The following is a 72,089-nucleotide window of genomic DNA, read 5'->3' on the forward strand; positions in this document are numbered from 1 at the left end:
CACTGTTACAACTCTCCCAACTTCGCTCCTGGTGGCAGACAGTTTTTGCACATTTTAAACCGGACTAATTCTATTTGTTTTGCCAAAGTGTCTTGATAGAAAATGATTGCACTATTTCGTTAAGAAATGATTTATGAGGGTTTTTTTTGCAAAGCCAATGCATCTTTTTGCTCGCCTGCTTTCTGGGTCCCGACGAGATTTTCCCCCGAAAGCAATCCCATTGTGTTGTTGGTTGCTGACGGCAGCTCGATGCTGGCTCTGGACATCTCTGGGACAGAGCTCGCCAGAGAGCAAGGGGGCACAGAGTCACAGGCACACTGAACTTATGGTTTTATTTTATATATTTCAAGTGTTTCCAGTGATCTCGGCGATCTGCTGAACGCATTGGGCTGTGTTGTGAGTGAATGCATGAGCCAAACATCTGCTGCCTGAGACCAGCTTCCATGCCCTTGGTCTAGGGGGCAGTGTTTTTCAGCCTGTGTTACAAATGCAGGGACTTGCACTCAAAGAGGCTGCGGTGGGGAAATTTCACAGCGTTTATATTGGGAATATCCAATGAGTAAGATCGGGGTTTTTTTTGTTGGATAAGTATGATACATTCCTTTTGGTTGTTTAGGGGAATGAGGGACAATTTCTCTCACAATTTAGTTCTTCAGCTCCTTAATTCAGCCAAGACCAGAAGGGAATTCATCCTGCTGACTCCCAATGCTCCTCACGATTGAAAGAGGGAAATTTCCACTCTCTTCCCCGCCCACCAATGGAATACATCGCTAAACCATGAATGGAATACACTGAAAGCTCATCTCTTTCAGCCCTACAACATAGAAACATAGAAATTTACAGCGCAGAAGGAGACTATTTCGGCCCATCGTGTCCACGCCGGCCGACAAAGTGCCGTACGGCCTTTGATCAGCAGCCCTAAAGGTTACATATAAACCTATGAACAATGAACAATGACGGAAAGGCAACGAGCACCCAACCCAACCAGTCCGCCTCACACAACTGCGACACCCCTTATACCCCCCGAGATATCTGCGCTCCTCTAATTCTGCCCTCTTGAGCATCCCTGATTGTAATCGCTCAACCATTGGTGGCCGTGCCTTCTGTTACCTGGGCCCCAAGCTCTGGAACACTCTCCCTAAACCTCTCCGCCTCTCTACCTCTCTTTCCTCCTTTAGGACGCTCCTTAAAACCTCCCTCTTTGACCAAGATCTGCCCTAATTTCTTATGTGGCTCGGTGTCAAATTTATTTGTTTTGTCTTATAACACTGCCGTGAAGCGCCTTGCGACGTTTTACTACGTTAAAGGCGCTATATAAATACAAGTTGTTGAAGTTATCAGTTCAGTTCACCTGGCAGCATTTGCACTTCTGAGTGAGAAGGTTGTGGCTTCAAGCTCTGCTTCAAGACTTGAACACATGCTCTCGGCTGAGCCCAGTCCAGTGCTGAGAGAATGCTGCTTCATCACATGCTGCTGTCCTTTGAATAAGATTTTAAACCAAGGCCACAACGCCAGTTCTATTGCTTCACACGGATGTTAAAATTCCCATGGCATTATTTGAATTCTGGCCTCTTGGGCATCTCCGATTTTAATCGCTCCACCGTTGGTGATCATGCCTTCGGCTGCCAAGGCCCTGAACTCTCTCCCTAAACCTCTCCGCCTCTCTTTCCTCCTCGAAGACATTCTTTAAAACCTACCTCTTTGACCAAACTTTTGGACTTCTGTCCTAATATCTCCTTACATTTCAACAATAAGGGTCAAGGGTTATGGGGAGTGGACGGGGAAGTGGAGCTGAGTCTATGATCAGATCAGCCATGATCTTATTGAATGGCGGAGCAGGCTCGAGGGTCCGAATGGCCTACTCCTGCTCCAATTGCTTATGTACATGGCTCGGTGCCAAACTTTACTTGATGAAGTTCCTGTGAAGCGCCTTGGGATGTTTTACAATGTTAAAGGTGCTGTATAAATGCACGTTGTTGTTGTTGAAGGAGGCCCAGGATCCGAACCAACGTTTCCAATAAAACAGATTTAACAGGTTGCTGTTTGTGGGATCTTGCTGTGTTTACCCATGCAACAACAGCCACTGTATTCCAAAGTATTTAATTGGAAGTTAGATGTAAACATAGAAACATAGAAAATAGGATCCAAAGTATTTAATTGGAAGTTTGATGTAAACATAGAAACATAGAAAATAGGAGCAGTAGTAGGCCATTTGGCCCTTCGAGCCTGCACTGTCATTCAATATGATCATGGCTGATCCTCTATCTCAAGACCATATTCCCGCTTTTTCTCCATACCCCTTGATGTCTTTTGTTTCTAGAAATCTATCTATCTCCCTCTTAAATATATTCAGTGACTCGGCCTCCACAGCCTTCTGTGGTAGAGAATTCCACAGGTTCACCACCCTCGGAGTGAAAACATTTCTCCTCATCTCGGTCCTAAATGTCCTACCCCGTATCCTGAGACTGTGACCCCTTGTTCTAGACTTCCCAGCCCGGGGGAAACATCCTCCCCGCATCCAGTCTATCCAACCCAGTCAGAATTTTATACGTTTCAATGAGATCCCCTCTCATTCTTCTAAACTCGAGTGAATACAGGCCTAGTCGCCCCAATCTCTCCTCATACGACAGTCCTACCATCCCAGGAATCAGCCTGGTGAACCTTCGCTGCACTCCCCCTATGGCAAGTATATCCCTTCTTAGGTAAGGAGACCAAAACTGCACACAATACTCCAGATGCGAAGGCAACATAAGAGACAAGAAATATTTAGCTTGATCATTAGAGCAAAGGAAGTTAGAAGGTGATAGGGGTGTTCAAAATGTTGAAGGGTTTTGATAGGGCAGGTAGGTGAACCTTTGCGCTGGTTGGTGAGTCAGTAACTAGAGGGCGTAGCGTGGAGATCATCACCCAAAGAATGAAGGAAGAGGTTAAGGGAATTTTTTTAAGCAGGGGTTATTAGGACATGGAATGCCCTACCAGGAACAGTGGTGCAAGCAGAATCTATAATATCTTTCAAAAAAAGAAAGAAAGACTTGCATTTATATAGCACCTTTCACGACCACCAGACGTCCCAGTGCGTTTCACAACCAGCAAAGTACTTGTTTTGAAGTGTGGTCACTGTTATAATATAGGAAACACATTACATGTGCATATTTTAAAATTAAAATAATTAAGGTGGTATGAGGAAACGGTAAGGGGACAGTTCTCACAGACAGTCAGCACAGACACGACACACATGCACAGATCGATACATTTTTGGATATTAAGGGAATCGAGGGATATGGGGACAGTGCAGGAAAGTGGAGTTGAGGTCGAAAATCCGCCATGGTTTTATTGAATGGCGGAGCAGGCTCCAGGAGCCGAATGGCCGACTCCTGCTCCTTATTCTGATGATCTCAGACACAATGCAGCAATCGTCACCTTCTGTGCTGTAAAGCTCTATGATCGTACAAATGCAAGCCTTCCCTGATTACGTCACTGTCTGCGATAGGCAAAGCTGGGAGAGGAACAGTAATAGTTTGGAGGCTGCTAAGTCCATGTCCTAATGACTCTGGTATGAATCTTCCTTCAGACTTGACAATGTGCCTCCACGCCCTGAGGATTTTCGATTGGTATTATTGCAATGTACACTGATATCTAAAAAAAACGAGTGTGTTATAGAAGATCGGATACCAAGAACTCAAATTAGTAATGCCCTTGAGCGAGAATATGTGTGGATAATATTTGTGCACAGTTCCCCATGCAGGGAACTCCTTAGTCTGTGGTCTATGGAGTAAAGTCACCACAGAGTGCAACACAGGGCCAAATCCCCAGTGCTGCCAGCACACACAGCAAGCTATAGCTGGCTTCCGTAACACTATGTTAAGCAAAAAGAAGGAAAGACTTGCATTTATATAGCGCCTTTCACCACCACCGAACGTCCCAAAGCGCTTTACAGCCAATGAAGTACTTTTGGAGTGTAGTCACTGTTGTAATCTGGGAAACGCGGCAGCCAACTTGTGCACAGCAAGCTCCCACAAACAGCAAGTGATAATGACCAGATTATATGTTTTTTCAGTGATGTTGATTGAGGGATAAATATTGGCCGGGATACAGGGGATAACTCCGCTGCGCTGCTTTGAAATAGCGCCACGGGATCTTTTACATCCACCTGAGAGAGCACACGGGGCCACGGTTTAACGTCTCATCCGAACGATGGCACCTCCGACAGTGCGGCACTCCCTCAGCACTGCACTGGAGTATCAGCCTAGATTTTCTTTGTGCTCAAGTCCCTGGAGTGGGACTTGAACCCACAACTTTTTGACAGAGAGGCGAGTGTGCTGCCCACTAAGCTACGGCTGACATTGAAATAAGGGAGTGTCAGCCTGGATTTTTCTTGTGCTCAAGAGGAACAAGATCAGCTCGGGCTCCGAGCACATAATCGCCAACTGGTAACTCCTGCTGGAGAGTGGATGTAAGCTGAACACAGGATAGGGATAGAAGGTGCTGACGCCCTCCTTCGCCACAAAGCCTGCTGATGCTCACTGCCTGGGGGGGGTGTCACGCATTGGGCAGGCTGCTAGTGCTGCGGGATCCAACCCTATCATGGGTCAGTGTCTTCATAAGAGGAGGGGAGAAAGCTAGGGGAAGAAACAATTGCACATTCAAGAATTTCATGAATGGGGAGCACTGTCCAAAGTTCACAGTTTGCCTGGAGTGTAATTTCATTGTCACTTGAGACCGAATGTCTGTTCGCTGGATGAGTCTCACCACTAGTTTGAAAGCACGAGGCACAGCTACAAGGGAGGATTGAGAGATGCATGTAATTCACAAGTATCTTATTTTATAACAGTTAGGGTTATATCATAATCAAGGAAGGCAGTATACTAGAAGAGGTAGTATTAGAGTATGGGATTATAGAAAGAAACACTTGCATTTAAACAATACCTTTCACGACCTCAGGAGGTCTCAAAGCACTTTACAGCCAATGAAGTACTCCTTCGAAGTGCAGTCACTGTTGTAATGTGGGAAACGCAGCAGCCAATTTGCGCACAGCAAGCTCCCACAAACTGCAATGTGATAATGACCGGATAATCTGCTTTTTTAGTGATGGTGATTGAGGGATAAAACATTGGTCGGGACACCGGGGATAACACCACTGGTTCTGCTTCAAATAGAGCCGTACATCCACTCGAGAGGGGGCAGATGTCTCATCCGAAAGACGGCATCTCGGACAGTGCAGCACTCCCTCAGTGCTGCCCTGGAGTGTCAGCTGGATTACAGGCTCAAGTCTCTGGAGTGGGACGATGAACCCACAACCTGCTGACTCACGAGAGTCCTATCTTGAGACGAGAGTGCTACCAATGAAGCCATGGCTGACAGCCTATAGGTAGGCATGTTAACCAACTGAAGATGTTCAAGGGATCAGACTTTATTTTTCCTGAACATGCCATGGCTTATACTGATTCTGGTGAGTCCATTGCAGCATGTTCATAAGCATTATGTGTGCGCACTAGGTCTGTGTAGCAGAGCAAGTCTCCAGTCATCCTGGTTACCCTTGCCACGGGATAAAGGCCTAGCTCTGTCAAGCCCGTGTGGTGGCTGATGTGCAACGGTCACCACATGTTAAAAAAAATCCACGCACAGGCATCTTCCACCCCCTCAATTGGAGTTCAGGACTGGAACATCGGGTCCTTCATTGAAACATCTGTGAACTCATCACTTTTAGTGTGGAAGCAAGCCATCCTCGTTCGAGGGACCGCCTATGATGATGATGATGATCTATAGTATGGTAGATACAGAGTATAGAAACATAGAAAATAGGTGCTGGAGTAGGCCATTCGGCCCTTCGAGCCTGCACCACCGTTCAATATGATCATGGCTGATCATTTTTGCAACTTTAGTACCCCATTCCTGCTTTCTCGCCATACCCCATGATCCCTTTAGCCGTAAGGGCCACATCTAACTCCCTTTTGAATATATCTAACGAACTGGCCTCAACAGCTTTCTGTGGTAGAGAATTCCACAGGTTCACCATTCTCTGAGTGAAGAAGTTTCTCCTCATCTCAGTCCTAAATGGCTTACCCCTTATCCTTAGATTGTGACCCCTGGTTCTGGACTTCCCCAACATCGGGAACATTCTTCCTGCATCCATCCTGTCCAATCCCGTCAGAACTTTATATGTTTCTATGAGATCCCCTCTCATTCTTCTAAATTCCAGTGAATATATGTCATAGAAAAGTTATAGAATCTCCTCACAAGACTCCAGGCAAAGTTATTTTTTTACTTTAAATCAGCAAACTAGCAATCATGCTCTGTACCTATGTAAATTAATGTAAACAGCTTACGTGAAACTCCGACGGATGAGGCCGAATCACGTCAGGTTGAGCTGCTGCTGCTCTCTTTACGATTACTAACCATTCCGCCAGGACTTGGTGTCTGTCCTCAGTGCTTCCATTGGGAATTTTTAATATGAAACCGTGTGATATTAGCTTTAATTTCAATCTTTTATCTACTTCTTGATTGTGACACCACAGTGGGGAGCACTCTCGCCTCTGAGTCAGAAGGTTGTGGGTTCAAGTCCCACTCCAGAGACTTGAGCACATAAATCTAGGCTGACACACCCAGTGCAGTGCTGAGAGAGTGCTGCACTGTCAGAGGTGCCGTCTTTCGGATGAGACATTAAACCGAGGCCCCGTCTGCTCTCTCAGGTGGGTGTAAAAGATCCCATGGCACTATTTTGAAGAAGAGCAGGGGAGTTATCCCCGGTGTCCTGGGGCCAATATTTATCCCTCAATCAACATCACTAAAACAGATTATCTGGTCATTATCACATTGCTGTTTGTGGGAGCTTGCCGAGCGCAAATTGGCTGCTGCGTTTCCCACATTACAACAGTGACTGCACTCCAAAAGTACTTCATTGGCTGTAAAGAGCTTTGAGACTATATAAATCCAAATCTTTCTTTCCAAAGTTTGTCACTGGTAGCTGGGGCTTTGGTGAACACCTTTGAGCAGCATCTCTGATAATGCAGCACTCCCTAAATTTGGTACTAACTGACATTAATCCTGCACCCAAACTATTCTATACGCTTGCAAAAAATATTCACCCGTGACAGCATTTAAAAACAATAATCATTTTCGCATTGATGCATCCATGCCTTTGTTACCTCCAGACTTGACTATTCCAACTCACTCCTGGTCAGCCTCCCACATTATACCCTACGTAAACTTGAGGTGATCCCAAACTCGGCAGCCTGTGTCCTTACTCGCACCAAGCCCCGCTCACCCAGCACCCCTGTGCTCGCTGACCATGTCCTAACTCGCACCAAGCCCCGCTCACCCATCACCCCCTGTGCTCGCTGACCATGTCGTAACTCGCACCAAGCCCCGCTCACCCATCACCCCCTGTGCTCGCTGACCATGTCCTAACTCGTACCAAGCCCCGCTCACCCATCACCCGCTGTGCTCGCTGACCATGTCCTAACTCGCACCAAGCCCCGCTCACCCATCACCCCCTGTGCTCACTGACCATGTCCTTACTCGCACCAAGCCCTGCTCACCCATCACCCGCTGTGCTCGCTGGCCATGTCCTAACTCGCACCAAGCCCTGCTCACCCATCACCCCCTGTGCTCGCTGACCATGTCGTAACTCGCACCAAGCCCCGCTCACCCATCACCCCCTGTGCTCGCTGACCATGTCCTAACTCGTACCAAGCCCCGCTCACCCATCACCCCCTGTGCTCACTGACCATGTCCTTACTCGCACCAAGCCCTGCTCACCCATCACCCGCTGTGCTCGCTGGCCATGTCCTAACTCGCACCAAGCCCCGCTCACCCATCACCCCCTGTGCTCGCTGATCTACATTGGTTCCCGGTTAAGCAACAACTCGATTTCAAAATTCTCACCCTGTTTTCAAATCCCTCCATGGCCTCGCCCCTCCCTATCTCTGTAATCTCCTCCAGCCTCACAACCCCCCGAGATGTCTGCGCTCCTCTAATTCTGCCCTGCTGAGCATCCCTGATTATAATCGCTCAACCATCGGTGGCCGTGCCTTCTGTTGCCTGGTCCCCAAGCTCTGGAACTCCCTGCCTAAACCTCTCCGCCTCTCTACCTCACTTTCCTCCTTCAATACGCTCCTTAAAACCTACCTCTTTCCTGCGGTAATTTCTCCTTGTGCGGCTCGGTGTCAAATTTTTATCGCATAATACTCCTGTGAAGCAGCTTGGGACGTTTCACTACGTTAAAGGCGCTATATAAATACAAGTTGTTGTTGTTGTTGATAGGGTGAGATTCAGTAACTAGAGTGGGTGGAAGCTCGTATGGCCTGTAAAGACCGGTACAGATTAGTTGGGCCGAATGGCCTGTCTGTGCAATACAGTCTATGTAATAACCGTCGCCTCAAATTCTGAAGGATTGGGAATAATAATGATCCATTTGTGGTTTTGTTCTATTTTAGAGAGTTATTTTGCAATACTTGAGAATATCAGTGTGAATGCATTAGATGTAATAAGTAGATAGACTACTCTCAGTTTGACTTGATCGAGTCGGTTGGAGATTGTGTTTCTATGGCAATAATTGCACACGATCTGCTGGAAGGCAATAGGTAATTACCAAATATCGGGATAGCACAACAGTCTTCAATCTCACACTCTTTGGAAAAGGGTCACCTTACGGTTTAAAATGGACTGTGATTGCGAGAGACACATAATGCAGGGATTTCGAACTACACCTCGAAAAAAATACATGGCGTGAGAACTAAATATAAACATTTGTGAGACGATGATGTCTTTCAGCCCTGTGTAGAATTCTAGTTTCTATGGAAACAGTAGATGCAGATACCAGAAACCAAAATGGGTTTAATGTGCCGAAACCCAAGCTACCTTTTTTCAGCAATGCATGTTGGCTCGGATTGTGGATGAGCAATAAGCAAATGCTTTTTTAAAAAAATTTGTATTTAATTTTGTTGGGAGGGATTTTTGTTCAGAATCAGGTCGTGATCTCTGGTACAACCCACACTCCCCTTTACCAATGGAGACCATGAGAGTCACAACTGTGTGATTGCAGTGTAACAACATGGAACACAGGGCTGGATTCAGGGCCTGATGGGCCTGGGGCAAACTGATCCACATGAGCCCATAGTTCTGTTTGTTCACGTTCATTACTTAACGTATCTGATTCTGATTCTGAGTGTGGAAACATAGGATAGTATATTCAACACTGAAAGCATATATTCTGTATCAAGTAGGTATATATTCTGGTTCTGGTAACATTGCAATACTAGATTCCTTTACACATATGCAAATTTCTCTCAATAACATGTGAAATAAAACAGGCTAGCACATATTTTGTTCTGTATATCGGTACATTAGTGTATATAGTTACTTCTGTATATAGGTACTTCTGTATATCAGTACATTAGTGTATATAGGTACTTCTGTATATCAGTACATTAGTGTATTTAGGTACATTAATGTATATAGGTACATTAGTGTATATAGGTACATTAATGTATATAGATACATTAGTGTATATAGGTACATTAATGTATATAGGTACATTAGTGTATATAGGTACATTAATGTATATAGGTACATTAGTGTGTATAGGTACATTAATGTATATAGGTACATTAGTGTATATAGGTACATTAATGTATATAGGTACATTAGTGTGTATAGGTACATTAATGTATATAGGTACATTAGTGTATATAGGTACATTAATGTATATAGGTACATTAGTGTATATAGGTACAGCTACACCTTGTTGCTGGTCAGGCAGCAGTGAGTGGTGGCCATGAGCAGCGTGGCGGTGTACCACGGCAAGGTACAGCGCGAGCTGGTGCAGGAGGGTGATGGCAGCGAAGAAGGATGTCACCAAGATCCAGGTCGGTGATTGGAGCGTGGGCAGGTACAGCAGGAGCGGCGAGGTCGGGGCGAAGGAGCGGCGAGAGGCTGTAGAGGGACGTGATCGGGGCCCAGGGGAGGCACGAGTTCTGGGCCAGAACAGGCGAGGGCCCAGGGGCAGCAGAACTGCGATATGTGTGCGCACTGGGTCCGTGCAGCAGAACTGGTCTCCAGTCGTCTTCGTTAACCCTTGCCACTGGACCAAGACCTAGCTCTGTCAAGCCCGTGTGGTGGCTGGTGTACAACGGCCACCACACGTTAAAAAAAATCCACGCACAGGCATCTTCCACCCTTCAGGGTGTAGCTCAGGACCTGGAATATTAGGTCCTTCATTGAAACACCTGTGAACTCATCCTTTTTTGGCATGGAAGCAAATCATCCTCATTTAGAGTCACTGCCTATGATGATGATATAGGTACATTAGTGTATATAGGTACTTCAGTATATAGGTACATTAGTGTATACAGGTACTTCTGTATATCGGTATAAACAAGTGAGTCTATTTTCCTCGGCCTTGTTTCTCCTCTCTTATTGTCAATTCTATTCAGCCTATTTGGGAGGCCTTATATTTTTTTCCCTACATTTATTTGGTGGGCCTGGGACTGCAGCCCCATCTGCCCCGTGGATAGTCCGCCCCATGGTTAATCCACCCCGTGGTTAATCCCCTCCGCGGGTAATCCGCCCTGTGGTTAGTCCGCCCCGTGGGTAATCTGCCCCGTGGTTAATCCCCTCTGCGGGTAATCCGCCCCGCGGGTAATCCACCCCGTGGGTAATCCGCCCCGTGGTTAATCCACCTCGTGGGTAATCCGCCCCGTGGGTAATCCGCCCCACGGGTAATCTGCCCCGTGGTTAATCCCCTCTGCGGGTAATCCGCCCTGTGGTTAATCCGCCCCGTGGGTAATCCGCCCCACGGGTAATCCGCCCCGTGGTTAATCCACCCCATTCGGCCCATCGTGTCTGAGCCGGCCGACAAAGTGCTAGCCGACCTAATCCCACTTTCCAGCTCTTGGTCCGTATCTCTGTAGGTTACGGCACTTCAGGTGCATATCCAAGTACTTTTTAAATGAGGTGAGGGTTTCTGCCTCTACCATCATTTCAGGCAGTGAGCTCCAGACCCCCACCACCCTCTGGCTGAAGAAATGTCCTCTCAAATCCCCTATAAACCTCCTACCAATTACTTTAAATCCTGGTTGTTGACCCCTCTGCTGAGGGAAATAGGTCCTCCCTATCCACTTTATCCAGGCCCTCGAAATTTTATACACCTCAATAAGGTCGCCCCTCAGCCTCCTCTGTGCCAAAGAAAACCCCAGCCTATCCTATCTTTGGAAATATATATAACAAGGTATTTATAGAGAAAATATGTTAATAAAAATAACAAATAAATTGGTCCTCACTACAGATCTGTTCCATCCTATTCTCTCAGTCTGTTCAGGTTTTCTCTCCTCCTCTCTCTCTGAAGGTGCTGAATCTTGCTGAGATACGGCTTTGTGCAGAGTGTCCGCCCTCCAGTACCCCAGCTGCATTGTCATTCTTCATATGTAAATCCAATCGAGTTAGCATTGGCAGGCGATTTGATTACGAGATTATTCAGCGGCCAAACCCAAATCTACTCTCACCTGCCATCAATGCACGTGGTCCCCCCCAGATAACAATCCTGAAATGTCTCTCCGGCTCATGAAGGTGGTCACGAACGAGCTCCAGGAGATAACAATGACCACGAGGCACGTCACCCATCTACCTTTTGTACGTGGCGCTATTCTGCAACGCGCCCAATACACGTTCAACACGCGTTGAATGTTTGCAGCGAATTCCGCGTCCCAAACCGGCAACTTCCTCCAAAAGTCAATCCGCGAAAAGCAGGACCTGCTGACATTGAACCTCATTCTATGCCTTTGCACCTTATGCACATCTCCCCTCGTTCAGTTCGAATTCTCGTCTAAGCTGTCCAACTCCAATCATCTATCCACGCGGACGTAGGCCAGTTCCATCGCCATTTTAGATACTTCAATCAAATTACCCAAAACTACACTTTTCTCTCGGAGCCTTTTGATAATGAATGTTTTTTTACCTAGATATGAATCTAGTGGCCCTCCTCTAACCATTTCCAGGGCCTTTGCATCTCCAACCACATGAGGTGTCCAGGACTGAACACAGTGTTCTCGATGCGACCTAACCAAGGTTTGTACAAGGACAGAGTGGTGCTTCTTGTTCTATATTTGTAACAATGTACCACAACTGTATAGCAAGGGCTCTCTCTTCTCCCGTTTAGTTAGTGCTGAGTATTTTCCTCCAGCATTGCATTTACCCTGCAACTAACCATTTTCTTTCCCATTATGGACTGCATTTCCCTATTTGTGCTTTTACTAAAATAAAGACTTGCATTTATATAGCGCCTTTCACGACCACCAGACGTCCCAAAGCGATTTACAGCAATCAAAGCACTTTTTGAAGTGTAGTCACTGTTGTAATGTGGGAAAAGTGGCAGACAATTTGCGCACAGCAAGCTCCCACAAACAGCAATGTGATAATGACCAGATAATCTGTTTTTAGTGATGTTGATTGCTGAGACATTAAACTCAGGCCCCGTCTGCTCTCTCAGGTGGATGGAAAAGATTCCATGGCACTATTTCGAAGAAGAGCAGAGGAGTTATCCCCGGTGTCCTGGTCAATATTCATCCCTCGATCAACATCACAAAAAAACAAAGGTCCTCCACCAACCTGACCCCACCACACAGCACTGCCCCCCCGGGTCATCAAGAGCACGGCGCAGCCTTGGACAACGTAGACCACTTTCCATACCTCGGGAGCCTATTATCAGCAAGGGCAGACATCGATGACGAGGTTCAACACCGCCTCCAGTGCGCCCGCGCAGCCTTCGGCCGCCTGAGGAAGAGAGTGTTCGAGGATCAGGCCCTCAAATCTGGCACCAAGCTTATGGTCTACAGGGCTGTAGTGATACCCGCCCTCCTCTAGTCATTATCACTTTGCTGTTTGTGGGAGCTTGCTGTGTGCAAATTGGCTGCCGCGTTTCCCACATTACAACAGTGACTACACTCCAAAAGTACCTCATTGGTTGTATAGCGCTTTGAGACGTCCGGTGGTCATGAAAGGCGCTATATAAACCCAAGTCTTTCTTCTTTACAGTGTTAGAACGCGGTTACAAATTTGTGGTTTGCTTTCTATATTTTATATTTTATGTTCCGCGCCCCTGATCACTCACATAAGAGGACCCTGGGTTAATATCTAATAATCTAATAGTGTAAAGTGGGGTGTAACAATGAAACCCCATCTGTAATACAAACTGGATATTGTGATCCTCCACTTGTGTTCTGGTACGTTCCTCCAATTAACTGGAAGGAGGTCCAGTACAAATTTCACCTTCCCAAGGACAATTAGGGATGGGCAATAAATGCTGGCAATGTCCACATACCAGGAACAAATAAATACAATTGTTCAGCTGCTTTATTTTACATTCAGTACGTGACCGTACCGAGCAACAGGTGACAAAGCTCGCCTTACATCAATTTGATTTTGAACCCTCATTGGAAAGAAAGAAAGAAAGACTTGCATTTATATAGCACCTTTCACAACCACCAGATGTCTCAAAGCGCTTTACAGCCAATGAAGTAGTGCCATAGGATCTTTTACATCCAATTGAGAGAGCAGACAGGGGGCCTCGGTTAACTTCTCATCCTAAAGACGGCCCCTCTGACAATGCAGCACTCCCTCAGCACTGCACTGGAGAGTCAGCCTGGATTAATGTGCTGAAGTCCCTGGAGTGGGACTTGAACCCACAACCTTCTGACTCAGAGGTGAGAGTGCTGCCCACTGAGCCACAGCTGACACATGAGAAAAATATTTAAATAAGAAAAATATTGCAAAAAATGTTGTCTTTTTAGATGCCAGTTTTACTAAATATGATAGGTTTATTCTGATATGGCCAGTCTGCAGAATCTGTGCTACACAGCCTAGTGGCTGAAGACCAACAGAAAAATAACTTCCAATTTTCAGTATTTGCCATTTTCTTGTTTAGTGATCCCAATAATCATTGTCACACTTATGGGATGCTAAGTAGAACATTTAATTATTACGATAATGGCGAATAATTTTGACAGCAGTTCAAAAGGGGCTGCATCAGATCAGCCACGCACCCAATCTTCCTTCCCATTGAAATCAGTCTAATACACAAATCTCAAATTAATTCATAATATATTCTATTCTGAATAACTCGATATGGCTTCACTCAGGTGTATACAGTTCTCGGTGTCAAACTCTTGCTCCATTCATGACAGAAGGCCCACTCTGGGCAAATCTGATTGGTGGTATATTGGTATGGTTGTAAGATGCTTCCAGCCATATTTTATCAAAGTAGAGAGGTTCCGCACCATTGTGACTGTCAGACACATTCTTTATTTCCTTCTCAAAGCCGTCTGTATAGCTGTCTTATCGAAACGTATAAGATTATGAGGGGGCTTGACAGGGTGGATGCAGAGATGATGTTTCCACTGGTGGTGGAGACTAGAACTAGAGGGCGTGATCTTAGAATAAGGGGCCGCCTATTTAGAACTGAGATGAGGAGAAATTTCTTCTTTTAGAGGGTTGTAAATCTGTGGAATTCACTGCCTCAGAGAGCTGTGGAAGCTGGGACATTGTATACATTTAAGACAGAAATAGACAGTTTCTTAAACAATAAGGGGATAAGGGGTTATGGGGAGCGGGCGGGGAAGTGGAGCTGAGTCCTTGATCAGATCAGCCATGATCGTATTAAATGGCGGAGTAGGCTCGAGGGGCTGTATGGCCTACTCCTGCTCCTATTTCTTATGTTCTTATGTAATTATAAGTAGAAAAAGGATATATAAAAACAACAACTTGTATTTATATAGCACCTTTAATGTAATAAAACGTCCTAAGGCTCTTCACAAGAGCGAAAAGTAAAAGAAAGACTTGCATTTATATAGCGCCTTTCACGCCCACCAGACGTCTCAAAGCGCTTTACAGCCAATGAAGTACTTTTGTAGTCACTGTTGTAATGTGGGAAACGTGGCAGCCAATTTGCCCACAAACAGCAAAGACCAGATAATCTGTTTTAGTTATATTGATTGAGGGATACATATTGGTCAGGACACTGGGGATAACTCTCCTGCTCTTCTTCGAAATAATGTCAATGGAATCTTTTACGTCCACCCGAGAGAGCAGACAGGGCCTCGGTTTAATGTCTCATCTGAAAGATGGCACCTCCGACAGTGCAGCATTCCCTCAGCACGGCACTGGAGTATCAGCCTAGATTTATGTGCTCAAGGCATGTACAGCAGATACCTCAAGTCGCTGGAGAAATACCACCAACGATGTCTCCGCAAGATCCTACAAATCCCCTGGGAGGACAGACACATCAAAATCAGTGTCCTCGACCAGGCCAACATCCCCAGCATTGAAGCACTGACCACACTTGATCAGCTCCGCTGGGCAGGCCACGTTGTTCGTATGCCAGACACGAGACTCCCAAAGCAAGCGCTCTACTCGGAACTCCTTCACGGCAAACGAGCCAGAGGTGGACAGAGGAAACGTTACAAGGACACCCGCAAAGCCTCCCTGATAAAGTGCAACATCCCCACTGACACCTGGGAGTCCCTGGCCAAAGACTGCCCTAAGTGGAGGAAGTGCATCCAGGAGGGCGTTGAGCACCTCGAGTCTCGTCGCCGAGAGCATGCAGAAACCAAGCGCAGACAGCGTAAAGAGCGTGCGGTAAACCTGTCCCACCCTCCCCTTCCCTCAACGACTATCTGTTCCACCTATGGCAGGAACTGTGGTTCTCGTATTGGACTGTTCTGCCACCTAAGGACTCATTCTAAGAGTGGAAGCAAGTCTTCCTCGATTGCGAGGGACTGCCAATGATGATGATGATGATGTGCTCAAGTCCCTGGAGTGGGACTTGAACCCGCAACCTCCCGACTCAGAGGTGTGCCACAGCTGACACAGCTGCAGAGTGTTCTTAAAAAAAAACAAAATTTGACAGCGAGCCATATAAGGAGATGTTCGGGCAGATGACCAAAAGCTTGGTTGACGAGGTAGGTTTTAAGGAGCATCTTAAAGGAGGAGAAAGAAGTAGAGAGGCAGCAAGGTTTAGGCAGGGAGTTCGGACCTAGGCAGTTGAAGGCACCACCACCAGTGGCAGAACGATTAAAATCAAGGATGTTCCAAGGTGGACCACAGTGGCTTAGGGGCATTATATGGCTGGAGGAGATTACACAGATATGGAGTTTGTCTCTGAGGGCTGTATCTACATTGGGGGTAATTTCAGCAGCCGGCGAGGATGCTGTTAATTTTACACGTTCAGCTTCTCGCACCCCAGCATCGCATAATATAAATTCTGCCCATGGTCTGCCCATTATTCATTTTAATGATCAGAAATCGTGGGCAGTATTGGCAACGTGTCCTGCTGGAGAGCGAGGCTTCCTGCCAAGAGCAGGAACTCATAAAATGACGCCCATTATAAAATATTTTATGAGCTCTGTTGTTAGTTATTTTTCTCCTCCCTATTTTTGCGGTGAGAATAGGATGTGTGCCGACAGGCAGGCTGGCTCCCCCCTAATTCCAGTCCTGACCAAGCGCCGGCTCCCCATGCTTTAACCGCTAACCTCCCCCCCCGCCACTCATTTATCCCCGACGACCGAATCACATTTTCGTGGGCCTCAGATTCTAGGAGCTAGCGTTTGCAAGGTGAACCGTACAGACCCAACCCACAGACATCACTCTGCCACAACCCAAACCAAACCTTGGAGCAGAGAAGGCAAAGAGGAGATTCGATAGAGGTGTTGAGAACCCTGATGGGCTGGAAATTCGGTCGGAGGGTTTTTAAGGCGCTAATGTCGATCTGTCGTTAAATTTAGCGCCGGAAAAATGGTTTGCGACGGCAGCCAAAAAATTCAGCGGTTGGCCCCCTGAGAGTGGAGTGGAGCGCTAGGGAAGGTGTTCCACACCTCTCTCAGGGCGCTAGGCCGGGGGAGCAACTGAATATCCCGCGCTAAAGAGACGGCTTCGGAGCGCCCTGAGAGAGGCAAAAAACGAATCGGAACAAAAAAAACACAAAAAATATTCCCTCTACATTACTCACCCCAAATAAAATTAAATCGCAAAAAATAAAAATATCACTCACGCGTACCTCACGCAGTCATTCCTTCCCGTAGCGCCCCGAGGCAGCTCTGTACGCCAGCTTTCTCTGGCGGGGTCACTAGGGGGCGCTACGGGTGCAGCGCGAACCGAATGTTGCCTCCGTGCCGATACCGGGGGCGTTGCACACCGGCGCGGCGCTCCCGGGCGAGACTCAGCGCCGCAGGTACCGGCACACGGAATTTGCCGAGCGGCATGAATGCCGGCGCTCGCGGCTGCAAACCCTTTAGCGCCCCTGTTCTGACCCTCTCGAGGGACGCTAATCATCAACCATCCGATGGATGGGCCACATTGTCCGCATGCCCGATACTCGACTCCTGAAACAAACGCTCTACTCCGAGCTCCGCCACGGCAGGCGAGCCCCAGGAGGGGCAGAGAAAACACTTCAAGGGCACCCTCAAAGCCTCCTTGAAAAAATGTAACATCCCCATCGACTCTCGGCAATCCCTGGCCCAAGACCGCTCAAAGTGGAGGAGGAGCATCCGGGAAGGGGCCGAACACCTCGAGTCTCTTGGCCGGGAGCCCGCGGAAGCCAAGCGCAAACAGCGGAAGGAGCGCGCGACAAATCAAGCCCCCCCCACCCACCCGTCCCTCCAACCACCGTCTGCCCTACCTGTGACAGAGTCTGTCGGTCCCACATTGGTCTCATCAGTCACCTTAAGAACATAAGAAATAGGAGCAGGAGTAGGCCATACAGCCCCTCGAGCCTGCTCCGCCATTTAATATGATCATGGCTGATCCGATCATGGACTCAGCTCCACTTCCCCGCCCACTCCCCATAACCTCTTATTCCCTTATCAGTTAAGAAACTGTCTATTTCTGTCTTAAATTTATTCAATGACCCGGCTTCCACAGCTCTCTGAGGCAGCGAATTCCACAGATTTACAACCCTCTGAGAGAAGAAATTTCTCCTCGTCTCTGTTTTAAATGGGCGGCCCCTTATTCTAAGATCATGCCCCCTAGTTCTAGTCTCCCCCATCAGTGGAAACATCCTCTCTGCATCCACCTTGCCAAGCCCCCTCATAATCTTATACGTTTCGATAAGATCACCTCTCATTCTTCTGAATTCCAATGAGTAGAGGCCCAACCTACTCAACCTTTCCTCATAAGTCAACCCCCTCATCTCCGGAATCAACCTAGTGAACCTTCTCTGAACTGCCTCCAAAGCAAATATATCCTTTCGTAAATATGGAAACCAAAACTGTATGCAATTTCTGGGTGTGGCCTCTGCGTACAGTTTTGGTTTCCATATTTAAGAAAGGATATACTTGTTTTGGACGTAGTTCAGGGAATCTTAGAACTCATGTTAGTGTGGACAAAAACAGAGAATCTCAGCGGGTCAGGCAGCATCTGTGGAGAGAAAAACAGAGTTAATGTTTCAGGTCAATGACTCTTCGTCCCTTAGTGTGGACACAAGTCATCCTCGACTGCGGGCGATTGCCGAAGAAGAAGAAGAAGACATTTGATAATCGACCAGATGGTTGAGATACCAGCGGTTTAGTGTTACCCAAAATATTTCCCAGTCCCTCCACCCCAAAAACACCATGCGTGGAAGGCCTTATCCAGAACTCCCGTATCCGGCACCATTCCTCGTCCAGAACCATCCCAGCCACTTCGACATGAACAAATTGAAGTCCTTCCTCGCTGCCGACTCCCGCAATCGCTGGCCTGACCCTGCGATCCACCGCCTCCCTCCATGATCTCTCTGCCTCGCTCCCAGCCCCAAGCCAGCCAGCCCCAATATCCCCTTGCTCAGTACCTGTACCATCCAATTTAACGTAACCACCCCTCATCCAGAAAAATCCCTTATCCAGAACAGGCCAGGACCCGAGGGATCAGGATAAGGGAGATTCAACCTGCATATAAATATATATATATATTCCATCAATGGACATGAAATTGAGAATATTATTTAATCTTTCTGAAGGTCATGGGTTCAGGATTTGCAAAGAAACAGGCCTTTCGGACATATGTGTGTGCACTAGGTCCGTACAGCAGGGCTGGTCTCCAGTCATCTTGGGTAGCCCTTGCCACTGGACCAAGACCTTGCTCCGTCAAGCCTGTGTGGTGGCTGGTGTGCAACGGCCACCCCACATTAAAAGAACTCGTGCACAGGCATCTTCCACCCTTCAAGATGTCAGGTCCCTCATGGAAACACCTGAGAATTATTTTTTTTTGGTGTGGAAGCGAGTCATCATTAACAAATGCTGTGGAACTGATCCTGCAGATCAGGAGCACAAGGGAAATAATTTGGGGAAAAACAAGCTAAATTTCTTACATTGTCCAGGGACATTAGGACTGAATGGCTAGGTGTTAAACTGACCAGTTAAATGAAACAATGAAAAGATTCGCATTTATAAAGGAGAAAAGGCACACTCATCTGCTGGTTAATTGTTCATTCTTTGAGGTTAGAGACTGACTGCAGAACCACACATCTCAGTCTGACTCGCAAAGAGCTTCTCACTGCTGTGATGCCATTGTCTTGCAGTTTGTCTACCATCAGAGCACCATCGGAGCAGGCCGGGGAGCAGAAGGAGCAGCACGTGCTGGAGCAGGAGAGCAGAGGCAGTGAAGAGGGACATTACCAAGATCCAGGTCGGTGATTGGAGCGTGGGCAGGTACAGCAGGAGCAGCGAGGTCGGGGCGAAGGAGCGGCGAGAGATTGTAGATGGAGGTGACCAGGGCCCAGGAGAGGCGTGCGTTCGGGGCCAGAAGAGGTGAGGGCCCAGGGGCAGCACGGGCCAGCCCACACTGCGATATGTGTGCGCACTAAGTCTGTTCAGCAGAGCTGGTCTCCAGTCATGTTGGTTAATCCTTGCCACTGAACTAAGACCTAGCTCTGTCAAGCCTGTGTGGTGGCTGGTGTGCAATGGTCACCCACATTAAAAAAATTCACGCACTGACATCTTCCACCCTTCAACATGTAGTTCGGGATCTGGAATATTAGTTCGGAATCTGGAACACTGAAACGCCTGTGAACTCATACCCTTTTGGCGTGGAAGCAAGTCATCCTCGCTTCGAGGGACTGCCGATGATGATGATGACGATGTACAGTCCAATAAGGGAATTGCAGTCTCTGTCACAGACAGACAGTGGTTGAAGGAAAGGGTGGGTGGGGTGTCTGGTTTGTCGCACACTCGGTCTATGGGCCAGGGATTCCCAGGTGTCGGAGGAGATGTTGCATTTTATCAGGGAGGCTCTGAGGGTGTCCTTGAAACGTTTCCTCTGCCCACCTGGGGCTCGCTTGCCGTGTAGGAGTTCCGAGTAGAGCGCTTGCTTTGGGAGTCTCGTGTCGGGGCATGCGAACAATGTGACCCGGCCAACGGAGCTGGTCGAGTGTGGTCAGTGCTTCGATGCTGGGGATGTTGGCCTGATCGAGAACACTGACGTTGGTGCATCTGTCCTCCCAGGGGATTTGCAGGATCTTGCGCAGACAGTGTTGGTGGTATTTCTCCAATGATTTGAGGTGTCTACTGTATCTGGTCCACGTCTCTGATATCGAAAGAGTGCCATGGGATCTTTTCCGTCCACCTGAGGGAGTATACGGGGTCTCGGTTAATCGTTTCATGCAAAAGGCGGCACCTCTGACAATGGAGCACTCCACTGTAGTGTCAGCCTAGATTTTTGTGCTCAAGTCTCTGGAGTGAGATTTGAACCCACAACCTTCTGACTCAAAGTGTACTACCCACTGACAGATAGTTTGTGATGTAGGGTCTACACCTGAAATGTTAAGATATCTTTTCTGCCGTCAGATACTGATAGACCTGTTGTGTTTTCTGGCCTCCTGTATCTGGCACCACCCCTTGTCCAGAACCATTCCCAGCCGCTCCGACATGACCAAATTCAAGTCCTTCCTCGCTGCCGACTCCCGCAATCACTGGCCTGACCCCGCGATCCACCATCCCCCATGATCTCTCTGCCGCACTCCCAGCCCAAAGCCAGCCAGCCCCGATATCCCCTTGCTCAGTATCTGTACCATCCAATTTAACGTGACCACCCCTCGTTTAGAAAAATCCCTGATCCGGAATAGGCCAGGTTCCGAGGGTTCCGGATAAGGGAGATTCAACCCGTATATAAATATATGTATATATATATATTCCATCAGTGGCATGAAATTGAGAATATTATTTAATCTTTCTGAAGTCAGAAGGTCGTGGGTTCAGGATTTGCACAGAAACAGGCCATTCAGGCATATGTGTGCGCACTAGGTCCGTGCAGCAGAGCAGGTCTCCAATCGTCTTGGTTAATTCTTGCCACTGGACCAAGACCTAGCTCTGTCAAGCCCGTGTGGTGGCTGAGGTACAACGGCCACCCCACGTTAAAAAAATCCACGCACAGGCATCTTCCACACATCTCAGTCTGACTCACAAAGAGCTTCTCACTGCTGGGATGCCATTGTTTTGCAGTTTGTCTACCATCAGAGCACCATCGGAGCAGGCTGGGGAGCAGAAGGAGCAGCGTGGCAGAATACCACTCCAGGGAGCAGCACGCCCTGGAGCATGAGAGCAGAGGCAGTGAAAAGGGCCGTCATCAAGGTCCAGGTCAGAGATTGGAGCGTGGGCAGGTACAGCAGGAGCGGCGAGGTCGGGGCGAAGGAGCGGCGAGAGATTGTAGAGGGACGTGATCGGGGCCAGACTTGTTTCCACTCTAAAAGTGAGTTCTCAGGAGGGGCGAAGGAGCAGCGAGAGATTGTAGATGGAGGTGTCCAGGGCCCAGGAGAGGCGTGAGTTCGGGGCCAGAAGAGGCAAGTGACCAGGGGCAGCACGGGCCCAGCCCACACTGCGATATGTGTGCACACTAGGTCTGTGCAGCAGAGCTGGTCTCCAGTCGTCTTGGTTAATCCTTGCCAACTGGACCAAGACCTAGCTCTGTCAAGCCCGTGTGGTGGCTGGTATGCAACGGCCACCACACGTTAAAAAAATCCACGCACAGGCATCTTCCACCCTTCAGGGTGTAGTTCAGGAACTGGAATATTAGTTCGGGATCTGGAACACTGAAACACCTGTGAACTCATCCCTTTTTGGTGTGGAAGCAAGTCATCCTCGATACGAGGGACCGCCTATGATGATGATGATGTACAGTCCATTAAGGGAATTACAGTCGCTGTCACAGGTGGGACAGACAGTCGCTGAGGGAAGGGGTGGGTGGGACTGGTTTGCCGCACGCTCCTTCCGCTGTCTGCGCTTGTTTTCTACATGCTCTCGGCAACGAGACTCGAGGTGCTCAGCACCCTCCCGGATGCACTTCCTCCACTTAGGGCGATCTTTGGCCAGGGACTCCCAGGTGTCAGTGGAGATGTTGCATTTTATCAGGGAGGCTTTGAGGGTGTCCTTGAAACGTTTCCTCTGCCCACCTGGGGCTCGCTTGCCGTGAAGGAGTTCCGAGTAGAGCGCTTGCTATGGGAGTCTTGTGTCGGGGCATGCGAACAATGTGGCCCGCCCAACAGAGCTGGTTGAGTGTGGTCAGTGCTTCGATGCTGGAGATGTTGGCCTGGGTGAGAACATTGATGTTGGTGTGCCTGTCCTCCCAGGGGATTTGCAGGATGTTGCGGAGACATCGTTGGTGGTATTTTTCCAGCGATTTGAGGTGTCTACTGTATATGGTCCATGTCTCTGATATTGAAAGAGTGCCGTGGGATCTTTTACGTCCACCTGAGGGAGCATACGGGGCCTCGGTTAATCGTTTCATGCAAAAGACGGCACCTCCGACAGTGCAGCACTCCCTCAGCACTCCACTGTAGTGTCAGCCTAGATTTATGTGCTCAAGTCCCTGGAGTGGGATTTGAACCCCCAACCTTCTGACCCAGATGCAAGTGTACTACCCACTGAGGCCCTGCTGACAGATAGGTTGTGATGTAGGATCTACACCTAAAATGTTCAGATATCCTTTCTGCCGTCAGAAACTGATAATAGACCTGTTGTGCTTTTTGGAGTTTTTCTGTTTAATTTCAGACGTTTCAACTTCTGAACTTTTTCCTTTTCAGTAAAGGTCATGTTGGCAGAAATTGGATGTAGAGTATCTGGAGCTGTGAGAACTAATTCATTTTTTTTCTAAGTATAAAGATAATTACAGAGAGTAGTGGGAAATGCAAAAATGTTTCACTGGAGAATGACATTCAGAGGCTGTAATTTCTGCTGCTGCAGAAACCGCTATGATTAGAAAGCAGTCGTAATGGCTTTAAAACAACAGCATACGCAATTAGCTTCGTCTCCTCTTTTCATATCGTGTCCTCACCATCCCCTGTTTATAACCAGGACATGGTTCTCCTAATCTCTGCCCTGCCTACGTAACCTGAATTCCCTCCGTGTTAGCTGTGGCTCAGTGAGTCAGAAGGTTGTGGGTTCGGGTCACACCCCAGCGACTTGAGCACATAAATCTAGGCTGACACTCCGAGGGAGGTGCCGTCTTTCGGATGAGACGTTAAACCGAGGTCCCGTCTGCTCTCTGAGGCGGACGTAAAAGAACCCGTGGCACCATTTCAAAGAAGAGCAGGGGAGTTATCCTCGGTGTCCTGGGGCCAATATTTATCCCTCAATCAACATAACATAAACAGATTATCTGGGTCATTATCACATTGCTGTTTGTGGGAGCTTGCTGTGCGCAAATTGGCTGCTGCGTTTCCCACATTACAACAGTGACCACACTTTAAAAGAATGTCATTGTCTGTAAAGCGCATTGGGACGTCTGGTGGTCAAAAAGGCGCTATATAAATGCAGATTATATGCATTTGCAAATGCATTACCTCTAGTTTATGTAGGTTCGAATGTGGGAGGCCAGCCAGGAGTACGTTGGAATAGTCAAGTCACGAGGTAACAAGGACCCAGAGGTGGAGCAGCGTGGACAAGACCAAGGGAAGGCACAGCACGGGCCAAGAGCGAGGCTGTGAGGTGGTGAGGCTCACATTGCGTATTATGAATTTATCGCTTCTCAGCCTTTTGGCTAAGATCATGCGTAACTGACCTGACAGGGGAGTAGCCACCATGACCTCCGGGTGGTTCTCCCTGGATCAGGAAGGTATATGCTTGCTTTTTTGGAAACAGGAGGTGGGTGGGGTGGCTTGACCCATCCACCTCCACGGAGGTGTGTGGGGGACCTGACCCATCCACCTCCATGGCACGAACCTGGTATTGCAGTACTTCCAGGAACGGTGCAGTGGCTCTAGGCCTTTTGGCTAAGAGCATTGGCGCAGAGTGATCCTTGGCGTGTGCAAGGTGACCTCTGGCGTTTGTGATTTGACAAAGAATTGGAACGATTGGCTACGAATTTCAAAAAAAAAAAAAAAAAAATATTATGAATTCCACGTACGCTTCTCGGCCTTTTGGCTAAGATCATGCGTAACTGACCTGACAGGGGAGTAACCATGACCCCAAAGTGGTTCTCCCTGGATCAGGAAGGTGGTTCTCCTATGCTTTTTGGAAATAGGAGGTGGGTGGGGTGGATTGACCCATCCACCTCCACAGAGGTGTGTGGGGGGCCTGACCCATCCACCTCCATGGCACGAACCTGGTATTGCAGTACTTCCAGGAACGGTGCAGTGGCTCTAGGCCTTTTGGCTAAGAGCATTGGCGCAGAGTGATCCTTGATGTGTGCAAGGTGACCTCTGGCGTTTGTGATCTGACAAAGAATTGGAAAGATTGGCTACGATTTAAAAAAAAAAATTATGAATTCCACGTAGAGAGAGATCCTGTGGGAAGGAGGACAGTAGGAGTATGTTTGAGTTTGTGTGGATGTATTGGCACATGCGGCAGAGCTTGGTCTCCAGTTGTCTTGGATCCCCTTGCCAATGGACCAAGCCCGTGTGGCGGCTGGTGTGCAATGGCCAACCCACATTAAAAGAATTCACGCACAGGCATCTTCCACCATTTAAAATGAGTTCATCCGTCAACTCATTTTTACCGTGGAAGCAAGTCACCCTCGACCCCGAGGGACTGCCTATGATGAGGGTGATGATGACATAAATGCAAGTCTTTCTTTCCATTCTCATGTGCTCTTTGGCCACATTCCTGATCCGAGCCCAATCCATCAATCATCCTTATATCTCCCCGTGGCCATTCTCGGGACCTTCTCTCGGGCTTCCTGTCAGCCAGACATGCCAGCTTTCACCTCCCCTTTTGTGGATTTTTCCCTCTCCCCTGCCACTCCAATCCCTTCCCCAATCGATCACTCCTCCTCTGCTGTCCTGCTGCTATCCCAGGCCTGAACCCCCCTTAGATCATCATCGTAGGCGGTCCCTCATATCGAGGATGACTTGCTTCCACACGGAAAAGGGATGAGTTCACAGGTGTTTCAATGAAGGACCTAATATTCCAGATCCCGAACTACATCGTGAAGGGTGGAAGATGCCTGTGCGTGGATTTTTTTAACATGGGGTGACCGTTGCACACCAGCCACCACACGGGCTTGACAGAGCGAGGTCTTGGTCCAGTGGCAAGGATTAACCAAGACGACTGGAGACCTGCTCTGCTGCACGGACCCAGTGCGCACACATATCGCACAGTGTGGGCTGGGCCCGTGCTGCCCCTGGGCCCTCGCCTCCTCTGGGCCCCCTTGCATAAGCTCACAGCGACCCTCTATGCCTCTCTGCACATTTTCAAAAGGGCCCATGGAAACAGCTGCCGTCACTTCCTTACACGCGACAACCCCCCACTGCCCCATGCTCCCCTCCCACACACCTTGCGCCCAGCGCTTGACGTTCAATTCTGACATTAATCCGTCGGGGGCTAATCCCAATGAGCTCCTTCCCATCCCGCTCACTCCAGCCAGACCACCACGTCAGAGTGTCAGCGGATCAGCGATCATCGCCGCTCTCCATAGACCCCTCCTCATTGTCTGTTCACTCGCGGACAAGGCCTTCTCCATTCAGACTGGTTGTTCTCTTTGGAACAGAGGAGGCTGAGGGAAGACCTCATTGAGGTGTTTAAAATTATGAGGGGCCGAGGTAGAGTGGATAGGAAGGACCTATTTCCCTTAGTTGAGAGGTCAACAACCAGGGGGCATAGATTTATAGTAATTGGTAGAAGGATTAGAGGGGATTTGAGGATAAATCTTTTCACCCAGAGGATGGTGGGGGTCTGGAACTCACTGCCTGAAAGTGTGGTAGAGGCAGAAACCCTCACCACATTTAAAAAGTAATTGGATGTGCACCTGAAGTGCCGTAACCTACAGGGTTACGGACCTAGAGCTGGAAAGTGGGATTAGGCTGGGTAGCTCTTTGTCGGCCAGTGTGGACACCATGGGCCGAATGGTCTCCTTGTGTGCTGTAAATTTCAATGATTCCGTGATCTTATTGTTGGCAGTTGTGTATCTGGTGTACACCAGGTTTGGTCATCCATCACCAGATCTGGTTGGACCACATCCTTACTCTCCACTGCCAAAACCATCCCCTACTCCAGGATCATTCTGGAGAGCAAAGTTAACCCACGGCTTCCTTTTGGCACTATCAACCACTCTCGAATTTCACCCTAAACCCCTCTGCCTCACCACCTCCCGCTCCCCCTTAAAGACCCTCCTTAAAACCAAGCTTTGGTCACCTCTCCCAATAGCTCCTTATTTCGGATGAGACGTTAAACCGAGGCCCCATCTGCCCTCTCGGATGGATGTGAAAGATCCCATGGCACTATTTCGAAGAAGAGCAGAGGAGTTATCCCCGGTATCCTGGCCAATATTTATCCCTCAATCATCATAACAAAAACAGATTATTTGGTCATTATCACATTGCTATTTGTGGGAGCTTGCTGTGCACAAACTGGCTGCCGCGTTTCCTACATTACAGCAGTGACTACACTGCAAAAAATATTTCATTGGCTGTAAAGCACTTTGAGATGTCTGGTGTTCGTGAAAGGCGCTATATAAATGCAACTCTTTCATTTGGCTCGGCATCCATTTTGATCAGGTTATGCCTCTGAGAAGCACCTGGGTACATTTTTCTATGTTAAAAATGCCAAAGAAATTAAAGTTGTTCTGTCCTTAGCCTTCCTGGAAGCATTGTAGTTGGGGCATGTTTCCCACAGGTATATCTACCATCCTGTACCTTAACCCAGAAGGCCCTGCTTCCTGTGTGAGGCTGCTTGCTCCCGAAGGGAACACTATGGAGTGATAGCCCAGGGGCACCAAGACCGGTTCCAGCACCTGAATTTCTGCAACTGGCTGTGATCAGGTGACAGTCCGGTGTGGGAATCAAATCTGCTGCCGCAGAGCCTGTGTGGCTTAGTGTTATATCGGGTGGTGCCTTTACCCACTAGGCCATCGGGCAAGGGCCCAGTGATTAGCTCAGTAACCAGTTACTCTCCCAATGGCTGGTTTCTGGGCCAACTGTTGCATGGCATACATGCTATAGCTGCTCAGACCGCCAACCGCTAAAACCATAACTCCCTCCGATGGCAAACTGCCTCAGGTTTATGCCGTTGTTGAACATGGTGCAACCAGTGTAGTTGCAGGATGGAAATTAGATGTTTGGTGTGCACTGCCTCACAGGTTAAAATGCATTATAAAAGACTTAAGAAAGACTTGCATTTATATAGCGCCTTTCACAGCCACCAGATATCTCAAAGTGCTTTACAACCACTGGAGTACTTTTTGGAGTGTAGTCACTGTTGCAATGTAGGAAACGTGCCGCCAATTTGCGCACAGCAAGCTCCCACAAACAGCAATGTGATAATGACCAGAAAATCTGTTTTTGTTATGTTGGTCGACCAGCTCCGTTGGGCGGGCCACATTGTCCGCATGCCCGACATGAGACTCCCAAAGCAAGCGCTCTGCTCGGAACTCCTACACGGCAGGCGGGCCCAAGGTGGGCAGAGGAAACGTTACAAGGACACTCTCAAAGCCTCCCTGATAAAGTGCAACATCCCCACCTGTACCTGGGAGTCCCTGGCCAAAGACCACCTTATGTGGAGGAAGTGCATCCGGGAAGGCGCTGAGCACCTCGAGTCTCGTCACCGAGAGCATGCAGAAATCAAGCGCAGGCAGCGGAAAGAGCGTGCTGCAAACCTGTCCCACCCACCCCTTCCCTCAACCACTGTCTGTCCCACCTTTGACAGAGACTGTAATTCCCGTATTGGACTGTTCAGTCACCTGAGAACTCACTTTTAAAGTGGAAGCAAGTCTTCCTCAATTTTGAGGCACTGCGTATGATGATGATGATGATGAGGGATAATTATCGGCCAGGACACCGTGTATAACTTCCCTGCTCTCCTTCGAAATAGTGCCATGGGATCTTTTGCGTCCACCTAAGAGAGCAGACGGGGCCTCGGTTTAATGTCTCATCCGAAAGGCGGCACCTCTGACTGTGCAGTACTCCCTCAGCACTGCACTGGAGTGTCAGCCTGGATTTATGTGCTTAAATCCCTGGACTGGGATTTGAAGGAAAGAAAGACTTGCATTTATATCGTGCCTTTCACGATCATCGGATGGATCAAAGCGCTTTACAGCCAATGAAGTACCTTTGGAGCGTAGCCACTGTTGTAATGTAGGAAACGCGACAGCCAACTTGCACACAGTAAGCTCCCATAACTCACAACCTTCTGACTCAGATGTAAGTCTTCTCCCCACTGAGCCACGGCTGGCACTGGTAACCTCAGTCATTGAAAGTTGGCGTGCAGGTGCAGCAGGCGGTGAAGAAGGCAAATGATATGTTGGCCTTCATAGCTAGGGGATTTGAGTATAGGAGCAGGGAGGTCTTACTGCAGTTGTACAGGGCCTTAGCGAGGCCTCACCTGGAATATTGTGTTCAGTTTTGGTCTCCTAATCTGAGGAAGGACATTCTGGCTATTGAGGGAGTGCAGCGAAGGTTCGCCAGACTGGTTCCCGGGATGGCAGGACTGACATATGAGGAGAGACTGGATCGACTGGGCCTGTATTCATTGGAGTTTAGAAGGATGAGAGAGGATCTCATAGAAACTTATAAAATTCTGACGGGACTGGACAGGTTAGATGCAGGAAGAATGTTGCCGATGTTGGGGAAGTCCAGAACCAGGGGACATAGTCCAAGGATAAGCGGTAAGCCATTTAGGACTGAGATGAGGAGAAACTTCTTCACCCAGAGAGTTGATAACCTGTGGAATTCCCTACCGCAAAGAGTTGTTGATGCCAGTTCATTGGATATATTCAAGAGGGAGTTAGATATGGCCCTTACGGCTAAAGGGATCCAGGGGTATGGAGAGAAATCAGGAAAGGGGTACTGAGGTGAATGATCAGCCATGATCTTATTGAATGGTGGTGCAGACTCGAAGGGCCGAATGGCCTACTCCTGCACCTATTTTCTATGTTTCTATGTTTCTTCCCATGGCAGATGTTTTCATGTTGGTAAACCTTTGCTACATGTGCTTGTCTGTCAGGTTCACCCTTTGTGCCGTCTCCACCCGGGCCTTGTGCACCACTGTCCTTTGCCGAGGGTGAGGTGGTGTGCCTCCTTTTGCCTACTTCCCCAGATCCACAGCAGCATCCACCAACTGGGGATGGGTCGTTGTTACTGAGACACCACAGGATTAGAAAACCACTTTGGCCTGGGCGCAATGTTTTATCCTCCTACCGTTACATTTCCCTTTTCAGCGGCTTCTGCAGCACCAAGAAACCATGCTCCCCCCACAGCACCTCCCGCCCTCGACCTGCTCTTGTGGGTTAAATGCTGGGACCTCGCATGGATTAATTATCCTTGAATCAAGAGTTGCGGTGGAACTTCTTGCAAAGCGCAGCCAGACTCTTGCCCTCCTGATTTGGCATGTTGAGCTTTTTAACTCGAAGGCAATTAATTGCTCACAATTTCAGAGATCCTGCACAGGGCATCCATTGACGTACCACATTATTTGACTCATGGAGGTAATTTTACCCCATCATCACCACAGGCAGTCCCTCAGAGTCGAGGAAGACTCGCTTCCACTCTAAAAGTGAGTTCTCAGGTGACTGAACAGTCCAATACGGAAATTACAGTCTCTGTCACAGGTGGGACAGACAGACATTGGTTGGAGGAAAGGGTGGGTGGGGAATCTGGTTTGCCGCTCGCTCCTTCCGCTGCCTGCGCTTGTTTTCTGCATGCTCTCGGCGACGAGACTCGAGGTGCTCAGCGCTCTCCCGGATGCCCTTCCTCCACTTAGGGCGGTCTTTGGCCAGAGACTCCCAGGTGCCGGTGGGGATGTTGCACTTTATCCCGGCAGGGAACAGATAGGATCAGATCCGCCGCTGAATTATAGTCAGTGCAAAAGCCAATTGGGGCAGTGTGTGAAACAGGCGGCCGGCCGATCCCACCCCATCAGTTGCTCGCTGGGCGTGTTTGGTTAAAATTCCCCCCCACCCGTGGACTGCCATTTTATTCAGCCTGGGACTTTGAGAGCTGGTCAGAATTGCAGCAATCTTGAGTTTGGACAGGGTTCACGACACTTCCAATTCCAAATCTGATGGGAAGGAAATCCAAAATTGGAATGTTGCCATCATGACATGATGCCATACAGCTACTGGTGTTAGCCTATAGTGCAAATATTGATGAAAGTTGATGCTCTTTTTTATCCATTCCTGGGATGTGGGTGTTGCTGCCAAGGCTGGCATTTATTGCCCATCCCTAATTGCCCCTTGAGAAGGTGGTGGTGAGCCGCCTTCTTGAACCGCTGCAGTCAGTGTGGTGAAGGTGCTCCCACAGTGCTGTTAGGGAGGGAGTTCCAGGATTTTGACCCAGCGACGATGAAGGAACGGCCGATATATTTCCAAGTCAGGATGCTGTGTGACTTTGAGGGGAACTTGGAGGCTATGGAGCTCCCATGCGCCTGCTGCCCTTGTCCTTCTAGGTGGTAGTGGTCGTGGGTTTGGTAGATGCTGCCGAAGAAGTCTTGGCGAGTTGCTGCAGTGCATCTTGTAGATGGTACACACTGCAGCCACGGTGCGCCGGTGGTGGAGAGAGTGAATGTTTAAGGTGGTGGATGGGGTGCCGATCAAGTGGGCTGCTTTGTCCTGGATGGTGTTGAGCTTCTTGAGTGTTGTTGGAGCTGCACTCATCCAGGCAAGTGGAGAGTATTCCATCACACTCCTGACTTGTGCCTTGTAGATGTTGGAAAGGCTTTGGGGAGTCAGGAGGTGAGACACGCGCCGCAGAATACCCAGCCTCTGACCTGCTCTTGTAGCTGCAGAATTTAGGTTTCTGGTCGGTGGTGAACGCCAGGATGGTGATGAAAATATGTTAGATAAAATATCAGGAGATTTGAATGGCTATGGGAGTTGGATACTTGGGAAGTAAGGCTATGAAGGGGAATGGAGAAATAGCAGAGAATTGGGAATAAAGCATTTTGGGAGGGCTAACAAGGCAAGGGAATACACAATAAATTGTAGGACAGTGAGAAGTGTAGAGGAATAGAGGGACCTTGGAGTGCATGTCCACAGATCCCTGAAGGTAGCAGGCCAGGTAGATAAGGTGGTTAAGAAGACATACGGGATACTTGCCTTTATTAGCCGAGGCATAGATTAGAAGAACAGAGAGGTTATGCTTGAACTGTATAAAACACTAATTAGGCCACAGCACGCAGTTCTGGTCCCAACATTGCAGGAAGGATGTGAGTGAACTAGAGAGGGTACACAGGAGATTTACGAGGATGTTGTCAGGAATGGAGAAGTTTAGCCGAAAGATTGGATAGGCTGGGGTTGTTTTCTTTGGAACAGAGGAGGCTGAAGGGAAACCTGACTGAGGTGTATAAAATTATGAGGGGCCTGGATAGAGTGGCTAGGAAGGATCTTTGCAGAGAGATCAACAACCAGGGGGCGTAGATTTAAAGTAATTGGTGGAAGCTTTAGAGGGAATTTGAGGGGAAATGTTCTCACCCAGAGGATGGTGGGGGTCTGGAACCCACTGCCTGAAAGGGTGTTAGAAGCAGAAACCCTCATCACATTTAAAAAGTACTTGGATGTGCACCTGAAGTGCTGTAACCTACAGGGCTACGGACCTAGAGCTGGAAAGTGGGATTTGGCTGGGTAGCTCTTTGTTGGCCGGAACGGACACAATGGGCCAAATGGCCTCCTTCCGTGCCGTAAATGTCTTCGGTTCTATGAAAGAGGTAGAGTCTGACGAGACGAACATTACAGTGATGCAGGTTTCATGAGTCAAATGACCAACACTCATTCCTCTGTTTCTCTGATGCCTTCCCTTTCTTCCTGCTTTCTATCTGTATCTTTATTGCTTTGGACTATAGGCTGGAAGGAGTTAAGTGACCATTTCGTTTACTACAAATTCCCTTTATCAGAAATATTCACATAGCAGGAATTTACTTGAACCATTTGGTGTCGACATTCTGTTGCCAAATATCTGGGATACTTTTAACTGTAACAGAAGCAAAGTATGTGTAAAATCCAAACTATTTTATGCTGTTCCCTGTGGATTGTCCAAAAATACAAGCAGTTGAAACCCTGACCCAGCGGGGAATTGAAAGCATGTGGCTAAATGTTATTATCTTTACTGTAATTGCTGATGTTTGAACGATCAGGAAAGTGTCCATGATGTACACAATTGCGTACAAGTTTATCTCAGCATTGTCCCAGCAGTGGTGGAGAGAATCAGAGCTGTAATGTATTTGCTTCAAGGGTTCTTTGCTGAAGAATTCAAAGCAACGCATCGCTATTAAGAACTTGTTGGTTTATTAGCAATCACACTACACATTACCGCTTCATCCACCAGGCTCACAACCTCATCGTGGATCCCCTGAACCCAACTGGCTGGGGTTTTATTGAGTCTTGTGAACTAAGCCACTCACAGCTCTACAACTATTTTAAGTTGAACCTATAAATCAAGTGCCCTTTATTAAAAGGGCACTAAAACCGACAGATAAACAAATTAAACTTTGGACATTAAAATTTGGTTGCCGGGGGTAACGATGTACTCCAGTCCCTCCGGCGCCCACCTCTCGCGGAAGGCCGCGAGCGTACCGGTGGACACCGCGTGCTCCATCTCCAGGGACACCCTGGCCCGGATGTAGGCGCGGAAGAGAGGCAGGCAGTCGGGCTGAACGACCCCCTCGACCGCCCGCTGCCTGAACCGGCTGATGGCCCCCTTGGCCGTGCCCAGGAGCAGTCCTACGAGGAGGCCCTCGGACCTACCCGCTCCCCTCCGCACAGGGTGCCCAAAGATCAGGAGTGTGGGACTGAAGTGCAACCAGAAATTGAGGAGCAGCTCCTTCAAATAATGGAACAGGGGCTGCAACCTCGCACACTCCGTAAAAACATGGAACACGGACTCCTCCAGACCGCAGAAATTGCAGGCGGCCTGGGAGCCCGTGAACCGGCTTAAAAATTTATTGCACGGGACTGCTCCGTGCACCACCCTCCAGGCCAAGTCCCCGATAAATAGTGGGAGGACTCCCGTGTAGAGTGCCCTCCATCGGGGACCCCCGCCTCCTCCGGACGGCAAGATGGTGCGCCATGGTGTGTCCGGACAGCAGACGAGGATGGCAAGGTGGAGAGTGTGCAGGAGCAGCCCGTACAGGAAACCCCTCCGCGCAGAACTGAAAGGCACGGAGGGGATTTCCCCGAGGAGGCTCAAGTTGTGAGGCGCCGGTTCGCAACAGCTCTACAACTCTTTTTTTTCGGGGGGGACGACAAAATAAACATTAGATCGAGTGCCCCCCCGATCTGGGGGACACTCCAGACACTCTTAACTGCCCTCGTTTTAAAATTTTTTTTTGTTTTTTTTGTTTTTTGTGGGGGGTTTTTTGTGATTTTTTGGGGGTATTAAAACCATATATTTTACAAGTGCTCCCTATAACAGGAGAGGGGGAACAACAGCTCCACAACTCTTTTTGGGGAGTACAAAATAAATATTAGATCGAGTGCCCCCTGATCTGGGGGACACTCCAGACACTTTTAACTGCCCTCTTTTTTTTGTTGTTCTTTTTTGTGTTTTTTTTTTGTGATTTTTTTTTGGGGCATGAAAATCATATAATTTACAAGTGCCCCCTATAAAAGGGGAGGGGGACACTAAAACCCGGCAATTAAAACAAATTAAACTTTAAAACATAAAATCAAATTAAAATTTGGTTGCCGGGGGTGATGATGCACTCCAGTCCCTCCGGTGCCCACCTCTCGCGGAAGGCCGCGAGCGTACACCGACACCGCGTGCTCCATCTCCAGGGACACCCTGGCCCGGATGTATGCGCGGAAGAGAGGCAGGCAGTCAGGTTGAATGACCCCCTCGACCGCCCGCTGCCTGGACCGGCTGATGGCCCCCTTGGCCGTGCCCAGGAGCAGTCCTATGAGGAGGCCCTCGGACCTACCCGCTCCCCTCCGCACAGGGTGCCCAAAGATCAGGAGAGTGGGACTGAAGTGCAGCCAGAATTTGAGGAGCAGCCCCTTTAAATATTGGAACAGGGGCTGCAACCTCGCACATTCCGTAAAAACATGGAACACGGACTCCTCCAGACCGCAGAAATTGCAGGCGGCCTGGGAGCCCGTGAACCGACTTAAAAATTTATTGCACGGGACTGCTCCGTGCACCACCCTCCAGGCCAAGTCCCCGATGAATAGTGGGAGGACTCCACATAGAGAGCACTCCATTGGGGACCCCGGGATGGGAAGATGGTACGCCATGGCGTGTCCGGACGGCAGGCGAGGATGGCAACGTGGCGAGTGTGCAGGAGCAGCCCGTACAGGAAACCTCTCCGCGCAGAGCTGAAAGGCACGGAGGGGATTTCCCCGAGGCGGCTCAAGTTGTGAGGCGCTGGCTCTACAACTCTTTTAGGGAGTACAAAATAAACATTAGATCGAGTGCCCCCCGATCTGGGGGACACTCCAGACACTTATAACTGTCCTCTTCTTTTGTTTTTTTGGGGGTATTTTTGTGTTTTTTTTTTCCTTTTGTGATTTTTCTTTTGGGCATTAAAATCATATAGTTTACAAGTGCCCCCTATAAAAGGGAAGGGGGACACTAAAGCCCGGCAATTAAAACAAATTAAACTTTAAAACAAATAAAATCAAATTAAAATTTGGTTGCCGGGCGTGACGATGCACTCCAGTCCCTCCGGTGCCCACCTCTCGCGGAAGGCCGCGAGCATACCGGTGGACACCGTGTGCTCCATCTCCAAGGACACCCTGGCTCGGATGTAAGCGCGGAAGAGAGGCAGGCAGTCAGGCTGAACGACCCCCTCGACCGCCCGCTGCCTGGACCGGCTGATGGCCCCCTTGGCCGTGCCCAGCAGCAGTCCTACGAGGAGGCCCTCGGACCTACCCGCTCCCCTCCGCACAGGGTGCCCAAAGATCAGGAGTGTGGGACTGAAGTGCAGCCAGAAATTGAGGAGCAGCCCCTTTAAATAATGAAACTCGCGCCGGCTCCACAAACCTGTGAGCATACTCACAGGTGCACACATTATAAGAGGGATTTGAAACAATGCTTGTTTCATTCTGCTGGTGCCATTTTGTTTTCTCCTGCAGATCCAGAAGACGGCTGCAAGATTGGTGTTGCCCTTAATCTCACAGGTTCTAGGCCAAGCTGTTAGAGAAATTTGGGATGGTATTTTAAACCTGTATTATGTCACTGAGAAATCTCGGCTGGAAATGTCCATTCACTCCCTCCACCACCGGCGCACCGTGGCTGCAGTGTGCACCATCTACAAGATGCACTGCAGCAACTCGCCAAGGCTTCTTCGGCAGCACCTCCCAAACCCGCGACCTCTACCACTTCATCATCATCATAGGCGGTCCCTCGAGCGAGGATAACTTGCTTCCACGAGTTCACAGGTGTTTCGATGAAGGACCCGATATTCCAGTCCTGAACTCCAGTTGAGGGGGTGGAAGATGCCTGTGCGTGGATTTTTTTAACGTGGGGTGACCGTTGCACACCAGCCACCACACGGGCTCGACAGAGCTAGGTCTTGGTCCAATGGCAAGGGTTAACCGAGACGACTGGAGACCTGCTCTGCTGCACCGACCTAGCACGCACACACATCGCAGTGTGGGCTGACCCCTGCTGCCCCTGGGCCCTCGTCTCTTCTGGGCCCCGTACCCTCATCTGTCACACCTCTGCTCGATCTCTCACCGCTCCTCAGCTATAAACATACACCGCATCTCACCACAAACACACGCCGCTCATCCGCCCTGACCTTCTCACTCCTCCGTACCTGGGTCCTGCCAATGTTCCTGCCCACGCTCCAAAACGGAGACCAGGATTTCGATGATGTCACCCAGTCGCCCATCTCAACATCATTGCACACTTGGAGCAGCTCGCGCTGGAGGTTAAAGTGATATGCCGCTCCAGCTCTTTATACTTGCTGACCTGCGGAGCTATTCTCTCGCAGGTCGGAGGGGCCACAACCCCCCCAGAAGGACCAGGGCAGCAGGTGCATGGTGACACCGCCACCTCCACGTTCCCCTCCGAGTCACACACCGTCCTGACTTGGAAATATATCGGTCATTCCTTCATTGTCGCTGGGTCACAATCCTGGAACTCCCTCCCTAACAGCACTGTGGGAGCACCTTCACCACACGGACTGCAGCGGTTCAAGAAGGCGACTCACCACCACCTTCTCAAGGGGCAATTAGGGATGGGCAATAAATGCCGGCGTTTGCCAGCGACGCCCACATCCCATGAACGAATAAAACAAAAATGTGACCTAGTCAATCAGCCAAGTGTGCCTAAAACCTGATCTCAGTTATTAGCTATGGATCAGTGGGTCGCAATCTCCTCTCCGAGTCAGAAGGTTGTGGGTTCAAGTCCCACTCCACAGACTTGAGCATAAAATCTAGGCTAATATATTAATGACTTGGATGAAGGGACCGAGTGTAATGTAGCCAAGTTTGCTGATGATACAAAGATGGGTGGGAAAGCAAATTGTGAGGAGGACACAACAAATCTGCAAAGGCTAAGACAGGCTAAGTGAGTGGGCAAAAATTTGGCAGATGGACTATAATGTGGGCAAATGTGAGGTTATCCACTTTGGCAGAAAAAAATAGAAAAACAAAGTATAATTTAAATGGAGAAAAATTGTAAAGTGCTGCAGTACAAAGGGACCTGGGAGTCCATGTGCATGAAACACAAAAAGTTAGTATGCAGGTACAGCAAGTAATCAGGAAGGCAAATGAAATGTTGGCCTTTATTGCAAGGGGGATAGAGTATAAAAGCAGAGAAGTCCTGCTACAACTGGACAGGGTATTGGTGAGGCCACACTTGGAGTACTGCATACAGTTTTGCTCTCCGTATTTAAGGAAGGATATACTTGCGTTGGATGCTGTTCAGGAAAGGTTCACTAGGTTGATTCCGGTGATAAGAGGGTTGACTTATGAAGATAGGTTGAGTAGGTTGGGCCTATACACGTTGGAGTTCAGAAGAATGAGAGGTGATCTTATCGAAACATATAAGATAATGAGGGGGCTCGACAAGGTGGATGTCGAGAGGATATTTCCACTCATAGAGGAAACTAAAACGAGGGGACATAGTCTCAGAATAAGGGGTCGCCTATTTAAAACTGAGATGAGGAGGAATTTCTTCTCTCAGAGAGTTGTAAATCTGTGGAAATCTCTGCCCCAGAGAGCTGTGGAGGTTGAGTCATTGAATATATTTAAGGTGGAGATAGACAGATTTTTCTGCAATAAGGAAATAAAGGATTCTGGGGAGCGGGCGGGGAAGTGGAGCTGAGTCCATGATCAGATCAACCATTCGTATTAAATGACAGAGCAGGCTCGAGGGACCAAATGACTGACTCCTGCTCCTATTTCATATATTCTTTTGCTCCTATGTATCTGGTACTGAGGAAGTGCTGCACTGTCCTAAATGCTGTCTTTCAGATGTGACGTTAAACTGAGGCCCCATCTGCCCCACCTAGGTGGAGATAAAAGATCCCATGGCTCTATTTCAAAGAAGAACAAGAGAGTTCCCCCCAGTGTCCTAGCCAATATTCATCCCTCAATCAACATCACTAAAAAAAACATATTATCTGGTCATTATCACATTGCTGATTGTGGGAGCTTGCTGTGCGCAATTTGACCGCCACCTTTCCTACATCACAACAGTGACTACACTCCAAAAGTACTTCATTGGCTGTAAAGTGCTTTGGGACTTCCTTGAGGCTGTGAAAAAGGCACGCTATAAATACAAGTCTCACTTTTCTGTCTTTCAACGTACTTGGGCATGGGAGGGGGAAACTCAGCCTGGGTCCCTGCTCCTGATTGACTTGCAGTAACCCTTGCTACAAATGTACCTATGTGGGGCCAGGGCAGGACTGAGCATGGCAGGGTTGACCCCTGTCCCTTCTCCTCACGGTCGAATAGCCTGCTGATGCCGACTGCCCAGGTTCTCGCGTGAAATGTTCCAACTTGGTTGAGATATCAGTGGGCTGCCAGAGCCATTAAATCACAGCCTTTAGGAAATGAGAGATGAGCGAAGGCTGAGGAAAGAGTTCCGATTTATTTCACAATGCCCAGGGCCAGTGATTTACAACGAGTGAATAATTCAAATTCCATTTTTAGCTGTATTTTGGGGATTGAGTTCCGCGATTCATCCATTTTTTCATGTAAACCGTAAATCAGGGGGCTACCTTGTCATTAAACAGTATTAACACCATAATTATGGCTTTATCCCAGTTTAGAGGCAGCACTGCGGGAGCAGGAATTTAGCCGGGGATGGTAATATGAAGGAATTCACAAATCTAATTAAAACTATAGTAGGTGTATTTAACGAGTAACTTTAACACCAGTAATGTAAGTGGAATTAGCTCTTTTGCTCGAGTGCCCATATCTGTTTACTAAATGTGTAATTCTGGCAGAAAAAAGTCATAATACATTTCTCATTTTGCTGGCCGATCTTCTCTTAACAGAGTCAAGTTATTGCTCTGAGGAATTTTGGAATCTGAACACTCTGAGTGTCTTAGCTAAATTTCAATCATCTTTTCTTATCAATTTTCTCTACCAATTCACCCCTCCTCCTTTTTTCCTCATGCATTGACTACAGGAAAGATGTGATTGCACTAGAGAGGGTACAGAGGAGATCTACGAGGATGTTGCCTGGACTGGAGGATTTTAGCTATGAGGAAAGATTGGATAGGCTGGGGTTGTTTTCTTTGGAACAGAGGAGGTTGAGGTTTCATTGAGATTTAATTGAGGTGTATAAAATTTTGAGGGGCCTAGATAGAGTAGATAGGAAGGACCCATTTCCCTTTGCAGAGAGGTCAATAACCAGGGGGCATAGATTTAAAGTAATTGATAGAAGGATTAGAGGGCAGTTGAAGAGAATATTTTTCACCCAGAGGGTGGTGGGGGTCTGGAACTCACTGCCTGAAAGGGTGGCAGAGGCAGAAACCCTCATTGCATTGGATATGTACTTGAACTATCATATAACGTACAAGGCTATGGACCAAGAGTTGGAAAGTGGGATGAGGCTGAATGGCCTCATTCTGTGCCATAAATTTAGAATATAAGAACATAAGAAATAGGAGCAGGAGTAGGCCATTTGGTCCCTTGAGCCTGCTCCGCCATTCAATAAGATCATGGCTGATCTGATCTTGGCCTCTACTCCACTTCTCTGCCCGCTCCCCATAACCCTTAACTCCCCGATTGTTCAAAAATCTGTTTATCTCTGCCTTAAATATATTCAATGACCCAGCCTCCACAGCTCTCTGGGGCAGAGAATTCCACAGATTTATAACCCTCTGAGAGAAGAAATTCCTCCTCATCTCCGTTTTAAATGGGCGGCCCCATTTCTATGATGACCAGACTATAGTTGCACAGCCATTAGGTGTTCTTCAGTACCTTGGTTGTCCAGGTGTGAACCGAAACATTGAGTGTCAGCATGTTCATTGACCATGGGTCGTTGGAGGAAAGGGTGGGTGGGGAGTATGACAGAGACTGTAATTCCCGTATTGGACTGTTCAGTCACCTGAGAACTCACTTTTGGAGTGGAAACAAGTCTTCCTCGATTCCGAGGGACTGCCTATGATGATGATGATGACCAAGGGGAGGCAGGTGTCATGGCAGGGCCTGGTCCTATCCACACATGGGCAGTTCCAGCAGGAATCGCTGGGCAGCAATGAGGACCAGGAGCACTCTCTGATGGTTTATCCACAATTCAGGATTACTGAGGTCTCACCACTAACCTAGCTGAGATCAGCCTAACTCAACACACACTGGGGAATGAACCAGTCTCCTGGATCAGTTACTCACTGGATAAACTCACTGAGCCATCGACGTCATTTTAAACATTGAGTGCAACAGCAAGGGGTGAGTCTGTTTTATGTGTTTAATGTCTGTTAGATGCATTTAACATGATGAGAGGATGTGTTTAAAAGTTAATGAGCGAGCTTGAAAGCCATGATCCTGTTTTAAAAATAGAACTATGGCTGACAGGAAGTTTCTGGAACTTTAAGTCTGCTGATTTAATTGCAGACACAGCCAAGCTGGCTTTTGGCTGGTGTTCTCCATCTTGGCTCAGTGGGTAGCACTCTCACCACTGAGTCAGAAGGTTGTGGGTTCAAGTCCCACTCCAGAGTCTTGAGCACAAAAGTCCAGGCTGACACTACAGTCCAATGCTGAGGGAGTGCTGCTCTGTCAGAGGTGCTGTCTTTCGGATGAGACGTTAAATCGAGGTCCTGTCTGCTCTCTAAGGTGGATGTGAAAGATCCCATGGGACTATTTTGAAGATGAGCAGGGGAGATATCTCTTTCCTGACCAATATTTATCTCTCGATCGACATAACAAAATGAGATTATCCACTCATTCTCACATTGCTGTTTGTGGGAGCTTGCCGTGCGCAAACTGGCTGCAGCGTTTCCTACATTACTTCAAAAAGTATTTCATTGGCTGTAAAGCACTTTGGGACGTCTGGTGGTAGTGAAAGGCGCTATATAAATGCAAGTCTTTCTTTGGTTTGGGTCCGGTGCTGGGTCTCATCGAGTGGACGATGAGTATGTCTTTATGTGAGAGGGTTAATGTAACTGTGCGATATTAGAGGACAGCTGTTGCCCATTGAACCATGAGTCAGTGGCCTGGAATGTCCTTGGGGTCTGCACAGCTGTCATAGTCATGTTGGGACAGGAATTCTGACCCCTGACCCCAGGTGCCCCTGACATCATCAGAATTTGAGGGGTCAGTACATTTATGTAAAATGGGCGCACGTACAAAATAGTCGCACAATTTCAATGGCCGGCAAAGTTTTGGGGGCGGAGGGGGAGGGTGAGCTGACAGAATCATGCTTTGCCCTGGTTACCAACCCGCTAGTCTTTGGCCGTCCCGAATATGGAGTTCTCACACTGGATAGGGTGAGGAAACTGGACCCCGGTGTCTGGTTATTATTTAAATGGAGAAAGATTGCAAAGTGCTGCAGTACAGCGGGACCTAGGGGTATTTGTGCATGAAACACAAAAGGATAGTAGGCAGGTACAGCAAGTGATCAGGAAGACCAAAGGAATCTTGGCCTTTATTGCAAAGGGGGTGGAGTATAAAAGCAGGGAAGTCTTGCTTCAGTTATACAGGGTCTTGGTGAGGCCACACCTGGAATACTGCGAACAGTTTTGGTTTCCATATTTATGAAAGGGTATACTTGCTTTGAAGGCAGTCCAGAGAAGGTTCACTAGGTTGATTCCGGAGATGAGGGGGTTGACTTATGAGGAAAGGTTGAGGAGGTTGGGCCTCTACTCATTGGAATTCAGAAGAATGAGAGGTGATCTTATCGAAACATATAAGATTCTGAGGGGGCTTGACAAGGTGGATGCAGAGAGGATGATTCCACTGATAGGGGAGACTAGAACTAGGGGATATAGTCTTAGAATAAGGGGCCGCCCATTTAAAACAGAGATGAGGAGGAATTTCTTCTCTCAGAGGGTTGTAAATCTGAGGAATTCGCTGCCTCAGAGAGCTGTGGAAGCTGGAATATTGAATAAATTTAAGACAGAAATAGACAGTTTCTTAACTGATAAGGGAATAAGGGCTTATTATGGGGAGCGAGCAGGGAAGTGGACCTGAGTCCACGATCGGATCCACCATGATCGTATTAAATGGGGGAGCAGGCTCGAGGGCCGTATGGCCTACCCCTGCTCCTATTTCTTATGTTCTTATGGAGGAGAGGAGGCAAAAATACAGAGGGGGAAAAGAAATATGGTTGAATTTACAACAGCTTCCATTTATAGAGAAGCAAAATACAACGGACGCTGGGAATTTGAGATAAAAAACAGAAAATGCTGGAATTGCTCAGCAGGGTAAGCAGCGGAGAGAGAGAAACAGAGTTAATGTTCCAGGTCGATGACCTTTCAACCCCCGCTCCGCGATGCTTCACAGTCAGTGAAGGAAATATTAGGATGGGCTAGCAAAGAACCAAAGCTTGGTCAAAGAGGTAGGTTTTAAGGAGGGTCTGATAGTCGGAGAGAAGGGGCGAGAGGCAGAGAGAGTTAGGGAGGGAATTCCAGAGCTTCAGGCCTAGGCAGCTGAAGGCACGGCCACCAATGGCGGGGCAAAGAGAGTGAGAGCAGCACAAAAGGCCAGAGTTGAACGTGCACAGAGTTCTTGGAGGGTTACAGGGCAATTTTGCACTAAAGAAAGAAAGATTTGTATTGATATAGCGCCTTTCACAACCACCGGGCGTCCCAAAGCACTTACTGCCAATGTACTTTTTCAAGTGCAGTCACTGCTATAATGTAAGAAACACGGCAGCCAATTTGCGCACAGCAAGCTCCCACAAACAGCAATGTGCTAATGACCAGATAATCTGTTTTTAGATGTTGATGGAGGGATAAGTATTGGCCTGGACACCAGGGATAACTCCCCTACTCTTCTTCTAAATAGTGCCGTGGGATTTTTTGCGGTTTAACATCGCACCCGGAAGATGACACCTCCGACAGTGCAGCACTCCCTCAGCACTGCACTGGAGTGTCAGCCTAGATTATTTGCTCAGCCATGATCGTATCGAATGGCGGAGCAGGCTTGAGGGGCCGCATGGCCTACTCCTGCTCTTATTTCTTATGTTCTTATGTTCTTAATATAAGATAGTCATCAAGAAATCAGATAGGGAATTCAGAAGAAGCTTCTTTACCCAGAGAGCGGTGAGAATGTGGAACTCGTTCCCACAGGGAGTGGTTGAAGCGAATAGTATCGATGCATTTAAGGGGAGGTTAGATAAGCATATGGGGGAGAAGGGAATAGAGGGTTATGCTGATAGATTTAGATGAGGAAAGACGGGAGGAGGCTCAGTGAAACATAAACGGCAGCATGGACTGGTTGGGCCGAATGGCCTATTTCTGTATATCCTGTGTAATCCTATGTATAGATAAACAAGCCCAGGCTCCAGGTTCCACTAAAATGTGCATCTATGATTTGAGCTAATGGATCCAATTTCAATAATTGGTCTCTCAAGTTGTCCAGGGCCTTGTCATGGATCTTGATAATCATAGAAACATAGAAACATAGAAAATAGGTGCAGGAGTAGGCCATTCGGCCCTTCTAGCCTGCACCGCCATTCAATGAGTTCATGGCTGAACATGCAACTTCAGTACCCCATTCCTGCTTTCTCGCCATACCCCTTGATTCCCCTAGTAGTAAGGACTTCATCTAACTCCTTTTTGAATATATTCAGTGAATTGGCCTCAACAACTTTCTGTGGTAGAGAATTCCACAGGTTCACCGCTCTCTGGGTGAAGAAATTCCTCCTCATCTCGGTCCTAAATGGCTTACCCCCTTATCCTTAGACTGTGTCCCCTGTGTCCCCTGGAGCAGTACTGTGTGGTGGGGGCAGGTTGGTGGAAGACCTTTGTCTTACGGATGTTTAATGTAAGGCCCATACTCTTGTACACTTCGGTGAAGGTGTTGATGATGGTTTGGAGTTTGATCTCCGAGTGTGCGCAGACGCAAGTGTCGTCTGCGTACTGTAATTCAATAACAGAGGATGGGACGATCTTGGATCTGGTTTGGAAGCGACAGAGGTTAAACAATTTCCCGCTTGTTGTGTAGCTTAGCTGCATTCCAGCGGGGAGCTTATTGAGGATGTAATGGGGCATTGCAGCAATGAAGATCATTTCAATAATAATTCAATAGTGTTAGTCTCATAGGTTTGTTTCCCATATATCATCATCATAGGCAGTCCCTTGAAATCGAGGCAGACTTGCTTCCACTCGAAAAGTGAGTTCTCAGGTGACTGTGCAGTTCAATATGGGAATGGCAGTCTCTGTCACAGATGGGACAGACAGTGGTTGGAGGAAAGGATGGGTGGGGAGTCTGGTTTGCCGCACGCTCCTTCCGCTGACTGTGCTTGGTTTCTGCACGCTCTCAGCGACGAGACTCGAGGTGCTCAGCACCCTCCCGGATGCTCTTCCTCCACTTAGGGCAGGGACTCCCAGGTGTCGGAGGCTTTGAGGGTGTCCTTGACACATTTCCTCTGCCCACCTGGAGCTCGCTTGCTGTGTAGGAGTTCCGAGAAGAGCGCTTGCTTTGGGAGTCTTGTGTCGGGCATGCGGACAATGCGTCCTGCCCAATGGAACTGGTCAAGTGTGGTCAGTGCTTCGATGCTGGGGATGTTGGCCTGATGAAGGACAGTGACGTTGGTGCGTCTATCCTCTCAGGGCATTTGCAGGATCTTGCAGAGACAGTGTTGGTGGTATTTCTCCAGTGATTTGAAGTGTCGACTGTATATGGTCCACGTCTCTGAGCCATATAGCAGGGCGGGTAAAACTACAGCCCTGTAGACCATAAGCTTGGTGCCAGATTTGAGGTCTTGGTCTTCGAACACTGTCTTCCTCAGGCGACCGAAGGCTGTGCTGGCACACTGAAGGCGGTGTTGGACCTCGTGGTCGGTGTCTGCCTTGCTGATAGTAGGCTCTCGAGGTATGAAAAATGGTCCACGTTGTCCAAGGCTGCACCATGGATTTTGATGACTGGGGCGTAGTGCTGTGTGGTGGGGTCAGGTTGGTGGAGGAGCTTTGTCGTAAAGATATTTAGTGTAAGGCCCATGCTTTCGTACGCATAGGTGTAATACGCCTCCCATGTAATAGAGGCGATTGGTGTGTCTATGGAAACTGGCATCCCAGTATGAATGTAAAAGCATCAGAATGGCACGCAGACGATGGGATACAATATAAGCACAGAAGTGCTCGGACACAATTTAAAAAACCAAAGAATGCTAAATTGTGTTTTCACAAATTAAGTAGCCAATTGACCTGTGAGTGGGTGTAAAGCCTTTTGTATTGTACTAACTATGCATAGTCAGTGTGCAACCATAGAGTGCTACTTGTCACATTCTCACATGATATTTTACCAGTGATTAAAAGCTATCCAGGAGAATGTAATGTGTAATGGCAAACAGTTAAGAGCTTACAAGTGGAAAAGTACCACTAGATGTTGAACAAGTGTAAATGATGAGTGCGTCTCTAGTAAATGTCGGAAAATGGCAGACTACAAAAGCAATGCTGGAAATCTGAAATAAAAATAGAAAATGCTGGACATCTCAGCGGGTCAGGCAGCATCTGTGGAGAGAGAAACAGAGTTAATGTTTCAGATCGATGACCTTTCGTCACAATTTATGATAAGAACGTAAGAAATAGGAGCAGGAGTCGGCCATTTGGCCCCTCGAGCCTGCTCCGCCATTCAATAAGATTATGGCTGATCTGATCCTGGCCTCAGCTCCACTTCCCTATCCGCTTCCCATAAGCCTTGACTCCCTTATAATTCAAAAATCCCCATAACCATTGACTCCCTTATCATTCAATGACCCAGCCTCCACAGCTCTCTGGGGTAGAGAATTCTAAAGATTCACGACCCCCAGAGAGGAGAAATTCCTCCTCATCTCCGTCTAAAATGGGCGACCCCTTATTCTGAAACTATGCCCCCTAGTTCTAGATTCACCCCAGAGAGCAAACATTCTCTCTGCATCTACCCTGTCAAGCCCCTTCAGATTCTTATGTGAATCTTATATGATGTAGACTAAACTACTATACATTATCATTATCATCATAGACAGTCCCTCGAAATCGAGGGAGACTTGCTCCCACTCTAAAAGTGAGTTCTCAGGTGACTGAACAGTCCAATACGGGATTTACAGTCTCTGTCACAGGTGGGACAGACAGTGGTTGAAGGAAAGGGTGGGTGGGGAGTCTGGTCTGTCGCGAGTGTGCTGCCCACTGAGCCTCGGCTGACACTGAACCATGGTGACGTTCAAGATTAGATTTCAGAAGTGGATGAAGAAAAAGGGGACAAAGAGACAAAGCAGCAGGGCAGGTAAGTGTGTTCAGGACTGTGTGCCCCCATGGGGGGGTAAACACCGGCACGGATCGATTGGGCCGAATGGTCTGTTTCCAGGTTGCAAACTTTTGTGCGTTTCTATGTTAGAGAGGAACCAAGCAAGTGAATGCAGTCCCATCGAGCTGGACATTGGAGGAGAGGCGTTGGAGGAGGTTGATGTGGTCAACCACGCTGAAGCCTGAAGAGAAGCTGAAAAAGAAAAATGCACCATCGTCACGGTCACACAGCAGATATCCTTTGTGACTTTGATTCGGGCCGTTTCAGTGCTGTGGCTGGGCAGAAACCTGATTGGAGAGATTCATGCATGGAGTTGCAGGAAACATGGTCAGTGTATAAAAATATAGATGTATGTTAGTAACCCATTACAGAAAATGTAAAAGATAGAAAGACTTTGATTTACATAGCGCATTTCACGACCACCGAATGTCTCAAAACATTTTACAGCCAATGAAGCACTTTTGAAGTGTTGCAATATGGGAAACGCGGCAGCCTACCTGCGTACAGCAAGCTCCCACAAACAGCAATGTGATAATGGCTAGATAATCTGTTTTTTGTGATGTTGATTGAGGGATTAATATTGGTCAGGACACTGGGGATAACTCCCCTGCTCTTCTTCGAAATAGTGCCATGGGATCTTTTACATCAGCCTAGATTTTTGTTTCAAAACACATCTCGTAGTTTTCAGGTTTTTAAAGTAATGAAAACCAATTGCGTTATTTTCATTTCAAGTATGCTTGCGATTTAAAAGACTGGTTCAATAAAAGACTGTTTTTATTACGTCTCTGCTCAGTCTCTCTGTCCTAAATACTGCAAAACCAGCTACTGCAAAAAAATAATCGTATTTGTGTTGATATTTTGATCAACCTGTGTAATTCATTTCAAGGTTTTTTTGTGTGTTCCAACACAGTTTATGCATGTTACCCCTTCATCCATATAAACTTAATCAGCGAGGGCCCAGGGGCAGCACGGCCAGCCCACACTGCGATACGTGTGCGCACTGGGTCCGTGCAGCAGATCTGGTCTCCAGTCGTCTTGGGTAGCCCTTGCCACTGGACCAAGACCTCGCTCTGTTGAGCCCGTGTGGTGGCTGGTGTGCAACGGCCACCACACGTTAAAAAAATCCACGCACAGGCATCTTCCACCCTTCAACATGTAGTTTGGGACCTGGAATATTAGGTCCTTCATTGAAACACCTCATCTCTTTTTGGCGTGGAAGCAAGTCATCCTCGCTTCGAGGGCCTGCCGATGATGACGATGATAATATATTTAATATCTGAAAGAATAATGAATCTATATTTTTGTGACAGACAATTCATAAAGTGGTTCAGCTGAGTATATTGAAATCAGTTATGTTTTGCACTGTCCTTTGACATGAGCCGCAAATCATTGGAAAAAATCTATACAGATTTAATTCCACCTAGTTAACGTAAATGATTCACTGTAATATTCAAGGCTTCCATTTATATAGCTGGAAACAGCAGGTCAGGCAGCATCAGGAAAAAAGTTAACGTTTCAGACCTTACAACCTGGCGCCAGAACTGGAAGATGTTACAGATGAACAGCTTATATGGAGGAAGAACAAGAGAAAAGTGGTCAAAGGGAATAAAAATTATCACATGCGCAGGAAAAGAAAAATACTGATTCACTGGAGGACAAGAGATGATTAAATGGCAGAAGTGATCATAGATTAAGACAAAAGGAAGTATGATGAGAAAAATTTGAGAAATAAAAAATCTACACAAGGCCCAGAGGTTATGTGAATGGGAAAAGCAGAAGAGGGTGACATGTGGCAAAACGGGCTCCAGAGGCCCAGGAGTGTGCTGGGACTAAATGTTGGGTAAACACCAGGGGTGGCAAGTTCCCAGCCACCCATGGACCTCATCCCAAACACCAACTCACAATCTCCCCTGTCCCCAGACCACCACATCCATCCCTGGCAGCTGTCTGGCCAGTGTCAGCCGTGGCTCAGTGGGTAGCACATGCGCCTCTGAGTCAGCAGGTTGTGGGTTCAAATCTCACTCCAGGGACTTGAGCACAAAAATCTAGGCTGACACTCCCAGTGCAGTGCTGGGGGAATGCTGCACTGTTGGAGGTTCCGTCTTTCGGATGAGACGTTAAACCACGCACAGACATCTTCCACCCCCTCATTTGGAATTTAGGACTGGAACATCGGGTCCTTCATTGAAACTCATGTGGAAGCAAGTCATCCTTGTTCGAGGGACCGCCTACGACGGTGATGATGCAGGGGGAGTGCTGCACTGTCGGAGGTGCTGTCTTTCACAGGTCAGAGAAAGAGATTCTATTGCAGAAGCCTTGCCTTGCAAAATTTAACTTATGTCTTTTGGATGAGACATTAAACCGAGGCCCTGTCTGCTCCCTCAGGGGGATGTAAAAGATCCCATGACACTATTTCGAAGAACAGCAGGGGAGTTATCCCCGGTGTCCTGGGCCAATATTTATCCCTCAATGAACATAACATAACATAAACAGATTATCTGGTCATTATCACATTGCTGTTTGTGGGAGCTTGCTGTGCGCAATTTGGCTGCCGCGTTTCCCACATTACAACAGTGACTACACTCCAAAAGTACTTCATTGGCCGTAAAGCCCTTTCAGACGTCCGGTGGTCGTGAAACGCAAGTCTTTCTTTATGTAAAGGTCGAGTGAATATATCGGCCTCTTAAATTCATTCAGAGGATTCAGATTTCAACAGGAACGTGACTGAATTTACATCATCATCATAGGCAGTCCCTCGAAATCGAAGAAGACTTGCGTCCGCTCTAAAAGTGCGTTCTCAGGTGACTGTACAGTTCAATACGGGAATTACTGTCTCTGTCACAGGTGGGACAACCACTGTCTGAATTTACAATATCTTGGTGGGACCACTCCACTGTTGTCCCTGTGTGCTAGAGGCTGGAGTTGGGGAGAGCAGAGTTCAGCACTGGCTCACTATCGGGTGTTAATTATGTGTAAATAACACGTCCGGGCAGAGCTAAACAATCCAGGCCAGTCCAGTCCAGTCCAGGCATGTCACATGTAACTACAGATGCTTTCTCGGTAAACAGTGCTTACACATTGCTAGCACAACTGCTTCCCTCTGCCACCGTATGCCAGCAGTTGTTGAATGGACACGAGGACGGTTAGAAAACGTCAATCCCCACACTATAGAAAGACTTTGGGCCCGAACTTGGTGGCCTTACCACCCACTGCCGCCGGCTGCCACCGAGTTCTTTGGGCGGTCTCCCCTCGGTGCCATTTTCCACTAGGCCTCCCGCCGGGGTGGGGGAAAGCGGGGAGTACCGCTGGGAACCGTCCGCTGACGCCTGCTGGCGCGCAAGGCGCATAAGTGTCCTCCCGCCCGCCGAGCTGCCATTTTGGTCTGGGCGGGAGTTGGCGGCAGCAGGGGGAAGGGCCACTGCGTGGAGGCCGGTCTAACCCCAACGGTAAGTAAGAAGACCTGCAAAAAAAGGTTAGTGAACTTCTTTTATTAATTTGGTTTTCAGCGATTTACGTGTATGGGGTCACTTGAAGGTCTTCCAGTGTTTTTTTTGGGGGGTGAAAATTTGTATTACTATGTGCTCCCCTTTCCCTGAGCCCGACTCAATCCACGGCGGCACTTTGGCGAGGATTGCATTTGCCGCTGAGATTGGGAGCTCCTGCCCGCTGCCGCCCAGATTCATGCCGTAAGTCCCTTTTTTTGCCGCCGCACACTCTTTCCGTCAGGTATCTCGGCGGTACTGTGGGAGGTACTTGGCTTCCACCAAGTTCGGGCTCTCTCTGATTCCCATCAGCTCCAGGCTACCCCTCAGCCTGATTAACTTGTAGGTGCAACATGATTCATCAAAGAAGTTATCTCTGTTCCCCTGCAGCGATCTGCCTCCCATCAATCCTGCTCCTAAACCAGTCCATGTATGCAAGGATCTCTGACCGGTGATTTCTGAGGTCATGCATTTGACCTGAAATTGACACGGCGATCACTGGACTAGAGATACTGCAACTTAAAACTGTCTCTCTGTTGGTTAAAAGGTGGTAAAATAGCTTGTAGCTGGTGGCCTGTGGTCGAGGTATGATGTCGGGATCAGGTAGTTGCAGATCTGTAGTACGTCTGATCCATGCCATGCCTGACCTGGGAGTTCTTGATACTGTCATTAGGTGCAAAGTTGAAAAATGTCTATTCCCAACCCTGTCTTCCTTTACTAACGCAGGATGAAGCCCATCCTTGGTTAGTATAGTGGTGAGTATCCTTACCTGTCATAGAATCACAGAATGGTTACAGCACAGAAGGAGGCCATTCGGCCCATCGAGCCCGTGCCGGCTCTCTGCAAGAATCATAGGCGGTCCCTCGGGATCGAGGAAGACTTGCTTCCACTCTTAGAATGACTCCTGAGGTGGCTGAACAGTCCAATACGAGAGCCACAGTCCCTATCACAGGTGGGACAGATAGTCGCTGAGGGAAAGGGAGGGTGGGACAGGTTTGCCGCACGCTCTTTCCGCTGCCTGCGCATGGTTTCTGCATGCTCTCGGCGATGAGACTTGAGGTGCTCAGCTCCCTCCCGGATGCACTTCCTCCACTTTGGGGAGTCTTTGGCCAGGGACTCCCAGGTGTCAGTGGGGATGTTGCACTTTATCAGGGAGGCTTTGAGGGTGTCCTTGTAACCTTTCCTCTGTCCACCTTTGGCTCGTTTGCCGTGAAGGAGTTCCGAGTAGAGCGCTTGCTTTGGGAGTCTCGTGTCTGGCCTGCGAACAATGTGGCCCTGCCCAGCGGAGCTGATCGAGTGTGGTCAGTGCTTCAATGCTGGGGATGTTGGCCTGGTCGAGGATGCTAATGTTGGTGCGCCTGTCCTCCCAGGGGTTTTGTAGGATCTTGCGGAGGCATTGTTGGTGGTATTTCTCCAGTGACTTGAGATGTCTACTCTGCAAGAGCACTTCAGCTGGTCCCATTCCCCCACCCTTTCCCCGTAGCCCTGCAGATTTATTTTCCTTCAGATACTTATCGCACGCCCTATTGAAAGGTAAGAATGAGTCTGCCTCCACCACCCTCTCAGGCAGCGCATTCCAGATCCTAACCACTCGCTGCGTAAAAAAAGTTTTTTCTGACGTCGCCTTCGGTTCATTTGCCAATCACCTTAAATCTGTGTCCTCTGGTTCTCGACCCTTCCACCAATGGGACACTTTCTCTCTATCGACTCTGTCCAGACCCCCTCATGATTTTGAGTGTGGGAGACTCTCGTGTTCGGTTCCCCCGACGGGGAGACTTTTAATTTTGGCGCAGGCTTGATGGGCCCAATGGCCTCCTATCCCGCGCCGTACTCTGCTACGATTCTATGATTCGAAGTAAACACCATTGAGGTTGAACTTCTTTTTCTATCTATGCCAAAAAAAATCATGAGATATGCTATGCTGAAACATAAAGTATTTTGTTCTGCTCCTCTTCACCCCCCCCCCCGCTCCCCCCCACCGTGTCCCCCCCAACCCCCACTCACATCTCTTTTGTGGTTTATCATGAAAGAAGCTCCATTTCCTTGATGTACGAATGTAACGACTGAACTATTACAGGCGCAATGGGCCCCGTGTTAAAAAAAGAATCCTCTTTTAAGTCCCCTGAATAGGCCCAGTGTTTGTGATAAAAGTTGGAAGTAATTCCTCACCAATCTCCAGTTGGCTGAAAATTTCTTTAAACAAACTCATGACTATTCCATTGGCAGCACAAAATGAACAAAATAACCAAAACAACATCGTGACAGTGATTGCCACACCTCAAAAATAGAATTCTGTCTTGTGCTCTTAGAATGCAAGAAGGAGACTTTTACATTCGCTGCCTCTGAAGTTCGAGTCGTGGCTGGCTGATGTCTGCGCACCAGCGTTTATTGCTAAATCCACTTCCTTTATCCTAAATTATTGACCAACAAAAATGTGCATCAACATTGTCCGCATGCCCGACACCAGACTCCCAAAGCAAGCGCTCTACTCGGAACTCCTACACGGCAAGCGAGCCCCAGGTGGGCAGAGGAAACTTTACAAGGACACCCTCAAAGCCTCCCTGATAAAGTGCAACATCCTCACCGACACCTGGGAATCCCTGGCCAAAGACCGCCCTAAGCGGAGGAAGAGCATCCGGGAGGGCGCTGAGCACTTCGAGTCTCGTCGCCGAGAGCGTGCAGAAACCAAGCGCAGGCAGCGGAAGGAGCGTGCGGCAAACCAGACTCCCCACCCACCCTGTCCCGCCCGTGACAGAGACTGTAGATCCTGCATTAGTCTCAATCAGTCACCTTAGAACTCATTTTAGTGTGGAAGCAAGTCATCCTCGACTCCAGGGGACTGCCTAAGAAGAATTTAGCACAGTAAAGTGTTCCAGGGCGCTTAACAAGTGCGATATCAACAAAAAAAACAACATTTTTGACACAAAGCCACAGAAGGAGATATCAGGCCAGATGTCCAAAAGCTTGGTGCAATGGTTGGTTTTAAGGAGCATCTTAAAGGAGGCGAGAGGGGTCAAGAGGTGGAGAGGTTGAGGGAGGGAATTCCAGAACTTAGGCTGCTGAAAGTATGGGCGCCAATGGTGGAGTGATTAAAATCGGAGCGGGGGGGTGCAGGGGGTGTGCACAAGAGGCTAGAATTGGAAAAGCGCAGAGATCTCGAAGGCTTGTAGGGCTGGAGGAGGATACTAAATTGGGTTACGGATGAGGTAATGGAGGGATTTGAAAACAAGGATGGGGATTTTTTTAATTGAGGCGCTGTCGGACTGGGAGCCAGTGAAGGTCAGTGAGCACAGGGGTGATGAGGGAACAAGGTTTGCAGCGAGTTAAGATTAGGGCAGCACAAGTTTATGTGGGGTGGAAGATGGGAGGCTGGCCACTCAAGAGGAATAGTCAAGTCTAGAGGTAACAAGGGCATGGATGAGGGTTTCAGCAGGGTCGGAGTTGGGCGATGTTCAAAATCTCATCTCGGGATCAAACACAACACCAAGGTTGAGAACAGTCTTGCTCAGCTTAAGAAAGAAAGACTCGCATTTATATCGCGCCTTTCACGCCCACCGGACATCGCAAAGCGCTTTACAGCCAATGAAGTACTTTGTGAAGTGTGGTCACTGTTGTATTGTGGGAAACACGGCAGCCAATTTGCGCACAGCAAGCTCCCACAAACAGCAATGTGATAATGACCAGATAATCTGTTTATGTTATGTTCATTGAGAGATAAATATTGGCCCCAGGACATCAGGGATAACTCTCCTGCTCTTCTTCGAAATGGGATCTTTTATGTCCAGCTGAGGGAGCAGACGGGGCCTCGGTTTAACGTCTCATCTGAAAGACAGACGGTAAATTTTGGTACAGGCGGTAATGGAACCTCTTTCCCTGACCTGTGCTGCTGTCAAGTGAGGCTTTGCATTGGGAATGAAGCCTTGCCAGATTAGTCATTGGGGGAAAATTGCGGTCAGAAGAGACCCGAAAAAAATCTACGAAATTTCCTGGTGGTCCCGGAGCAACCTATGATTCCGGTCGGAGGCCGAGTTTCGCAGCGCAGCGCACGGGGCTCTGTCTTCCACGTACGGACATCTATGTTGGAGTCACGTGGGCCTGGACCACCACTCACGATGCAGTATTCTCAATGATAAAAATGGGAACTCTGTACGAGCTCCCATTACTATCAATGAGAAAAAACCCTAAAACACCGAAACACAGCACAATAAATAAATAAAACACCTCACATCTTTAAAATTAAATGTAATTAAATGTTTTAGAAAAAATATATTTAAAAAAATTTTTTTTAATAGTGTTAAAAATAAACTTACCTTAATGGATGGGAATTTTAATCTAAAGTGAGTGTTTAAATTTTTTTTATATATGTTTTAAAACTCTATGGGCTAGATTTTACACTTTTGTGCATATCGGCCAAAAATGGGCGTTATTTCCGGCGTGGGTGGTAAAAATGGGCTTTCAGATCGCCGGCAGTCCCTCGTAAAGGAATGGAAGATGCCTGTGCGTGAGTTCTTTTAACGTGTGGTGGCCATTGCACACCGGCAACCACACGGGCTTAGCAGAGCTAGGTCTTGGTCCAGTGGCAAGGGGGTCCAAGACGACTGGAGACCAGGCACTGCTGTATGAGCCTAGTTGCCGACGGCGCGATGTTGGCTGCAAGCTCGACGCTGATGACCGAATGAAGGGCCTGCCGTGAGAAAATTGAAATAATTAGTGGGAGGTTTAGAGGAGAATCTTTTTCACCCAGAGGGCGGTGGGGGGGTTCTGGAACTCACTGCCTGAAAGGACGGTAGAGGCAGAAACCCTCACCACATTTAAAAAGTACTTGGATGTGCACCTGAAGTGCCGTGACCTGCAGGGCTACGGACCGAGAGCTTGAAAATGAGATTAGGCTGGGTAGCTCTTGGTCGGCCGGCGTGGACACGATGGGCCGAATGGCCTCCTAGTGTGCCGTAAATTTCTATCATTCTATCAACAGCCCAAAAAACTGTTCCGGCCTTATCCGATATAAAGTTATGTTGCCGGGGTGCGATGAGTAAAGGTGGGAGGAAGCTCGTGTGGAGCATAAACAGCAGCATGGACCATTTGGGCCGAATGGCCTGTTTCTGCATGGTGCCTTCTGTGCAATTTTACTTGAAAGGTGCAGACTGCAAAGACGTTGAATTATTGTGTTTGAGGAGTGCTTCTTTTTGCATCATCTGTAGGGGGGGGGGGCCTCAATTGCTCTTTGCAGAAATCACGTATAAAATCATGAAAAATCTGGCAAGCACACTGACCTACAATTGCAGGCGTGCTGCCCACAGGCTGACTGTGACCTAGTAACCTGCTTCCTGCAGTGCTGGCCATCAACCCCATCACAACAGCAAGCTGTGCACACTTAACCATTTGCGTACTGAATTTGAATTGCAGTGCTGACCAGAATTACCCACTCGTCTTGTCCATAATAATTAAGAAATAGGAGCAGGAGCGGGCCATTTAGCCCCTCGAGCCTGCTCCGCCATCCAATAAGAACACGGCTGATCTGATCCTGGCCTCAGCTCCACTTCCCTGCCCGCTCCCCGTAACCCTTGACTCCCTTATCGCTCAAACATATGTGTCTATCTCCACCTTAAATATATTCAATGACCCAGCCTCCACAGCTCTCTGGGGCAGAGAGTTCCGCAGGTTTACAACCCACTGAGAGAAGAAATTCCTCCTCATCTCCTGCTTTTTTTTTTATTTTCCTGATTTTCCTGTTTCTTGCTCCTCAATTCTATCCAGTGAAAGAAAAAAGGGCTTGCATTTATATAGCGCCTTTCACGCCCGCTGGATGACCCAAAGCGCTTTACAGTCAATGAAATATTTTTTGGAGTGTAGTCACTGTTGTAATGTGGGAAACCAATTCGCGCACAGCAAGCTCCCACAAACGGCAATGTGATAATGACCAGATAATCTGTTTTTAGTGAATATTGGTGGGGGGATAAATATTGACCGGGACATCGGGGCTAACTCCCCTGCTGAAGGTGTGTGTATCTGTGTGGGTGCGTGTGAGTGAGAGTCACGCAGCCTGGTGTGGACCAGCTTGTTGATCGCATGTGATGCTTCACACGGCTTGAATAACCTGCTGGCTCTTGCTGTCAATCAAGAATGGATCCTTGGGCAAGGTATGTAAAGGTGCTTGTCACACCATACCCAACAACAACTTGCATTTATATAGCACCTTTGACGTCCCAAGCAATGTTCTCTTTAAGCTGCGCGGCTTTTAAGTTGAAACAAGCGCATATGCGTGGACATTTGAATGGGCTGTGCAGCCTGTTAAATTGGCCAAGTAGCCCCAAAAAACCACTGGGTATATTGGTCACAAGGCGTATCACAGGAGCAATTATCAATCAAAATTTGACCCAGCATGGAGTCTGTTTCTATGGGAGAGTAATTGTTTAGAGAAATTTGATTTGAAGTTAATTTTTCAGATGTGTACAATATGCTTGATGGGGGGGTGAGAGAGAGCTTTTCTTTATAAAATATTCTTATTGTTTTTAACAATTTTAAACTGTGCCGGAATCCATTGTAGGTCAATCCATGAGCTCAGCCTCAATTGCCCCAAGCTCTGGAACTCCCTCCCTAAATCTCTCCGCCTCTCTACCTCTTTTTCCTCCTTTAAGTCGCTCCTTAAAACCTACCTCTTTGACCGAGCATCTGCCGTAATTTCTTGCTATGCGCTCGGTGTCAAATTTATTTGTTTTGTTTTATAACACTCCTGGGAAGCGCCTTGGGACGTTTTACTACCTTCAAGGTGCTATATAAATATAAGTTGTTGTTGCTGTCGGCAAATAAGTGGACCAATTGGAGGTCATTTGTACTCACTTATTTGGTTTGCCGTTCAGAGTGAAAATAAAAGTCGTATAACAATGGATCCCACTGAACAGCTGCTGAAGGATTTTTTTTACATCTAAACATAGAAACATAGAAATCTACAGTGCAGAAGGAGGCCATTTCGACCCATCGTGTCTGCACCGGCCGACAAAGAGCCACATGGCCCTCAGTCAGCAGGACTGGATATCCTGCAGCCAAGGTTTCCTGTCATGTTTTTGGGTGGCCGTGGCAGCCGCTTTAACGACCCATTCAAAGTTCCACGCAAGCGTGGTTTTTCTATGTGGAAGCCGGCTCGCCGACTGCTCGGGACCCCCTGGAGCGCTGCACGGCCGCGTAGCTTAAAGGGAACGTTGCCTGTAATGTAGCATTCCTTTGGCTTTGTCCTCTTGGATCATATCACTACTATACAATAAAATAAGGCTACAGTTTTGAATTCTGGTATATAGTCAGTCAGGTGACCTTAGACAGGCTAGCAGAACGGGTTCCAATGTTCCCTCTAATGTCAAAATTCTGCGCGTCTTTTTCAATTTAAAGGCCGACTCACCGGCTGCATGGGACCTCCAGAGCGCTGCACGGCTGTGCTGCTTGAAGGGAACCTTGGCAGGTGCTCTAAGAGCTTTAGGCTAGAGAGGTGAACTGTACCCAACATGCAAAAATCTAGGCTGACACTCTAGTGCAGTGCTGAGGGACTGCTGCACTGTCGGAGATGCCATCTTTTGAATGGAAAACCCTGTTAAACTGAGGCCCCGTCTGCCCTCTCAGGTGGACGTAACAGATCCCATGGCAATCTTTGGAAGAAGAGCAAGGGGAGTTATCCCCGGTGCCCTGGGCCAATATTTATCCTTCAACCAACATCACTAAAACAGATTATCTGGTCATTATCACATTGCTGTTTGTCATCATAGGCGGTCCCTCGTATCGAGGAATACTTGCTTACACGCCAAAAAGGGATGAGTTCACAGGTGTTTCAATGAAGGACCTAATATTCCAAGTCCCGAACTACATGTTGAAGGGTAGAAGATGTCTGTGCGTGGATTTTTTTAACATGTGGTGGCCGTTGCACACCAGCGCAAATTGGCTACCATGTCTCCTACATCAAAAATACTTAATTTGGTTTTAAAGCGCTTTGGGACGTCCGGTGGTGGTGAAAGGTGCTATATGAATGCAAATCTTTTTTCTTTCGGGGTACAGGAATGTGGGGCAGCACAATCTACTTCCTGTGTGGTCCCCTGAAGATTAGTTGTGAACAAGATTTCATATTATGCCACTTGTCCAATATTCCAGCAACCCCTCCTTCACACGACGGATTGCTTAACCAGGCAGACGCAAGAATAGAAGTATTTATTGTGCTGCGGTTCCCTCAGTATTCCCCGGGGGATAGAGCCTGATGGAGCCGAGCTTCCTACCCCGAGGGTTAGGATAGCTTTGTGAGGGCCCTTATTGCGTTGTGTGATAAAGGAATTAAAATTTGCGGCAGAACAAAGTCCTGTCATTCATTTGACGGGAATCAACCCCATCAGCCTGCCCTGTCCCGAGGGAATTCACAGGCAGCCTACAAGATATTCACGCTGTTACACCGGAAGCTTTGGCCTGGATATCCAACTTGGATATCGACGTTTGATTTGCTTTGCTACTCCCGTATGACAGAAGAAGAACTGCACTGGAGTGTCAGCCTAGATTTTTGTGCTCAAGTCTCAGAAGTGGGACTTGAACCCACAACCTTTATGACACAGAAGTGAGAGTGCTACCCACTGAGCCAAGGCTGATACAACAGTGCTATATAAATGCAAGGTTGTTTTTGGCTGGGATTGGTTAGCTAAGCTCAGAGCAGGGATTGAACCAGGAACCTTCTTGATCTGTCATTCTCAATATGATAATACTAAATGCATTTACTCGTTGACGCCGTGTAGAGTTGATAAAATCCACCTCAAAGTTTAAGCAATAGGAACTATCTTGGACCACACCAAAACAAGCATACTTAAAAGCGTGGCGAATAATTGCCTGAGGCAATTTGTGTTACACCAGTGCTCTGCTATTTGTTCCTCTGCAGAATAGGAGACAATTAGGTTATCTAAGCCTGACGGCATATTTGGCGGAGGCGATTCCCTCATAGTGGCTCAGTGGGTAGCATCCTCGCCTCTGAGTCAGAAAGTTGTGGGTTCAATTCCCACTCTGGGGCTTCAGTACAAAAATCTAGGCTGACACTCCAGTGCAGTGCTGCACTGTCGGAGGTGCTGTCTTTCGGATGAGATGTTAAACTAAGGCCCCATCTGCCCATGCCGGTCTATATAAAAGCACTATTTCGAAGAAGAGCAGGGGGGTTATTCCTGGTGCCCTGGCCAATATTTATCCCTCAACCAACATCACAAAAGCAGATTATCTGATCATTATTGCATTGCCATTTGTGGGAGCTTGCTGTGCGCAATATTGGCTGCTGCATTTCCTACATTACAACAGTGACTACACTTCAAAAAGTTCTTAATTGGCTGTAAAGTGCTTTGGGATGTCCGGTGGTCATGAAAGGCGCTATAGAAATGCAAGTCTTTTTATTGTGTCAGTGGTAGTTGTAATGTATGCACCTGTGAGTATGCTCATAGGTTTGTAGAGCTGTTGGGGGCACTTGTAAATTATGGTTTTAGAGCCCAAAAAACCCCACAAAAAATCTACAAAAAAAGACCAAAAAAAGACCAAAAAAAATCAAAAAAGGGCCTTGGGAAATGTTTGGAGTGTCCCCCAGATCGAGGGGCACGTGATTTAATGTTTATGTTTGCCCCCAAAAGAGTTGTATAGCTGTTGCCCTTTAATATGGGGGCACTTGATTTAATGTTTATTATTGGTTGCAACAAGAGTTGTAGAGCTGTTGCAAAAAAAGGCACTTGAAAAATGTTGGGAGTGTCTCCCCCCACCCCGCTTTAATAAGGGGGCACTTGGATTAATTGTTTCTTGTTTTTGCAACAAAAGAGTTGTAGAGCTGTTGCGCTCGAGGCCTTCCGCGAGAGGTGGGCACTGGAGGGTCTGGAGTGCATCATTAACCCCGGCAATCAAATTCTAATTTGAGTTAAGCTTCCTTTAAAGTTTTTATTTGGGAATTTGTGGGCTCTAGTGCCCTTGCCAAAAGGGGGCACTTAATTTAATGTTCTACTTTTAAATAGTTGTAGAGCTGTTGCTTCGCCAGTCACGTGATGTTCACAAGACTCAATAAAACCCCGGCCAGTTGGGTTCGGGGGGATCCACGGTGAGGCAGGTGGTTGTGAGCCTGGTGGATGAACCGGTAATGTGTGGTGTGATTGTTTAACCTTTGCTAATAAACCAAATGGTTCTTAATAGCAATATGTTGCTGTGAAATCTTAAGCAAAGAAGCCGTGATTCAAATAGATTACAGTGGTGATACCCTGAAGCATGTTTTACACCGTTGATGAATGGCTGCATGGCATTGATGGTGAGTCAGTCAGAGAGCATTGTGAGCTTATTGTCTGGAACAGCAAAATACAAATTAATCTGGATGTGGGTAAACAAGGATAACGATCCCACTTTTACAAGGTTGCTCTGCAGAATCAATACTATTGATTTTCATTAACCAGCAACTAAAACCAGTTCCTAATGACCTAACGGCTGTATAAATTTTACATTTTTGATCCGACATTTAAAGGGACACTATCCTAATTTTTTCCAAACTGTTTTTCAAGCACTTGATCAATGTTAATCCCATTCAACTACCTCAAGGAGTCACTTGTTCATAACATCATTGCGACTCATGATTATATGGGTGTGAAAAGTAGGAAGATTTGAATATTTTAGCATCCTTTTTTGTGCTATTTCTAATTTTCTTATACAGCACCTCCCAAACCGCAGACCTCCACAGCCTAGAAGGACAAGGGCAGCAGGCGCATGGGAACACCATCACCTCCAAGTTCCCCTCCAAGTCGCACACCATCCTGACTTGGAAATATATCGGCTGTTCCTTCATCGCCGCTGGGTCACAATCCTGGAACTCCACCTTCCTAACAGCACTGTGGGAGCACCTTCACCACACGGACTGCAGCGGTTCAAGAAGGCGGCTCACCACCACCTTCTCAAGGGGCAATTAGGGATGGGCAATAAATGCTGGTCTTGCCAACGACGCCCACATCCCAGGAACTAATACATTTTATTTTAAAAAGCCTTTTTGATGTTTATCACCATAAATACATATAAGATTCTGAGGGGGCTCGACAAGGTAGTTGCAGAGAGGATGTTTCCCCTCGTGGGGGAATCGAGAACTAAGGGGGCATAGTTTCAGAATAAGGGGTCACACATTTAAAACGGAAATGAGGAGGAATTTCTTCTCTCAGAGGGTCGTGAGTCTTTGGAATTCTCTGTCCCAGAGAGCTGTGGAGGCTGGGCCATTGAATATATTTAAGGTGGAGATAGACAGATTTTTGAATGATAAGGGAGTCAAGGGTTATGGGGAGCGGGCGGGGAAGTGGAGCTGAGGCCAAGATCAGATCAGCCATGATCTTAGTGAATGGCGGAGCAGACTCGAGGGGCCTAAATGACCTACTCCTGCTCCTATTTCTTATGTTCTTATGTACCTGTGGCCCTGTAGTACCTCATCCAAGTGATCATTTTTATGTGTGAGCTTAGACAGCAAGGGGTGGAAATTCAGGTCCTCCCTAAACCGGCAGTGTTTTTTCTGCCGCTGTGGATGAGCTGGCCTCTTTCGCGAAACTCAGGAATTTTTTGGGGGGGCGGGTCAGACATCGGCCATAATGGGGGCGGAAGTGAGGCGGGGAGCACTCTAGAGGGGGCGGGGTGGGGGGGGCGGCACGGAACCTCCACTGCTGTCACTCATCAGCCTGGTGCTGATGATGTCACGACGTGTGAGTGTCACCACGGCTCTGCCCTACACGTAAAGGGGGGAAGCCTTCGCCATTTTAAAACTTCGGTCCACTGGGCCACCAGGGTGGGTTTCGGCCTGGCACCCAAGAGGGGGTGTCAGGCTGCCTGCTGGCGGCCCGGCCGAACCCGGGGGCGGGGGGGGGGGGGGGGGTTGCGGGGTGTGGGGAGGGGAACATAATTGTCGGCCCGACCCGGCAGTCGGCCGGCAAAAAAAAAAACATGGCAGCCACGGCAGTGCGCCCTCCCTTTGAATGAACACCGCACCGCTATGCCGCACACACTGAAAACACAGAAAAGGCTGCCGGGGGCACCGCGCGGAGAGACGGAGATTTTGGCAGGTGAATTTCGATGACGGGGAGGGAGATCGACGGTGGGTGTGCGCTTTGATGACGCAGTTAGGAGAGGAGAGGTCGGCAGCAGCGAGGTGGAAGTGGGAACCACCCCGAAAGCCCCCGAGGTGAACTCCGCGAGCGGCGGCCATTCGACCGTAAATCAGCGGCCACAGGACTCCGCCGCTTGACCACTGCTTCCCGGCGGAAAGAGGCCTTTTCGGGAGGCTGGATTTCGGCCTCCAAGTGTCAGCAAATTATTTGGAGACAGCAAAATTTTACCTCACCTGGGAGATGTCTGCGCTCCTCTAATTCTGCCCTCTTGAGCATCCCTGATTATAATCGCTCCACCATCGGTGGCCGTGCCTTCTGTTGCCTTGGCCCTAAGCTCTGGAATTTCCTGCCTAAACCAAATAAATGGCATGTGTACACCGTGAGTAATGTTGAATAGTTGAGCTGAAGCTAAAAGAGACTCAAGGGTTCATAGTAGCCTTGATGCTAAACATATCCAAACAATACAGATCAGCAATCAACAAAGCCATGTTGAAGTATAGAGCTGTAATGTGTTTGCTTCATGGGTTCTTTGCTTAAGAATCCATAGCAACACATTGCTATTAAGAACTAGTTGGTTTATTAACAAAGGTTTAACAATCACACTACACATTACCAGTTCATCCACCAGGCTCGCAACCACCTGCCTCATCGTGGATCCCCCGAACCCAACTGGCTGGGGTTTTATTGAGTCTTGTCAACATCACGTGACTGGCTAAGCCACTCCCAACTCAACAGCTCTACTAACCTGTGAGCATCCTCACGGGTGCATACAATACAATAGCCAAAACAGCAGAACTCAAATCAGAGGAGGAAAGGATCAAACTTTATAGTGCTCTTGTCAGACTGCACTTTGAACACTACATTCAGTTCTGGTTGTCACTCAAGCATTGGAGGCAGTAAAGAGAAGAACCAGTGGCAAGTATCTGAACTATAGGAAAAGCATTTTTTCAAGGAGGCTTTAAGGGTGTCCTTAAAACATTTTCTCTGCCCTCCTGGGGCTCGCTTTCTGTGACATAGCTCGGAGTAGAACGCTTGTTTCGGGAGGTCTAGCATCGGGCATGCGGACAATGTGGCCCGCCCACCGGAGCTGGCCCAGCATGGTCAATGCCTCGATGCTGGGGATGCTGGCCTGAGAGAGAACGCTGACGTTGGTGCACCTATCCTGCCAAGGTATTTGCAGGATTTTGCGGAGGCAGCGCTGGTGCTACTTCTCCAGTGCTTTGAGGTGCCTGCTGTACATCATCCATGTCTCTGAAGTATATAGGAGGGCGGGTATCACTACTGTTCTGTAGACCATGAGCTTGGTGCTGGGTTTGAGATCCTGGTCTTCGAACACTCTTTTCCTCAGGCGGCCAAAGGCTGCACTGGCGCACTGGAGGTGGTGTTGGACTTCGTTGTTGATGACTGCCCTTGCTGATAGTAGGCTCGCGAGGTATGGAAAGTGGTTCACATTGTCCAAGGTCTCATCGTGGATCTTGATAATCGGGGAGCAGTACTGTGTGGCGGGGGCAGGTTGGTAGAGAACCTTTGTCTTACTGATGTTTAAGGTGAGGCGCAGACTCTCGTACGCTTCAGTTCAACGATGGTTTGGAGTTTGGACTCCGAGTCTACACAAACGCAAGCCTCATCTGCATATTGCAATTCAGTGACAGAGGATCGAGCAACCTTGGATCTGGACTGGAGGCGTCGGAGGTTGAACAATTTACCGCTTGTCCTGTAGATGAACTCCACTCCAGCGGGGAGCCAATGTAGGTCAGCGAGCACAGGGGTAATGTGTGATCAAGTGTAGAATAAACTTCCAGATAATGTCTTGGAGGCAAAACCCTGAAACGTATTGTGTTCCTAACACAGATGGGGCTGCACACAGGGAGGTTAAAGTCACAGTGACCTCAGTCTTTAATAAGACACTCCAGAGTGAGGAACAGGCCTTAGGGGCCGGCTTATATACAGTGCTCCCAAGGGATGCTGGATCCCTTGGAACTTCAGGAGATGCGCTCCCTGGTGGCAGAACATGGGAGTGCATGCTTTACAGATACACAACATCACTCCCCCCCCCCCCCCCCCACAAAGTCAAAGTGAAAACTATTTACAAGGTGAGGCGGTCAGGAGCCTTTCTTTCCCTGGTGGACCGCCTCGGTACAAATGTCTGTTCTGTTGTGTTGGCTGTGCCCTCGCTGGGCTGGCGTGTTGTTGGCCCTGCAGGGCTGCTAGGTGAGTCTGGCCTTGCTGGGCTGTTGGGCGTGATGGGTTCGATTTCCTGGTCTGGCGTGGTGTCGTTGATCCTTTGGGTGTGTGTTGTGGGCTCGAAAAAGGTGGTGTCTGCTGTGGGTTGTTCAGGGCAGTCTGTGAACCGCAGCCTCGTTTGGTCCAGGTGCTTTTTGCAAATTTGTCCATTGTCTAGTTTGACTACAAACACCCTATTCCCTTCTTTAGCTATCACCGTGCCCGCGATCCACTTGGGACCATGTCCATAGTTTAGTACGTACACAGGGTTATTCAGATCAATTTCCCGTGACACAGTGGCGCGACCATCGTTTACATTTTGTTGCTGCCGCCTGCTCTCTACCTGATCATGCAGGTTGGGGTGAACCAGCGAGAGTCTGGTTTTAAGTGTCCTTTTCATGAGTAGCTCAGCCGGGGGCACCCCTGTGAGCGAGAGGGGTCTCGTACAGTAGCTGAGCCGTACTCGGGACAGGCGGGTTTGGAGTGAGCCTTCTGTGACTTGTTTAAGGCTCTGTTTGATGGTTTGTACTGCCCGCTCTGCCTGCCCATTGGAGGCTGGTTTAAACGGGGCTGTAGTGACATGTCTGATCCCATTGCGGGTCATGAATTCTTTAAATTCAGCACTGGTGAAACATGGCCCGTTGTCACTGACCAGTATGTCAGGCAGGCCGTGGGTGGCAAACATGGCCCTCAGGCTTTCAATGGTGGCGGTGGCGGTGCTTCCCGACATTATTTCACATTCAATCCATTTTGAAAAGCCATCCATCACCACCAGGAACATTTTACCGAGAAACGGGCCCGCATAGTCGACATGGATCCTTGACCATGGTCTGGAGGGCCAGGACCACAAACTTAGTGGTGCCTCTCTGGGCGCGTTGCTCAACTGAGCACACACGCTGCATTGCTGTACACAGGACTCTAAGTCAGAGTCGATACCGGGCCACCACACGTGGGATCTGGCTATCGCTTTCATCATTACTATACCCGGGTGTGTGCTGTGGAGATCCGAGATGAACGTCTCCCTGCCCTTTTTTGGGTAGCACTACGTGGTTACCCCACAACAGGCAGTCTGCCTGAATGGACAGCTCGTCCTTTCGCCACTAGAACGGCTTGATTGGCTCTTGCATTTCAATGAGGATGCTGGCCCAGCTCCCATGCAGTACACAGTTTTTTTACTAGGGACAGCAGAGGATCTTGGTTGGTCCAAGTCCTAATCTGGCGGGCCGTGACAGGTGATTTATCATTTTCAAACGCTTCCATGACCATCAACAAGTCTGCAGGCTGCGCCACCATCAACAAGTTTGCAGGCTGCGCCATTTCCACCCCCGTGGTGGGCAATGGTAGCTGACTGAGAGCATCCGCACAGTTCTTGGTGCCTGGCCTGTGGCGGATGGTATAGTTATACGCTGATAGCGCGAGTGCCCACCTTTGTATGCGGGCTGAGGCATTAGTACTTATCCCCTTATTTTCAGCGAACAGGGATATGAGGGGCTTGTGATCGGTTCCCAGCTCAAATTTGAGGCCAAACAGGTACTGATGCATTTTCTTTACCCCGAACACACACGCTAATGCCTCTTTCTCAATCATGCTGTAGGCCCTCTCGGCCTTAGACAAGCTCCTGGAAGCATAGGCGACGTTAGCTTGTTGTAATACACACCAGACTCCGTTCGACGACGTGTCACATGCTAGCACAAGTCTTTTACACGGGTTATACAATACAAGCAGCTTGTTGGAGCATAAAATGTTTTTGGCTTTCTCAAAAGAAATTACTTGTTTTTTCCCCATACCCAGTTCTCACCTTTGCGCAATAACACATGTAGGGGCTCTAAAAGGGTGCTTAACCCCGAGGAAGTTACCAAAATATTTGAGGAGTTCCAGGAACGACCGCAGCTCCGTGACGTTGTGTGGCCTGGGCGCGTTCCTGATAGCCTCTGCCTTGGCGTCTGTGGGCCGAATGTCGTCCGCCGCGATCTTTCTCCCCAAAAACTCCACTTCTGTTGCCATGAAGACGCACTTCGACCTCTTCAGCCGCAGCCCTACGCGATCCAGTCGCTGGAGGACCTCCTCCAGGTTTTGTAGGTGCTCGACGGTGTCCCGACCCGTGACCAATATGTCGTCCTGAAAGACCACCGTGTGTGGTACTGACTTGAGTAGGCTCTCCATGTTTCTCTGGAAGATCGCTGCAGCCGACCGAATTCCAAACGTGCATCTGTTGTAGATGAACAGTCCCTTGTTTTACAGATACACAACAGAACCATTTAAAGAACACAGTTGGATTTTACAATTCATGGGCGGGGACTGTTAGGAAATCTCTGGGTGGATGCATCAATATGGATCAAATGGCCTTCCTCACCCATAATTATCTTGTGATGTTACTCAGTAGCACATCAGCAAGGCACTCACACATCTCGAGGAAGTATTTTAGAAGAAAATATTAAGTGACTCTTGGTCACAACTGCTGGACACCAGGTATAAGGAATTTTCTTTGGTTACAAATAAAAGTTAAGCTGTGGAACATGATGGATTGATTGCTGTCACTTTCCCCTGCCTCGGTTTACCGGACATTGGAAATGGAGTGCTAATCAACATAACAAAAAAAACGGATTATTTGGTCAATATCACATTGCTGTTTGTGGGAGCTTGCTGTGCGCAAATAGCGTGCTGCATTTCCTACATTACAACAGTGACTGCACTTCAAAAAGTACTTCATCGACTCCGAGGGACTGCCTGAGAAGACAAGAGACTTCATTGGCTATAAAGCGCTTTGAGACATCTGGTGGTCGTGAAAGGCGCTATATAAATGCAAGTCTTTCCTTTTTTTCTTTTAAGCAAACTGACAACCTCCAGAAACAGGCCCTTCAGGTGCTGTAAAGGCAAAATGAGTGGGTCGGGTGGCCAGTCTCTGATTGTGCTCCCGGGAGTAATTACCTCAAACCCTTACATCTCCTCCCACTTGGAAGTGGGCGATTAATCATGTGACGGATGCTGCTGACTGTCGGAAGTCGAGCCACATGTGTTAATATAATTATTGCATATCTTACATTCACTTTGGACATTTATTGACCCGCGGAGTCTGTGAGTCTAGATACACACGGAGAGGCTGGCATTAAAAAGTTTATTTTGTATAAATTTCAAGAGTTTACTGAGCGTGTGCATATAAATATTCGCTGTGTTTGGTGTCCTCGGGGACTCAGTCTTTAGGACAGAGTGTTTGGTGGTGTTTTTTGTTGGAGTGAATATTTGAGTGTTTCGGAGTGAGTGTTTGTCTATGTTCCCGTTAAGCTGTGGGACTGCGCGGCGCTCCAGGGGTCCCGTGCAGCTTTTCCACGCAAAGATCGTGCATGTGGACATTTTGTTGAACAGTGGCAAAATAAATTACAGGGAACGTTGGTGTTTGTTACACCCAGGTGGCGGTGCATTTTAATATACTTCTTAGACGGTCCATCGTATCAAGGATGACTTGCTTCCACACCAAAAAGTGATGAATTCACAGGTGTTTCAACGAAGGACCTGACATTCCAGGTCCCGAACTACGTGTTGAAGGGTGGACGATGCCTGTGCGTGGATTTGTTTAACGTGGGGTGACCGTTGCACACCAGCCACCACACGGGCTTGACAGAGCGAGGTCTTGGTCCAGTGGCAAGGGTTGAACCAGGACGACTGGAGACCAGCTCTGCTGCACGGACCTAGTGCGCGCACATATCGCACAGTGTGGGCTGGGCCCGTGCTGCCCCTGGGCCCTCGCCTCTCCCGGGCCCCGATCACGTCGCTCTGCGATCTCTCGCCGCTCCTTTGCCCCGAGCTCGCCGCTCCTGCTGTAGCTGCCCGCGCTCCAATCACCGGCCTGGATTTTGGTGACGTCCAATCCAGTCGCCCTTCTCCAAGTCGTCGCCCTCCCGCACCGATTCGCGCTGCTCCCTGAAGCGACTTGTCTCCACGCCGCTCCCGGGCTGCCACACCTCCGCTACTTTTATGGCCCCGACCTGCGATTGGTGGCTTCTCGCAGGTCGAGGCCTCCATGCATGGTGCCATGTAAGTAAAAGCGTGAAAAAGGATGTGACAAACTCTTTTGGTTTTTAATAAAGATTTCACCCCTTTTAAAGTAGTTGCTTGTGCGCAATTTCTAGAGATTAAATTATCTCTGAATGAAAATTAAATCTCATTATTACCAATGTACGCTGACTGGGAAAGTGATTCTTCCCACTTATTAAGGAGATTTAAAATGCTTTTATTCTCCTGTCGTTAGTGACTCACTCTGAGATTTATTTCTTTGTGTTTTATTGACATATGGTGTAAGCTTGAACAGTTAGTGCCAACACGCTATTCAACTGTGAGGGGCATGATAGCTGAGCCCACTCCTGCCCCCCCCCCCCACACTCACAACAATCCAGTGCGGTACTGAGGGAGCGCTGCACTGTCGGATGGCCGTCTTTTGGATGAGACGTTAAACAGATAACTCCCCTGCTCTTCTTCGAAATAGTGCCATGGGATCTTTTGCGTCCACTTCAGAGAGTAAACAGGGCCTCTGTTTAAAGTCTCATCCGAAAGACGGTACCCTCCGACAGTGCAGCACTCCCTCAGCACTGCACTGGGCGTGTCAGCCTAGATTTTTTTAATGCTCAAATCCCTAGAGTGAGATTGAACCCACAACCTCTTGACTCAGAGGCGAGAGCACTACCCACCGAGCCACGGCTGACACTGTACGCAAATAGGCTCCCGCGCTTCCTACGTTGCAACATTGACTAAACTCCAAAAAGTACTTCATTGACTGTATAATGCTTGGGTCATCCTGCAGTCCTGAAAAGCGCTGTTTAAATGCAAGTCTTTCTCTCTTTCTTTCTTTCTTTCTCTCTCTTTCTCTCGTTCTTTCTTTCTTTCCTTCCTTCCTCTCTTTCTTTCTTTTTCTTTTTCACTCACACTAACAGTATTCAACAAGAGCCAATAGTAATCAGGAGGGGAAATCACGGCTATTCCCTGCCCCCCAATCCCAGACACTGGGGTACATCGCAACACACATTGCTGTCCCAATTCAGATTTTCTCACTCAGCCTGCACAAAAAACAATGATCGCTCTTTAATAAACGATTCTAGTTATAGCTGACAGGGTTTGACATTATGAATACACAAACCTTGTGTAAATATTATTATGAAGGGTTGTTGGTAATCTATTCCTGCCCTGATCTGATCTTCTCCTCCAGCTAATATTTAATGTGAGTTTACATTGTACATTTCAATGGGATAAATTTTATGATTCATCATTCTCGAGGCAGAGCTTTGTGTGATGGAGGTCAGTGTGACTAATTTGCAGCCTCACAATATTAATTTACTGAATGGCAAAAAGCTATGCTGGCTGCAATCTGGAGGCTCGTCCTGTTGTGTGAAGCTTGGTGCCGGGGGGTGATAAGTTATAAAGATTTACCTCATCAAGGCATTTTCCAATTTCTTTTTCTTTATTCCTAAACTCTTTTCTCCTCAAGGTGCTAATTCCTTACTGAGCTACACTTCCATGGGCTGCTTCATCAATAACAACTTACATTTATGTTTCCCCTCATGGGTGAATCCCGAACTAGGGGCCTTATTTCAGAATAAGGGGCCGCCCATTTAAAATGGAGATGAGGAGGAATTTCTTCTCTCAGATGGTCCTGAATCTTTGGAATTCTCTGCCCCAGAGAGCTGTGGAGGCTGGGTCATTGAATATATTTAAGGTGGAGATTGACAGATTCTTGAACTTTAGGGGAGTCAAGGGTTATGGGGAGCGGGCAGGGAAGTGGAGTTGAGGGCAAGATCAGATCAGCCATGATCTTATTGAATGGCGGAGCAGGCTCGAGGGGCCACATGACCTACCCCTGCTCCTCCTATTCCTTATGTTCTTATGATCTTATACAGCGCCTTTAATATAATAAAACGTCCCAAGGTGTTTCAAGCAACATTTTGCACCGAGTCACATGAGAAATGAGATGATCAAAGCTTGGTCAAAGAGGTATGTTTTAAGGAGCGGCTTAAAGGAGGACGGAGAGTTAGAGAGGCGGAGAGGTTTAGGGAGGGAGTTCCAGAGCTTGGGGCCCAGGCAACAGAAGGCACGGCCACCGATGGTTGAGCGATTATAATCAGGGATGCTCAAAAGGCCAGAATTAGAGGAGCGCAGACATATCGGGGGGGTTGTGGGGGGCTGGAGGAGATTACAGAGATAGGGAGGGGCGAAGCCAGCGCACTCTGGTATCATGGCAAAGTGACCATTCCTCTTGCAGGAACTTGGGGTAACATAAGAACATAAGAAATAGGAGCAGGAGTAGGCCATATGGCCCCTCGAGCCTGCTCCGCCATTCAATAAGATCATGGCTGATCTGATCATGGAGTCAGCTCCACTTCCCCACCTGCTCCCCATAACCCCTTATCGTTTAAGAAACTGTCTATTTCACTTAAATATATTCAATGTCCCAGCCTCCGCAGCTCTCTGAGGCAGTGAATTTCTCAGATTTACAACCCTCTGCGAGAAGAAATTCCTCATCTCTGTTTTAAATGGGTGGTCCCTTATTCTAAGATCATGCCCTCTAGTTCTAGTCTCCCCCATCAGTGGAAACATCCTCTCTGCATCCACCTTGTCAAGCCCCTTCATAATCTTATACGTTTTGATAAGATCACCTCTCATTCTTCTGAATTCCAATGAGTAGAGGCCCAACCTACTCAACCTTTCCTCATAAGTCAACCCCCTCATCCCCGGAATCAACCGAGTGAACCTTCTCTGAACTGCCTCGAAAGCAAGTATATCTTTTCGTAAATATGGAAACCAAAACTGCACGCAGTATCCAGGTGTGGCCTCACAAATACCTTATATAGCTGTAGTAAGACTTCCCTGCTTTTATATTCCATCCCCTTTGCAATAAAGGCCAAAATTCCATTGGCCTTCCTGATCACTTGCTGTACCTGCATACTATCCTTTTGTGTTTCATGCACAAGTACCCCCAGGTCCCGCTGTACTGCAGCACTTTGCAATCTTTCTCCATTTAAATAATAACTTGCTCTGATTTTTTTCTGCTAAAGTGCATGATCTCACACTTTCCAGCATTATACTCCATCTGCCAAATTTTTGCCCACTCACTTAGCCTGTATATGTCCTTTTGCAGATTTTTGATGTCCTCCTCACACATTGCTTTTCCTCCCATCTTTGTATCATCAGCAATCTTGGCTACGTTATACTCAGTCAGTTCTTCCAAGTCGTTAATATAGATTGTAAATAGTTGGGGTCCCAGCACTGATCCCTGCGGCACTGCACTGTTACTGGTTGCCACCCCGAGAATGAATCATTTATCCCGACTCTCTGGTCTCTGTTAGTTAGCCAATCCTCTATCCATGCTAATATATTACTCCCAACCCCGTGAACTTTTATCTTGTGCAGTAACCTTTTATGTAACACCTTGTCAAATGCCTCCTGGAAGTCCAAATGCACCACATCCACTGGTTCCCCTTTATCTACCCTGTTTGCTACATCTTCAAAGAACTCCAGCAAATTTGTTAACGACCACGGCAGACTGTTTGACCCCCCCCTCGGGCAGTTCCGGAGCTGATGCTGTAGTCACCCGGAATCCACTGGTGAACTTTCCAGGCAGAGGTCATGGTAGCAATTAGCTGGTTAACCTCTCACCTCCTGCCAGAGCCAGCGAGACAAACTGCAGCGTAGAATCACTAGGACCGTTCAGCTCAGGCTCAGTACAGACTGGGGACCCGACCGGCAAGTTTCTAACGACTACATCTAGCAATATGTTTACCCGTTGATCCAGCTGGAGTATCGATTTCAATTTGAACAGCAATGAAAAAGAAAGACTTGAATTTTATAGCTATTGGACATCGCAAAGCACTTTACATTCAATGAAGTACTTTTTTTTGTAGTCACTGTTGTAATGTAGGAAACACGGAAGCCAATCTTTGCACAGCAAGCTCCCACAAACAGCAATGTGATAATAACCAGATAATCTGTTTTAGTGCTGTTGATTGAGGGATAAATATTGGCCCAGGACACTGGGGATAATTCCCCTGTTCTTGTATAAAATAGTGCCCTG

At 48.1% G+C, this 72,089-nt stretch overlaps 2 pseudogenes; both read left to right on the plus strand.

Moving 5' to 3' along the window:
• Positions 1 to 23,971: 23,971 nt before the first annotated feature.
• Positions 23,972 to 24,210, plus strand: LOC139280357 (U2 spliceosomal RNA; annotated as a pseudogene).
• A 144-nt stretch (positions 24,211 to 24,354) lies between these two features.
• LOC139280373 (U2 spliceosomal RNA) lies at positions 24,355 to 24,592 on the plus strand (annotated as a pseudogene).
• The last annotated feature ends 47,497 nt before the right edge of the window (positions 24,593 to 72,089 follow it).

This window comes from Pristiophorus japonicus, chromosome 14 (genome assembly GCF_044704955.1).
Source record: "Pristiophorus japonicus isolate sPriJap1 chromosome 14, sPriJap1.hap1, whole genome shotgun sequence".
In the NCBI taxonomy this organism is placed as follows: Eukaryota; Metazoa; Chordata; class Chondrichthyes; family Pristiophoridae; genus Pristiophorus; species Pristiophorus japonicus.